This window comes from Triturus cristatus, chromosome 12, assembly GCF_964204655.1.
Source record: "Triturus cristatus chromosome 12, aTriCri1.1, whole genome shotgun sequence".
Lineage (NCBI taxonomy): Eukaryota > Metazoa > Chordata > Amphibia > Caudata > Salamandridae > Triturus > Triturus cristatus.
Genome location: NC_140595.1, coordinates 464,041,328 through 464,113,416, shown reverse-complemented (window position 1 = coordinate 464,113,416; position 72,089 = coordinate 464,041,328).

Below are 72,089 nucleotides of genomic sequence, written 5' to 3'. Positions count from 1 at the left end.
AGCGCACATGCTGTAGCCTACGTATTTGAAGATCTGGTTGCAGGCATTTTATTTGTCTGTCAAGAATGCACAGCACACACAGCACATCATGTACAACAGGCATTGGCAATGCCAATAGATCTGGTTTCGGCTGCCACCATTTTGTCTTTGTCATTACTCATTTTGTCATAGTTTTGAAAAATGTTATTGTTTGAGAAGTTGCCACCTTTCGCCAGCAAAAATATTTTTGGGTAACAAAAAGCACACATTTCCATAGTTGTTCCTGACACAGAAGTAAACTACTTACAGTGTAGGCGTGCTGCTTGTCAAAATGGAGGTTTTGGGGGGCAGCCGAACGAAGGGAGGTACGCCCCCCGGCAGATTGGGAGGGGCAAGGCGGGCCGGGCGTCTGCTATGTGTTTGTAGCCCAAGAGTATATATGTTAGTTAGCTTGTCTCCCAGCCACCATTGTAGGTTTGGTGACCTGGTGGCTGGGAGCGGAGAGTAGCGGTAGATAAAAAAATAATTTTGTGTGAGGTAAAAGTTCGCAAGAGAGCAGGTTAGTGCAGCTTAAGAATATCCTAACAGAAGTATGGAGGATTATCGGGTTCTTGAGGCGCTGCGATTGGTGAGTGAGGCCAGGCGCATGGACCTCATAGTGTCGGAGGCTGCAGGTTTGTCCCGCCCGCCTCGGCGTGTGCTGGCAGGAGTGGCCGCCGCAATTGCAGCGTGCACATCCACGAAACGAAAAAAGGCAAGTGTGGTAAGTGAAAGGGGCCCCTAGTATACCAGGAGAGCGAACCTGGAAGTGTCCGCTGAGGGTGATGCGGGAGCGCTATCTGAGGCTCCGGGGAGAGTGGCGGGGGCAATCCCAAACCGCGTGGGAGGAGTAGCACGGCTCAGCAACAGGCCTCAAAAACAAGTGGAGGCAGCACCGGAGCACGAGACAGGCCGTTGCAGTGCCTCCGGTATGTTAAGGAAGGGAGTGAGGGCCCAAATAGAGATGGGGAAAGATGTGGGTGGGGGCGGGGCTTTATGAGCATGCCTCAGTGCTTAGCTGTGAATAATGCATTTGCTGAGGGCTGGCCAGGAAATAAAGAAACAGATGGTGATGGCGGCAGAGGCTTCTCTTTCGACGGGAGGAGGGAGGGAGGAAAGGAATAAGCCCCACTTGGAGGTGGAGGCCCTGGGCAGATGCGTAAGAGCCCACAAGGGGCCGGGGAAGGTTTTTTGAGATGGGAGGACCAGGATCAACAAGGGGCGATGTTTGAGCTCATGGGTAAAGAGGAGGAGGACATCCCTGTAGAGCTGGAGCCCACTTGGGGCACACAGGCTTGGGAGGGCCTTGATATATTTGCATCTTGGAATGATGAGATCAGGGATTTAGATAAGATGGTACAGTTAAATGCATACATAGCTAGGGGAGGTTTGTTGCAGGGACATGGGGGACATAGGTCAGGGTAGGGGGAGTCGGGGGGCTGGGAACTGGGAGTAGGATTGGAATGGGGGCACATGGGAACCCGGGCGGGGCTTAGTGCAGGGCCCAGAGTCTGCGCTTGTCGTGGCTATGCTGGAATGGAGTGGAGATGAGGAAAGGGGGACAGTGACAGGAAAGTGGCAAGTAAGGAACTGAAGATCAAAAAACTCTCATTCACGGGGGTGAAGAAACCCTTGGGGGTGAATTTGATGCTAACAGCGAAGGAACACATTTGGAAAGGGGAATATGTAGAGATGCTTAAGCTGCTGCATAGAGAGGTGAGGTCCAAAGAAGGGTTATCAAAAGAAGAAGAAGAATATGAATTGGCCAAGCGACCAAGGGTTCCATTGACGATAGAAAACTGGACAGCAGCGTTTTTGATATACACTATCGTATATTGTGAGAAACACCCAGAGCGTTGCGTAGTGTTATTTAAATACATGGATGTGATCAGGAAGGCTCAAACACAGGAGGGGGATACAGATGGGCCCAATATGCAGAGGAATTTTGAGCGTGCATGGCTGGCACCCCAAAGCAAAATGGGGGAACTGGACACTGACTTGTGACAACATACCATGGGGGCAGCGAAAGAGGGAAAGACCATATTTACAGCCAGTGGTCTGCCTATCGTCTATCGGCCTTTTCAGGGAACACCCACCCAGGTAGGGGTTGGAGGCACAGGGCAAGGTCAGCCAGGGGCAGGAGGGGCTTGCTGGGATTTCAACACACGCAAGTTCTGTAAATTCCACCACAAATGCTCGAAGTGTAGAGGTCGGCATGCTCTGGTCAATTGCTTGGGGCGGGGGGCGGTTACCATCAGGAAGGTCAACAATGGCAACAGGCAGGAGCCAATGCCGGGGGTCACAAACAACAGTTTGCAGGCACCCAGGGAGGTAAGGGACCCCAGGGGCCTGGGCCAAAAGGCTCGTACTCTGTTTAAACTGGAGAAAGTGGAGGCAGGGCTGCAGAGCTTTGAAGATCAAAGGACAGAACAGGTTTTGAGGGACAGGTTCAGATGGGGGTTTTGTTTGGGATACACGGGTCCTAGAAACAGGAGATGGGCAAAAAACCTGCGATCAGCCACGTAACATAAACGGATAGTGCAAGAAGAATTGGACAAAGAGGTAAGGGTGGGGAGGATGGCGGGGCCGTTCAAGGATTGGCCCATGGAAACATTAATTGTTTCCCCCATCAGGTTAGTCCCAAAAAAGGAGTGAGTGCAATACAGACTGATCCAGCACTTGTCTTGGCCAGAAGGGAGTTCGGTCAATGACTTTATTGACGAGGAAGCAGCCACAGTATCATATATAAAAAAAAAAAATAATTTTTACTTGTACGGCACTACAGCTACCCAAAAAGGGTTTCCCGGCGCCTAGACACAGCAAGAGAATGTCAGGATAAGTTATTAACTATTCTTGTTATTGTTCGAATAGCCAGGTCTTAACATGTCTTCGGAACCTGACATGGTTTTCCTCTTTTCGAATGAAAGGAGGGAGTGCGTTCCAGAGGGATGGTTCAAGATGGGCAAAAGATCTGCCTCCCATTCTTGCCAATTTAAATCTTGGTACACAGAAGTTGGCAGCTGATTGCGAACGAAGATTGCGGTTTGGAATATAGGGGTGAGCCAGGGCTAGAAGATATTTGGGTGCCGTACCTGCTTTGATTCTGAACATATAGTTCAGGGCTTTAAAACGGATTCTGCTTTCTACCCTGAGCCAATGGAGTTCCCGACGGTAACTCGAGACCCCGGAATTTTTAGGGATTCTGCACAGTAGTCGGACTGCAGCGTTCTGGGCAAGTTGTAGTCGACTGACTACCGCTTTATTTGAACCAAGGTACAGAATGTTGCCATAGTCAAGCCGTGATGTTATGAGGGCATTGACTACGGTCTTTTGAGTGGAAGAGGGCAGCATCCAAATAATTTTCCTCAGCCATTTAATGATGGTAAGGCATAGACCGACAACTTTATTGGCCTGTTGACTCATGGAGAGGGAGCTATCCAAGATGACTCCCAGATTGCGAACTTGCGTCACTGGGGTAGGAAAAGTAGCCATCTGGTCTGGCCAGTGTGAAGGATTCCAAAGATCTTGACATTTTCCTAAGAGAAGAATCTCTGTCTTGTCTCCATCGAGCTTTAATTGGTTTCTTGTCATCCAATTAAGGATGTTTTGAAGCCCTGATTTGAGGAGAGATGGGGATGTCGGACCGGGTTCAGATAGGGAGAAAATAATTTGGGAATCATCGGCATAGGTCATGAGGATGAGTCCAGATTTTTCAGCTAAATCAGCTAGGGGTCTGAGGTAAAGATTAAAAAACAGGGGACTCAATATAGATCCCTGTGGCACGCCGTGGAGGGCATTGAAGGTGTCGGAACAGGCCAGTGAGGATGTTATTTGGAAAGTCCGTTCCGCTAGGAAGGATCGAATCCAGTTGAGCGCTTTTCCACGGACACCATTTCTGAATAATGCCTTGATGAGAGTTTCGTGGGATATGGTGTCAAAGGCCGCGCTCAGATCTAAAAGCACGAGCGCAACCGTCTGGCTTTTATCGAGGAGATTTCGGATGTGTTCCGTAACTCCTAGGAGGGTGGTTTCTGTCGAGAAACCAGCCCGAAAGCCCGATTGTGAGGGGTGCAAGAGCGAGTTTTCTTCGACAAAGGTGGATAGGACCGCGTGGACGTGTCGCTCCAAGCATTTGGAGAAGGCAGGGAGCAGGGATATGGGTCTATAGTTGGCTAGACTTTCCGGATTTGCTGTGGGCTTTTTTAACAATGGCGTAATCATGGCGTGTTTCCAGAGGGTCGGGACAGTGGAGAATTCAAACGAAGCGTTAAGCGTATCAACGACGACTCCCAGGGAATGATCATCCAGTTGTTTCATAATTTTAATCGGGATAGGATCCCTGGGAGAGCCGGACTTGATGTTTTTGAATATGGTTTTCAGTGTTTCTACCGAAATGGGAGGCCAGGCTTCCAGGATATTTTCACAGGGGGGCACATGTTCCGAGTCAGAAAAAGGTGGTGGTTCGTTATTGTTGGTGTTAATGTCCCTGATGATTTTCTCGACTTTTTCAGTAAAGAAACATGCTATGTCTTGGCATTGTTGTTTATTCAGTGGGGGAGCCGAGGCTGTGGTTTGTGCGCCTGCTAGTTCCTTGACTATGTTGAACAAAGTTTTCGGCTTATTCGTTGCTTCTGTGATAGTATTAGACACGAAAGAGGCACGTGTTTTTGCACAGGCAGTATGATATAAATTCCTGGCTTCATGATAGATATTTTTTGCGTCGGGGGCGTAGTCTTTACGCCATTGGCGCTCCAGTGCCTTGCATTTTGATTTTTCAGCTTTTAAAAGGTCATTAAACCATGGGGCAGGGTGGTGGTGTATATTTCCTTTGATAGAAGTGGTGGATAAACAGTGGTCAGCGGCATCGCTGAGCCATTTGTGAGTAGCTCCCGCCAGGCTGTCCATGTTATGACCGTTTCTAGGAGGGTTTTCATGAAGTGCCGAATTTAGTTTTGCCAAGTCCAGTAGCTTCCAGTTTTTCCTAGACGTAGCTGGAACGACAGGTTGCCTCCATGAGGTAGGTGGAAGATTTATGCTTAATTTTATTAAATGATGGTGGGACCAACAAATAGGAGTGGTATTGTGCCATTTTAGCTCGTTAATATTGGAGATAATGGGGTCGAGCAAGTGGCCCTCTTTAAGTGTCGGTCCAGTGTTGACTAAGGTCAAATTTAGGGCCTTCAGATCCTCTAGCAAATTAGAGCAAAAGGGAATGGAAGGGTCATCAAGAGGTAAATTTAAATCACCAATGAGTGAGAAGTTTTTTGAGGCAATGTAGTATGGAGTGATATAGTTGGCTAAATTTGCTGCCCATTTAGATGAATTTCCGGGGGGCCGGTATATCAATAGGCCTGACATCGTGAAGTTCGGATTCAGGGAAATTTTGAAAAAGCCGGCTTCGCAGTCGGGGATGGCAACTTGTTCTAATGTACATTTCAGGTCTCTCTTAAAAATGATTGCTATTCCACCTCCTAACTGGTTATTTCGATCTATCCTAGTGATAGCAAAATTAGCGGGGAGGGCAGTAGCAACGTCTGGGCCAGCAATCTCGTGCAGCCACGTCTCTGTCAGAAAGAGGACACTAGGGTTAACATCCAATAGGAGGTTGAAGATGTCCAATTTGTGTTTAGGTAGTGAACGGCAGTTAGTACTGTAGAGCACGTATTTTTGTGCCTCGACATTGCAAGGTTGTTTGCGTTTCCTGTGCCTCCTAGCAGCACCAGGGTAAGGTTGGTGGATGGTAGTGGTAAAATTGCAATTTTTACAGGAGGTAACTCCTGTTTTGTGGAGATTAAGTGTTGTGCATCTTGTGTTTGTATTTGGGCGTAGCGCTCTAAGTTCCATAGGGGATCTTACCAGCTTTTTATGGGCGGGGGGAGCATAGTCTACTGCCCCATGCCCCGTACTGGCCCGGACGGGCACAGACGGGCTGGTCTTTGGCGTGTCTTCGGCGTGCTGAAGGCGCGCCCGCTGCGCTCGACCGCTGCGCTCCAAAGGAGTGTGCATAGTTATGGGGAGGAGGAGGGGGCGTAGCTAATTGTAAGGGGCGTGGCCCAGTGTCTCGTGGGTGGCGATGGCGGCTGAGAACTCGCCCTTCCCACACCAGCGCTAGCTCCACTGTGCGGGGAAGTGTCCTCACCAGCCCAAATGCAACAGAATAAAGGTGAGTAACAAGAGACAAAAACACAGTGTTTTAAAATCAGCAATGTGCAAATTACGCGTTTTTAAAATTAAGGAGCGACACCCCCAGCTTCTTCCTCAAGGGTTACTGTCTATCGACACCGGCTTGCAATTCAGCACGGCGTTATAAGGGTCAGGGAGGGGGCGTGGCTAGTTGAAAGGGGCGTGGCCCAGTGTCTCGTGGGTGGCGATGGCGGCTGGGAACTCGCCCTTTCCACACCAGCGCTAGCTCCGCTGTGCGGGGAAGTGTCCTCACCAGCCCAAATGCAACAGAATAAGGTGAGTGACAAGAGACAAAAACACAGTGATATAAAATCAGCAATGTGCAAATTACGCGTTTTTTAAAATTAATGAGCGACACCCCGGCTTCCGCCACAAGGGTTACTGTCTATCAACACCGGCTTGCAATTTAGCACGGCGTTATAAGGGTCAGGGAGGGGGCATGGCTAGTTGAAAGGGGCGTGGACCAGTGTCTCGTGGGTGGCGATGGCGGCTGAGAACTCGCCCTTCCCACACCAGCGCTAGCTCCGCTGTGCGGGGAAGTGTCCTCACCAGCCCAAATGCAACAGAATAAAGGTGAGTAACAAGAGACAAAAACACAGTGTTTTAAAATCAGCAATGTGCAAATTACGCATTTTTAAAATTAAGGAGCGACACCCCCGGCTTCCGCCTCAAGGGTTACTGTCTATCAACACCGGCTTGCAATTCAGCACGGCGTTATAAGGGTCAGGGAGGGGGCGTGGCTAGTTGTAAGGGGCGTGGCCCAGTGTCTCGTGGGTGGCGATGGCGGCTGAGAACTCGCCCTTCCCACACCAGCGCTAGCTCCGCTGTGCGGGGAAGTGTCCTCACCAGCCCAAATGCAACAGAATAAAGGTGAGTAACAAGAGACAAAAACACAGTGTTTTAAAATCAGCAATGTGCAAATTACGCATTTTTAAAATTAAGGAGCGACACCCCCGGCTTCCGCCTCAAGGGTTACTGTCTATCAACACCGGCTTGCAATTCAGCACGGCGTTATAAGGGTCAGGGAGGGGGCGTGGCTAGTTGTAAGGGGCGTGGCCCAGTGTCTCGTGGGTGGCGATGGCGGCTGAGAACTCGCCCTTCCCACACCAGCGCTAGCTCCGCTGTGCGGGGAAGTGTCCTCACCAGCCCAAATGCAACAGAATAAAGGTGAGTAACAAGAGACAAAAACACAGTGTTATAAAATCAGCAATGTGCAAATTACGCGTTTTTTAAAATTAAGGAGCGACACCCCCGGCTTCCGCCTCAACGGTTACTGTCTATCAACTGTCTATATTCATCAGTTGACATGGCCATGTCACTGGTGGTGACGGCGGGCGCAGCTGCACCAATAGCAAAATGAGACATTAAATCGGCATTCCGGCTGCTTCCAGTCCATCCAGATGATTGGGGTCTTCTGGGTATCCATTGCGAGGGAAAATGATACGTGGAAAAAGCACTGCTGATGGGCTGCTCTATTTCCTGCAAATTGTTTGAGTGTTTCAGCACGTTTTTACAGTGGCTGTTTTCGCGGAGCACAGGTCACCAGTTGGTCACGCATTATCTGGACGATTATTTCTTTGTGGGCTCCACTGGCTCCATGGAATGCAAGGAGGAGCTGGAAGCTTCCAAGAGCTGATGGGGGAGCTTGGGGTGCCGTTGGCATGGGAAAAGCCAATGGACCCAGCACTGCATGGTCTTTTTTGAGAATCGAGATTGAGTCTAAGGCAATGCGGGTGTGCTTGCCAGAGGATAAAAAAGGGGAAATGCTGGAACTGTTACACGACATGTTATCACGTGAGAAAGTGAAGGTCAAAGAAATTCAGGTCCTCTTAGGTCATCTCAACTTCGCGTGCAGGGTATTGAGGACAGGGAGAACGTTTTGTAGGAGATTGGGGCATGCACTGTCAAAACAACATTTACCACACCATAACGTTCGACTCTCAGCTAGTGTACAGGAGGATTTGAGGATGTGGAAAGTATTTTTACAGTCCTTCAACGGGATTCCGCTTGCAAGCGGGGAAGACCTAACGTGGGACATGCAAATATTTTCAGACTCAGCGGGCAGCAAGGGTTTTGGCTTGTTCTGGCAAAGAAATTGTGCACTGAACAATGGCCTGTACAGTGGAGGGACGGTGGCAGGAGCATAGTGGCTCTGTGGGAGGAACAATTAGCACACAAGAAGGTTCTTTTCCAGGTGGATAATATGGCAGTAGTGGAAATAGCGAGTCGCCAGTCAGCAAGGGACGAGCAGGTTTTGAAGTTGCTAAGAGTATTTGTTTTGGGCTGTTTGTGACATGACATAGATTTCAGAGCATTACACGTTCCGTATGTGGACAATGAAACAGCGAATGTTTTGTCACGTTCACAGTGGGGAAGATTCCGTAGGCTAGCCAAGGATGCCGACAGGACACCGACACCAATGCCGCTGCATTTGTGGTACGTAGGCAACGTAGGATGCAACAACTGGTGGTAGGGTCCCTAGAGGAATTCACCAGGGTAGCTTTCAGTTTATCCTGGAAAGAGTTTCTGCTATCAGGCACCCAGCGGCGTGCGGGTGAATGGCAGCAAGCAGAAGACGTCATTAAATTTATCTTGTACCTCATAGACAAGGGTTTGTCGAGGGTCACAATCGCTGGGAAATTAGCAGGTATCGCTTTCATGGGTAAGCCACTATGGGGTTACCCGCCAGCAGCAGGGGACTTAGGAATGAGGATTTTAGAAGGGTGGGCGAGGACACATGGAAAGGGAAGAAATCTTAGAAAGCCGCTGTCTTGGCGGATGCTGAGTCGGGTGTTGTTGTTGGTCCTACCACAAATCTGCAAAGATGAGTTAGAAACGTGTATGTTTTCAACGCTGATGGCGTGGATGTTCATCGGGCCTTTAGAGTATCGGAGCTTTTGGGTAATAAAAGGGGTGGGGAAGTAACCAGGTAGGACATGGTTCAGCGCAGGTCTGGGGTGTAGAAATGGTTGAGCCGGTCCAAAACAGATCAGAGGGGGCTGGGAAAATGGGTGATGCTGCAAGCAGCTGAATCCACATTAAATTGCCCTCTTAGATGGGCGTTCCAATGATTTGGTTTATAATGAAGGTCAGGGTGGGTAATATTCAAACATGCAAATGGGGCCAATCAGTTGCTGGCAGTCTTGCGGAAAGCCTTGCACCACATTGGGGTAGATGGAGCAGGCTTTGGGACTCACTCCTTCCGCATTGGGGCAGCATCAGAGGCGAGTAACAGAGGCTGGGAGCAAATAGACATTATGCGATTGGGACGCTGGTCGTCGGATTGTTATAGGCACTGCGTGAGAAGGGCAGAGGAGGTGGCGCGCGCGGTGTACACCAATGTATGAAACTCATGCTAATCTTTCTCGTTTCAGGTTCTATGTCTTGCCCACAGGCGGAGGAGATGACTTTTTGGGTTGTGGGGCACTTATTCGTAAAATGGGCTCAAGTACAGGCACACCAGAGCTATTTCGCGCAGAATTTGGGATTTAACGATCACTTGTTTAAGATTGTTTGGAAGGACAAAGGGGGCATGAGATGGAAGAAGTTGGTCTCTTGTTTAAATGGATCGATGGTGGGTGGCAGGTGCCCTGATATTTTGGCCTTACACCTTGGTGAGAATGACCTGTGCAAGGAAAAGGTTGTGGTCTTGATGCAGAGCATGAAAAGACATTTGGCTTTTGTTGGAAACAGCCCCACTCCCACTCCGCAGGGTGGCGGTGGACCTTCCCAACACAATGGGGTAGCTTGGCTCGAGTGGTCAGGAAACAGGCGCAGTGCTAAGCATACAATATACCCATACAATAACCATGCGTGCATCCGTTCCAAAAACGACTCTACACCGTAAAAATTATGAAAATATTCTTTCTTTATCTTTTTCTCTTAGTTGCTGATTGGAAAAATAAATAGGTCAATCACAATATACAAGTTTCAATTAGTGCAGGTCAAATAAATATTGGCTGTTTGATGAAATAAATAGGGGTGATCATAAATAACAGGGCATAAATACAAGTGCAATATATACAGACAATTAAATACTTTGAGGCAATAAATACTGCACCAATAAATATTGTACACCAACAAGTCCTGTGGACCTATAAATATAGTGCAGCAATAAATAGGTAAAAACTCAATAAATACAGTATCCCCAATAAATAATTAAAAGTATACAGCAACCCTCATATAATCAGATGACACTTCAATTCTTAAGGGCTGATATGGCCCAGGCACAGCTTGTAGGGTTGTGGAAGGCTTGAGGGGGGCTACTCCCTGGCTGGGACAAGGCTGAGGCCTAAGCTGAGGTAGATCAAAGGGGGGAATACCAGTGCCCTGGCTTTCTCTCTCCACACAACCTCTCTAGGTTAGTCCCAGTTCACCCCTTGCACAGTCAGGTTGGTTTCAGCACCTCCCTAGCCCCTTAGAGCAGTCTCTCAGGTCTCCACAGGGCCTTAGGCGCCCTCTACTCCACTTACTGCCCTTTTTCTGATGTTCCGACGCCGCCGGAGTCGTGTCGACGCCGTGAGGCGGTTCCGGTTCGGTCTCGGCGGCCTCGGCACAATGTCAGTTCCTTGACGACGCCGGTAGGCGGTTCCGGTCCGATGTCGGTGGCCTCGGTTCGATCTCGACCTCCGATTCGACGGCGTCGGGCAGTCTCTTCACGATGTCGACTTCGGGCGGCTCCGGTCCGATGGCGCACTCGGCTCCGATGACGTCGGCCGGCCTGGCCTCGCTGTCGACTTCCGGCGACTCCGGGGTGCGATCCTCACCCCCGACCTCCGGTGTTCCTCCTTACAGGTTCCGGGCGACTCCGGAGTGCGATCCTCACTCCCGACCTCCGGTGCTCCTCGACCTCGGTCTCCGACGACTCCGGAGGGCGGACTTCACTCCTCCGATGACGCCGCTCGCTCGACCTCGGTTCACCTCCTTCTCGACCCTTGGTATTCCTCTCGACCTCCGCCGGCGCCCTCTTACGACCTCAGGCGGCTCCGGGTACGACGTCTGCTACCTCAGTCAGCGCCGCTTCTCCACCTCGGGCTCCAGGTCTTCGGCTACTCGACGCCAGGCTCCAGGGAAACCAGTTCTCAGGTCAGAATCTTGCTGTCTTCTTATTTCTAAGGCCTGTTCCTGCTGTCCAGGTCCTTAGGATGGTTTTCTTCTGACTTCTTCCCACACAGGGCTATAGGCTGGGATCCATCAGTAGGGACAAGTATCAAGGGTGGGTTTATGGACCCCACTCCAGGCACAAGTTTCCACCCCTGCTGCTTCACTCCTTCCTCCTTCACTGCTGTGCTCCTCTCTCTTCACCAGTCAGGTGCCAACTGCCAGCTCCAACTGCCAACTGCCTCTCTTATCCTCCCAACATTCTAAACCGCCTCCAACGGTCACAGGGTTCTGGAATCTCCTGGAATGTTCTGGAAGGTGCTGGTAGGTTCCAGTGGATGCTGGTGATGTCACAGGTGGCCACCATTTTGTGCTCCAGGCCCTCAGACAGAAGTTTCAGGGGTAGCTAAAATGGCTCCCTGAATCTGTAGCAACACGAAAAAGTCTGGTGGTTCCCAAAAAGGAAAAATTCAAACAGGGTTTGAGGCAAAAGTGGGACAAAATAAATAATGATGAGGAGGGACCACCCAAAGGGCTGACAGGTCTAACACGCGTCCCCCCCAGCTGAAAGTGGGGAGAGCTACCCAACCCCTTGGGAGTTCTCATCACTAAGGCGGAAATACCTTGAGAGACCGTCTGCATTGGCGTGGTCCACTCCAGGCCGATGTTCCACCTGAAAGTCCATCCCCTGTAGGGAAATAGACCACCTCAACAACTTGGGATTCTCCCCCTTCATTTGCATCAGCCAACGAAGGGGTCTGTGGTCGGTCTGAACTAGGAAGTGCGAGCCAAACAGGTATGGCCGCAACTTCTTCAGAGCCCATACCACTGCAAAGGCTTCACGCTCTATTGCACTCCACTTCTGTTCCCTGGGAAGTAGTCTCCTGGATAGGAAGACCACGGGTTGATCCAGACCCTCTTCGTTGAGTTGCGATAACACTGCCCCAATGCCATGTTCTGATGCATCTGTCTGGACAATGAACTTCTTGGAAAAGTCTGGGGCCCTTAAGACCGGGGCCTCGCACATGGCTTTCTTCAATTTCTCAAAGGCTTGCTGACAAGCCTCCGTCCAGACTACCCGTCGAGGTTGTTTCTTGGACGTGAGCTCCGTGAGAGGGGCTACGATGGTACCGTACCCCTTCACGAAGCGGCGATAGTATCCCGTGAGGCCCAAAAATGCTCGGACCTCAGTCTGTGTCTTGGGGGGTTCCCAGGCCATGATGGCCTCGATCTTCGCCTGGAGGGGTTGCACCGTTCCCCTACCCACCAAGTGTCCAAGGTACACTACCGACCCCTGCCCGATCTGGCACTTGCTGGCCTTGATCGTCAATCCAGCTTGTCTCAGGGCCTGGAGAACAGCTTGCAGGTGACGCAAGTGATCCTCCCAGCTGTTACTGAAGACGGCTATGTCATCCAGATAAGCAGCAGAGAAACTCTCCATTCCGGTGAGGATCTGGTTTACCAGGCGCTGAAACGTGGCAGGTGCGTTCTTGAGCCCAAAGGGCATCACACAGAACTGGTAGTGGCCATTGGGCGTGGAGAAGGCTGACCTTTCCCTTGCTCCATCAGTCAAAGAGATCTGCCAGTACCCCGAAGTAAGGTCAAAGGTACTTAGATATTGGGCAGCTCCCAGCCGGTCAATCAATTCATCCGCCCTAGGGATCGGATGTGCATCAGTCTTTGTCACTGAATTCAGTCCCCGGTAGTCCACACAGAACCTCAGTTCTGGTTGGGCACCCGGTGGTGCAGCTTTCGGTACTAACACCACCGGACTGGACCAGGGGCTGCTAGAAGGTTCAATCACTCCTAGCTCCAGCATCTTAGTGACTTCACTATGAATGCTGGCCTTCACCTTGTCTGACATCCGGTAGATCTTGGACTTCACAGGTGGGCTGTCTCCTGTGTCCACGTCATGGACGCACAGGTGAGTCCTACCCGGGACAAGGGAGAACAACGAAGAGTACTGCCCCAGGACCTGGCGACAGTCCTCCTGCTGCTCAGGAGTTAGAGATGGGGAGAGAATCACTCCCTCCACCGACCCATCCTTTTCCTGAGACGCAAACAGATCAGGGAGAGGCTCGCTTTCCACGTCCTCTCCTCCGTCAGTCACCATCATCAAGATGACTTCGGGCCTCTCGTGGTGGGGTTTGAGGCGGTTGGCATGCAGCACCCGCAGGGGCTGACGAGGGGTCTTCAGGTCCACCAAGTAGGTAGCCTTTCCCTTCTTCTCCAACACCTCAAAGGGTCCTGACCAGCGATCCTGGAGGGCACTAAGCTCTCCTGGTTCGATCACCCACACCTTCTGGCCAGGCTCCAACTCCACCGGGTGAGCGTTGTGGTCATACCACGCCTTCATTACTGCTTGGCTGGCTTCCAAGTTGTCAGAAGCTTGCTTCCACAACTTAGCCATTTGGCTCCGGAAGGCCAGCATGTAGCTCACCACATCCTGGGGGAGCTTTCTGGGAGTTCTTTCCCATCCGTCTCTCACCAGGTTAAGAGGTCCACGTACAGGGTGCCCATACAGAAGCTCGAAGGGGCTGAAGCCCACTCCCTTCTGTGGCACTTCCCTGTATGAAAAAAGTAAACAGGGTAGGAGGACGTCCCATTTCCTCCGCAGGCTTTCAGGCAGACTTCTGATCATGCCTTTCAAGGTTTTATTAAACCTCTCCACCAGACCATTGGTCTGGGGGTGGTAAGGAGTCGTGAACCGGTAGGTCACCCCACACTCCTTCCACATTGCCCGCATATACGCTGACATGAAGTTGGTCCCCCTGTCGGACACAACTTCCTTGGGAAAACCCACTCGGGTAAAGATTCCCATCAGGGCCCTAGCCACAACAGGTGCTGTTATGGTCCTCAGAGGTATTGCCTCTGGGTACCGTGTGGCATGATCCACCAGAACCAGGATAAACCTGTGACCAGCTGTAGTTGGTGGATCTAATGGACCCACAATGTCGATGCCCACCCTTTCAAAGGGGGTGCTAACGACAGGAAGTGGTTCCAGGGGAGCTTTCAGCTTCACCCCTGTTTTCCCACTGGCTTGGCAAGACACACATGTCCGGCAGTAGGTATCGGACGACACTTTCATCTGAGGCCAATAAAAGTGTGGGACAAGACGGGCGAAGGTCTTGTCTTGCCCCAGGTGTCCTGCCAATGGTATCTCGTGAGCCAACTCTAAAAGGAAGGCTCGATAACGTTGAGGAACTACCAAGGCTCGTGACGATCCATGTAGGGGTGCCTTGGGTTCACTGTAGAGGAGGCCATCCTCCCAGTAAACACTGTAGTTCCCTTCAACGTTTCCTGCTGCCTGGGCTTCGGCCTGTCGCCTCAGCCCCTCAAGGGTAGGGCACTCCCTCTGGCCCTGGCAGAATTCCTCCCTGGACGGCCCTCCCTCCACGTGCCACTCGGCCGGGATGGGTAAGTCCTCCAGGTTGGTAACGTCCCCCTCCGCAGACTCCTGGCCCACCACCTCCGGTGGCCTATCCGTCCTACGGGGTGGAGACGCCGAGGCAGGCTCCTCCTGTCCTCGGTTCTTCCCTTGACTGGCAGCTGGCTGGGCCTTTGTTCCAGGCTCCAGCCGGAATGAACTCCCTCTTCGGGTAGTCACGGACCTTGTGCTAACACAGGCCCAGTCAGGTGTACCCAGCATCTCGGTATGAGTCCGGTATTCCACCTCCTTCCAAGCGTTGTGCTCCATGTCATTGCCCAGCAGACAATCGACTGGCACGGCAGGGCTTACGGCAACTCGAAGTGAACCTGCAACCCCCCCCCATTCAAAGGGAACCTCGGCCACTGGATAGTGACCTGTTCTGCCGTCAGCCATCGCGGCTGGGTGGAGTACATCGGGAATTACCTGCTCTGGAGACACCAGTTGGCTACGCACCATAGTCATACTGGCTCCTGTGTCTCTCAGAGCCTCCCCTCTTTGGCCGTTGATGGTGATCCACTGCCCATACTTTGCGGTATTTGCGGGCACCTGGATCTTAGGAACCATCTCCCTTTCTCCCAGGGACACTAAAGTGACACCCGCCCACTCCCTTCCCTTAGTTAAGGGCATCTCCTCCCCGAGCACTACACTAGCTACCCCGGGGGGCTTTCCTCCAGTGGGAGGGGGTGATCGTTTCTGACACTTCGGATCTCCTTTATAGTGTCCAACGCCACCGCACTCGTAGCAATGGACAACCCTTGGCTGCTGACTCTGGCCAGGATTAGGGTTTCTGGGTGGGTTAGCCTTAGAGGTGAATCCTGTTCCCTTCCCTTGGAAGTTATTTTGGGGGCCTTTGGAGAACTCCTTTTTTTTTTCCCCTCCTTCTTTCTTCTGGGGGGCGCCCTGTCCGGCCTTTTGAGTATCCCCTCCAGTCCCCCTTGTGGACACCCGGGTACTAGCCCAAATGTCCGCCTCCTCAGCAAGCTTCCGGGGGCTGGTCAGCTTGCTATCCACCAGGTGTTGCCGCAGTTCAGGGAAACATTTCTCGAGTAGGTGTTCCTTCAGTACTAGGTCAAAAAGCTCCTCGTAGTTCCTTACTTCACTGCCCTGAATCCAACCTTCCAGTGCCTTCTTTGCATAGTCCAGGAAGTCCACCCAATTCTGTGTGCCCAGTTTGTGACTACCCCTGAACTTCTGTCTGTACTTTTCAGGTGTTAGTCCAAACTTTCTGATGAGCGCCAGTTTCATGGTGGGGTAGTGGGTCTGCTCATCCTCTTCGAGGGCCAATAAAGCATCCCTACCAGCTGGAGGCATGTACCTATACAATCCTCCTCCCCAATACTTCACTGGAACCCCATGGGCCCTCAACGAGACCTCATAGGCTGCTAGCCACTTGGCGATGTCATCACCCACCCCATAGCTAGCTACTATGTCCTTTGGCAGGTAAGGTTTGGGTTCCCTGGTGGACTCTTGGATTTGGCTGCCACCATTAGGAACAGTTGGTGCCCCAATTCTTAGGATCTGAAGCTCTATCTCTTTCAGTCTTATCTCATGAGCCATCCTCTCTTTCTCCGTCTCATGAGCCAACCTCTGTTCCTCCTTCTCCTTCTCCAGCTTTGCTAAATCCCATGTGAGCTGTCTTTTCTCTCTCCGATCTGCTAACTCCACGCTGGATAAGCCCCCGCTAGAGACAGTGCTGCCCTTCCTAGAAAGTGTCCTGGGCCCTGCTGACAGGTTCCCCACCTCAGGTTGGTACATCTCAGCCCCCTCGGGGTTAGGCTCTCCATCCCTGTCTTCCTCCTCAGCCTTGCTTTCTCGGCGTGCCTCCCCCCAAGCCCTTAAGCTGGTTTGGAGTGCACCCTTCTTTGCTCCTGGGGGACAGTACACCCCCTCCCGCTGGCAAAACTCCCTGAGTTGGGCCACAGTGTACGTTTCTAAATCTTCTAGTACAAACTCCATCTTGCCCACTCAGGTTAGAGGACAGGTTTTGTGCAGTAACAATGTAGGGTGGTACCTTTAGTAATACCTCCTCCCACCACCAGAGTAAATTTGGAAAAAAAACAAAAACCCACAATTAGGAAGGCCGCTGTGAGAAAACTCCCGGTGTAGGCCTATGGACTACCCACAGTTATTGTTGAGTATATGTAGGCACAGCTCTATCCCACCACTGAACACCAATTTATGTTGGAAACAGCCCCACTCCCACTCCGCAGGGTGGTGGTGGACCTTCCCAACACAATGGGGTAGCTTGGCTCGAGTGGTCAGGAAACAGGCGCAGTGCTAAGCATACAATATACCCATACAATAACCATGCGTGCATCCGTTCCAAAAACGACTCTACACCGTAAAAATTATGAAAATATTCTTTCTTTATCTTTTTCTCTTAGTTGCTGATTGGAAAAATAAATAGGTCAATCACAATATACAAGTTTCAATTAGTGCAGGTCAAATAAATATTGGCTGTTTGATGAAATAAATAGGGGTGATCATAAATAACAGGGCATAAATACAAGTGCAATATATACAGACAATTAAATACTTTGAGGCAATAAATACTGTACCAATAAATATTGTACACCAACAAGTCCTGTGGACCTATAAATATAGTGCAGCAATAAATAGGTAAAAACTCAATAAATACAGTATCCCCAATAAATAATTAAAAGTATACAGCAACCCTCATATAATCAGATGACACTTCAATTCTTAAGGGCTGATATGGCCCAGGCACAGCTTGTAGGGTTGTGGAAGGCTTGAGGGGGGCTACTCCCTGGCTGGGACAAGGCTGAGGCCTAAGCTGAGGTAGATCAAAGGGGGGAATACCAGTGCCCTGGCTTTCTCTCTCCACACAACCTCTCTAGGTTAGTCCCAGTTCACCCCTTGCACAGTCAGGTTGGTTTCAGCACCTCCCTAGCCCCTTAGAGCAGTCTCTCAGGTCTCCACAGGGCCTTAGGCGCCCTCTACTCCACTTACTGCCCTTTTTCTGATGTTCCGACGCCGCCGGAGTCGTGTCGACGCCGTGAGGCGGTTCCGGTTCGGTCTCGGCGGCCTCGGCACAATGTCAGTTCCTTGACGACGCCGGTAGGCGGTTCCGGTCCGATGTCGGTGGCCTCGGTTCGATCTCGACCTCCGATTCGACGGCGTCGGGCAGTCTCTTCACGATGTCGACTTCGGGCGGCTCCGGTCCGATGGCGCACTCGGCTCCGATGACGTCGGCCGGCCTGGCCTCGCTGTCGACTTCCGGCGACTCCGGGGTGCGATCCTCACCCCCGACCTCCGGTGTTCCTCCTTACAGGTTCCGGGCGACTCCGGAGTGCGATCCTCACTCCCGACCTCCGGTGCTCCTCGACCTCGGTCTCCGACGACTCCGGAGGGCGGACTTCACTCCTCCGATGACGCCGCTCGCTCGACCTCGGTTCACCTCCTTCTCGACCCTTGGTATTCCTCTCGACCTCCGCCGGCGCCCTCTTACGACCTCAGGCGGCTCCGGGTACGACGTCTGCTACCTCAGTCAGCGCCGCTTCTCCACCTCGGGCTCCAGGTCTTCGGCTACTCGACGCCAGGCTCCAGGGAAACCAGTTCTCAGGTCAGAATCTTGCTGTCTTCTTATTTCTAAGGCCTGTTCCTGCTGTCCAGGTCCTTAGGATGGTTTTCTTCTGACTTCTTCCCACACAGGGCTATAGGCTGGGATCCATCAGTAGGGACAAGTATCAAGGGTGGGTTTATGGACCCCACTCCAGGCACAAGTTTCCACCCCTGCTGCTTCACTCCTTCCTCCTTCACTGCTGTGCTCCTCTCTCTTCACCAGTCAGGTGCCAACTGCCAGCTCCAACTGCCAACTGCCTCTCTTATCCTCCCAACATTCTAAACCGCCTCCAACGGTCACAGGGTTCTGGAATCTCCTGGAATGTTCTGGAAGGTGCTGGTAGGTTCCAGTGGATGCTGGTGATGTCACAGGTGGCCACCATTTTGTGCTCCAGGCCCTCAGACAGAAGTTTCAGGGGTAGCTAAAATGGCTCCCTGAATCTGTAGCAACACGAAAAAGTCTAGTGGTTCCCAAAAAGGAAAAATTCAAACAGGGTTTGAGGCAAAAGTGGGACAAAATAAATAATGATGAGGAGGGACCACCCAAAGGGCTGACAGGTCTAACAGCTTTGATTAAAGAACAGTGGGCAGACTGTTTTGTTTTATGGACTGAGTTTGTGCCTCATAGAGTGTGGCGGGGAGCTGTCAACCCAGGTGATGTTGATAGGGCAAGTTGAATGCTGAAATGGCACGTTTTTGTAGGGGTTTGGGTTTTGGCAGGATCTGCCATACACAGATACGTTTGGATTTGGTTGAATTCTTTAGGGGCGATCGAGTACACCGTTCCAGGATTGGCATGGATCTATACATTTTGGAGGTCAAGGAGGTGGTGGCCAGGACTTTGAATGTGCAGAGGTACATAGTCAGAGGGCCCGCGGTGTAAACCAGGAGGGGGGCAGAAAAAAGGGGTATGGGCACTCCCCCTTTTTCTGGGTGGCGGGGTTTAAAATTTGGCCAGGGTTGGCAAAACTTTTTGGTTAGCGTTGGAAGTTGGAAACATGGGCAGGGAAAGGGTAGGCAGGAAGTTTAAGGTTCAGTTGTAGATTTTGGGTTATTTACAGTTTCAGAAAGGAAGGTATAGGATGTTGGTTTAATAGAAGTGTATTTTTTAACTGTAATACATTGCAATGTTTTTAATATGTTAATGGCAGGGTGGGGGCATGTTGAGGGGATCGTAGGGGCGAGGTCAGTTGTCAGATATCAGATGAATAGCAAGGTTTTAGTTTTGTATGGCAGTTGCCTGGTACAGTAATATAATGTGCACCTGTTTCAATAAAGCGACCTTTTTCGCACACAAAATGGTTTTTAGTCTGCTCTGCTCCCTTTTGTCCCAATGGTGGCTTGGGGGGCCTCCGAACGAAGGGAGGCCTGCCCCTCGGGCAGATTGGGAGGGGCAGGGAAGGCCGGGGGTCTGCCATTTTGTAAATTTTTGGGCTATGTTTTCGTAGCCCAATAGTAGCCCAAGGGTATAAATGTTAGTCAGTTTGAATCCGAGCCAGCATTTTAGGTTTGGTGACCTGGTGGCTGGGAGCGGAGAGTTGCGGTAGACAAAAAATGTTCCCTACCCGTCCCAACATTTTTTAAATGGCTGTTTTAAAGGGCAGAATTTTATGAACGTTTTTTCCTGGTTAGCTTTGATTGGGCAGGTGTGCAAGGGGTTAAGTTGTACTGTCGCTTGGAACAGGTGCATGGCGGGGTTTGAAAAGTTGGCCAGGGTTGGCAGAAGTTTTTGGTTAGCATTGGAAGTTTGGAACATGGGCAGGGAAAGGGTAGGCAGGTAGTTTAAAGTTCAGTTGTAGACATTTGGGTTATTTACAGTTTCAGAAAGGCAGGTGTAGGATGTTGGTTTTATAGAAGTGTATTTTTTAACTGCAATACATTGTTAAGTTGTTAATATGTTAATGGCAGGGTGGGAGCATGTTGAGGGGATTGTAGGGGAAGGGGAAATGCATGACGATACAATGCAAACATTTACAACGCATGCCTTCACAGCACAGTTTTTAAATCACAACATCCATTAACAATGCATGTTTTTACATCGCATGCCATCACAACGCATTTTTAGAAATTACATTTACAACGCATTCCATTACATCTCATTATACCATTATACCATTACAACGCATACCATTACAACGTATACCATTACATTGCATTTAGGGTAAGTGTTTCATTGTTTAGTGGTAAAAAAATATTATTCCCAATCCAGTGAGTGCAACAGTAGGGTAAGTGTTGGATAGTGTAGGGGTAAAAATTACTATTCCCACTCCAGTGAGTGCAACAGTAGGGTAAGTGTTGGATAGTGTAGGGGTAAAAATTCCTATTCCCACTCCAGTGAGTGCAACAGTAGGGTAAGTGTTGGATAGTGTAGGGTTAAAAAATACGCGCTGTAATGGTATGCGTTGTAATGGTATGCATTGCAGTGACATGCGTTATAGTGATATGCGTTGTAATGACGTGTTGTAGTGACATGCGATGTAATGGCTGCGTTGTAATGGCATGTGATGTAAAGGATGTTGCGATGTAACGACTGCGTTGTAAAGGTAGTGCAATGTAATGACTGCGTTGTAAAGGTTGTTTCCCGGGAGGGGGCGGGGTCAGGTATTAGTTATTGGATGTATAGCAAGGTTTTAGTTTTGTAAGGCAGTTCCAGGTACGGTTTTGTAATGTGCACCGGTTTCAATAAAGCAGACTTTTTCACACACAAAATGGTTTCTAGTCTGGGCTGCCCCCCTCTCTCCCAAGGCAGAATTCTGTCACTCACAGTGAAGTTAGCCAATGGCTGAAGTGAGCTGACCAATTGCCCCATGCTGAATGATGTATAGGGCAGAAGAAACATTCTTATGACAATAACAAACAATGGAAAAGAGGGATGGCTAAAAGTCACAGTGAATAAATATATTATACATATAATGTTAGTCAAATCATGAAAGTTGTTAGTTAACGCTTGCCCTGCAAATGTTGTACAGCATTCAAATGCTGCTGATAATCTCTGTCTATTGCCGGTTAAGTCCTTATGTTACCTCACAAAGTGGAGACACCTAACAAGAACATTATCTCTTAAAAATAAAATTTAAAAAAAGATCATTTCAGCTTCGGTATTCCATATACTTGGTAAATACATCACCTGGGTACATTTTCTACGAAGGTCAAGGTTGACGAGTCCTCCTGTCAGCTTGACAACGCAGCATTATGTGCAAAAACAAAAGTGGAAATCATATGTCTCTAAAGTGAAAGGCATAGGGTGTTGAATGATGATTAGACTATAATACGAAGAACAGAGGATAGAAAAAGGACACCCAAAAGGGTATCCATTAGAAGCATATGCATAAAGCATGCCGCAATGAACTGTATACATCCCCATCTTGCTTCACAGTAATGAAATAGCCAAGAGTCCAGGCCTCTATGTTCCACGCTACACAACCTACTTTTTTGCTATGACCATAATTATTTATTTTAATCTCTGTGTAATATTTTCTGAAGGGGATGGACTATATCATCAGTGTGGCAGTCCTTGCAGAGTCTTCTCATTCGGCCTGCTCATTAGGAGCACCGCCCAAGTGCTCAAGTCTTAGGCTTAAGAAACCGAGAAGGTGACATCCATCAGTGTCCACTCAGGAGGTGCAACAGTAGGTTGAGGAGAGTTTCTGAAGGGCAGCAGCTCTGGGTTGAACAACCACAAATTTCATTCCACCAGACAGTGGCAGATGCTCCCTGGAAACAGTAGTGGGGGTGGAAAAGGGGGTTGGGCTTAGAAAAAAAAAATAACTTATCCGCCGCCTGGCCAGCCACCACCTCTCCTCCGTTCTCTCCGTCCTCTTCCTGGCTTCTGTGTGAACGGGAAGCACCCGGGCTCCCCTAAGCCAATCACAACGCTGCAATGCAGAGTTGTGATTGGTCTGAGTGCCATGGTTCAGTGCTCAGACAGGGAATGGGATCCTGGGCATGTTCTCCATCCATTCTCTAATACACCCTGTGCTGCCCAGTCCCATCCCGCAAAACTGCCTCAGCACGAAAAAATAAAATGATAATAATCTTGTGGAATGGATGCTCTGGGAGAGGAGGGATGTGCACAGTTTGTCACCAATAAACACCAGACACCCACTGCCCCCCAGCTTCCAATTAAAGGAGAGAATGCGATCAGAGAGCGATATGTTGCAGGTCTAGTGGAGGTTGTCTCGAAATCAGCTTCTTCTGAAGGAACAGTTAAGGGCAACTGCGCAGATATTGGTTACCTCCCTCCTGAAGATCAAGGAGAGGGGCTTTTTGGATTGCAAGCACCTGGCCTCAAGAAGGTAGACGGGGCAATACTTTGGCAATGTCTGAGTGTGGGAAAGTGGGTACTGTTGCTCAGCATCTGATAGCAAATATTCAGGGAGTACATTAGAAATCTGATGCACCCTGTTGGAATAATTGGCAGCTGGTCCTCCGACCCTGGCATAGGCACCCAGTCTACGCACTGAGCCTGCTTTGCGACTATGCAAATTTATTGCATAATACTTTAGGTGAAAGGATTGACGGCATTATAGCAGGGGACACATTACTGGATCTTTAACTAAGAAGCAGTAATATGACGATGAACTGGATGGCACATTGTGGTATAGAATAAATACCACAGGACTTCTGTGGTAGGGAAGGGTGTGGGGTTGTTATCTTTGTGAAGGATAAGTCTCAATGTGACACTATAAAATTCTTATAGGGCAGCCGGGAGAAGGGCACCTCCTGGCTGCATTTGTTTGTTTCTTCTGTTTGTTTTACAAACTCAATTAAACAAGTTATGGTTTAAATTAAGATGAGATAAAGCAAAAAACTATTAATTTCTTATCTGCTCTCAATAAACTCCAAGATGACAATTGACTGGCCCCTTGTGTGGTTATCTCTTACAAAAACTTGCAACTGCAGAGCATATCAGCCTACCTACACAGATGTAAGATTCCCACAGCTCATGCTGCTGCAATCACCAAAGAGGAAATTCAATGCAAATGCAAAGGGATGTGAGAATCATATGATTTGCAGAATGTGAGGCAAATCCTGCGAGATTCTTTATAGCCTTTTAAAGGAGGTCTGAATAATTCAGCAGACGTTATTACTTTGCTCAAGCAGGTCACACCAAAAGAAAAAAAACACCCAACAATTACTATAGGCAATGTATTTCAGTGTCAGGGCCTTGAAATATGGTCTTCATGGATTTGGCTCAAATGTTAATTTAGTTACAGTAAAAGCACTATATAGACAACTTAATATTGCAGGAGCTGCAATAAATAATTTATTTTTCTGTGTTTAGAACGACTGATGCATCTGGTTTACTGGTCTGGATTACTGGTTTCATGATTTCCTTTTCAATATGCTGATATTTTAGACATTTTCTGAATAACTTTTTCTCAATTTTTGTATTTCATGATACATGAACCGATAAAACACATTTTAAATCTAAACTGTACTTCTGGTAACCAACTCTTGTTCAAAGAGCAAAAATGACAAAGAGAACTGTGCGTTTTCAAGATTGTTTTTAGAAGTGTTGCACTTAGTCTAAATACGTATTTTCAATGTCCTTAAAAAGTGGAAACAACCTGCTATCTTCAGATCACACACAGACTGAAGCATATGTACTTTATAATAGCGAGCCAAAGTACCAACAACAACACTACCGCATCTGTATCACGACGATAATGTTACAAGCTTGCTTAGCATTAAATCACATTATCCATGTGACGCATGCATCCACTTTAAAAAACACTCAAGCCATTTGTATCTCAGTTGTGTTGAAATGAGAGAAAATGACTGATATGAGACACCAAGGTGCGAGTATGAAGATACACGAGGGGGTAAAGGGAAAGGTATTACTCAAGGCAGGCAGAAGAGGGCAGAAATTGTAAGGTTGCATTTTTAGGATAACTGTGTGTAGTGAAGGATGATCATAATCCAGGTAGTTGATGAAGTATATTTATTAGAAGTAAGATGGTACAGGATAAGAGTACATTCATTAAGTAAAAGTAAAGGAAATAATAACCCCACCAGGAGCAGGATGGTGACAGTTCAGCTATAACTCTCAACTGAAATCCCAGAGCTCTCAGCATTCTATTACATCATAGGATGACAACATTATGCAGAGCTAGGCAGGAGACTATGGGGAAGGAAGTATGAAGTGAAGACACTACACCGTGGTAACAACACGGAGTGAAGACGGAATATAGTTAAGGTAGGAGAAAGGTAAATGAAGGCAGTAACAGGTGGGGGACCGGATTAACACCAGTCGAGTCTCCCTCCTCCCCTTCCAATGGAAAATCAACCTGTTGTTACGGAAAGAAACCAAGACACAATGCCATTCTTGCATTCAAGATTTCATGCCATTCTCAGGCTGTATTAATTAACCATTATAAACATGACAACATCACAGTCCATTTGAACATAACATTAGAGAGCAATGAAAGGGGAAATACTCACAATATTTTTTTAAACAACAATGTAACAGTATCGCAAGCAACAAATACATTCAAGAATACATTTAAAGAATTCCTTTGGCAGAGTCATGTTTGACCACCTTTCAGGTCAAGTTCCCTGTGGCATCACCAGATTTGTTGTCCTTCCAAGGCAAACTCACCTGTTCCCTCAGGATAGAATAAACTTGGGCCAGCATCAAACTGGTCCACCAGCATCATAAATCACCATGCCAGAGTCACCCAATAATGTATCCTCCTGGCCACCATTCAGGAAGGAGCATACCAGGATCTCCCAATGCCAGCAATATCCCCCGGGGCACTGTAATGTGATGTATGGGGCACATACTACAGCAGACGCCCCTAGCCCTTCCCTTCAGTTTGTGTATCCCTGCCCTGAGTTGGGACGTCAGCTTAAGGCCAATTCCCTCTTGGGGTTGCCTGCACTTATACCGAATGCTAAGGTTGTCCTCCAGTGTTGTAGCCAAACACAACTCATTCTCCACCTATGGAGCTGAACTAAGGAGGTGAGTGGGTAAGAAAAAAGCAGGGAGGCTTGGCTTCTGCTGGCATGGTGGGTCACGTCTGCACCTGTCGAGGGCATCCAGGGAGTAAGGTGATAACCGGTAGGATTGTCCCTGTATTTAAGCCCCCGTTTGCCTAGGCGGGCGCCCAGGTTACTCTGCTAGCCTGCGGGCAACTGTGGGTCAAGCCTGCGAAAATTGAAAGTATTGGCTGCCATTGGCCTCAGGTTTGGACCGTTCAAATTCGGTCCGCACCTGTCCCGCGGTCCTGCCAGCCTGCAGAATGGGCTCCCGTAAAACAACAGGTGGGGAACCTAATTAAGACCACTCGGATCGCCCAACTCCCCTTCCAATGAAAAAACAGCTGAAGCCTCCTGTTATGCAAATACATTTAAAAAATACATTTGACAGAGTGTTTGACCACCTCTTGGGTTCCATTCCCTGTGGCATCACCAGATTTGTTTTCCTTACAAGGCAAATCCACCTGTTTCCTCAGGACAGAGGAAACTTGGGCCAGCATCAAACCGATCCCCCAGCATCATAAATCATAAATCACCATGCCAGAGTCAGAGTAAGGTATCCCCTTTGCCTGCTCTTATACCTGATGCCAAGGTTCTCCACCTGTTTTGCAGCCAAGCATAACTCCTCCTCCTCCCGCACAGACCTGCATGGTGTACTGACCAACCAGGACTCACCCCATGCTCCGGTACCTGGGATGCCGGAAATGCTGTAAAGCAAAAGCAACCAGGTTGTCCACAAAGATCTCTTTGCCTCGAGCCGACAGGTGAACCCAATTCTTGTTGAATAGAGATTCCCCCTGAATGCAACCATGAGCGATTCTCTTTAGGATAGCCATTTGCAATAGTGTCCCAATCCTTATATTTAAACGCCTCACTGACTTGCTAAGGCTGTTCGAGGACTGACCAAACCTCCATACCCTCCTGGGGATGATGTGAAATCATGCAATGACTGCTCCCAGGCACCTCTTGGCCAGCTGAGAGATTTCGACCAACAAGTTCTCAAAAAGAGTCCTCCTGCCTAGGATTTCCAAATTGTTGCCACCTACATGGAGGATGATGAGTGTCAGAGGTGGAAGCCTCCTGGACATCGATTTCTCCACCAGTTTCCGTAGACCATCCAGATGGAGACCACCCCTACGGGACCAATGGAAATATAGGTCCACTTCTGCTGCACGCCGGCAGAAATGACCCTGTGAAAGCATTGTCTGCGCCTGATGCACATAGCAATGACCAATGATCCACACACTGGCGGGAGCCATGTACCCTAATACAAAGACCGGCAAGAGAAAAAGAAATAACATTACTTCAAGATGGCAAAAAGTAATTGTTTCCTACATCTTGTTGAGCCACACATAGCAATTGTAGCAAGCCTATTTCCACCTTCCAATCCTTGTAAACACCTCCCACTATGGATATTGCTGCCCTTATTCTAAAAGAATGCAATCTTTAAGTCTCAGAAAAGTTTACAAAACAGTCATGGGATGATGTCATCATTGAGGCCATCAGTGATGTCATTTGAAATGTCATCAGTGATGTCACTCACCATGTCATGAGTGCTATAATATGTTAGGTCATAAGCAGTGCATTGCAAAGGCATAAGTCAGTGGTTCCCAAACTTTTTTGACCCGCGGCTCCCTTGACCCATTGGCCATTGCCCGTGGTTCCCTGCTAGTATTTTTCTTGGAAGAGTGGGTGGGATTTTTTCGGGAGTACTTGCATTTTTCTCCCTGAAAAAAATTGGCATGAAGCGTAGGAAGGTATTATAATCATGTACGCAGGGTGTTGCATATTACTAAGGTGGCGCCTCTAATAAAATATTCCTACTTACACTTCTTTGCCCATGCCTTTTTAAGAGTACTTTCTCAAACTTTATCCCACTTACAGTGCTAGATAGCACCCCTACGCATGTAGGCCCCATTGCCAAAGTGCTTCTACCCTTGAAGAATATTTGCATGCACTTTCCATTTCTACCCATGTCATACGTGCCAACAGACCTCTCTCAGCAGGGTGACTCACGATTTTTTAAACCACATACAGATTTATTTTTGCTGTCCCCTCCCTAAAATTGCCTCCAAATCAATGCAAGTAAACTAAAGTCTTTTGTCTTTTTAATTTTTATTTATTTAAACGTACCTCTTCCTAGCTTCCAAATGTTTGCCATTAAGCCGTACATGGTGTTTTACTTCCCTGTGCTCAAGGAGAGAGCAGGCCTGTCTGGAAATGTGTGTGTACTGAAAGAAATATGTACTGGAAGTACCTATGATTCAAGTACAAATGTCAATACTTAATAATATGTAGTGTGTTTAATAGACAGGACAACCGTACTTTTCTGATAAATTGCATTGGTGTAAAATGCATTTGTAAAAAACAAAACTATTAACGAGTCTAAGAAAAATAATCAGCCATCTGTTGCCTACTTTGGGAGTGTTGGAACGTGGGGATCCAGTGAAATATGGATCTCCTCTCCCGCAACATGCCATCGATTAAGCGCTACATTTACAGTTGTAGGCATGTCACTTACAAATCATCAACATCATGCGTTTAAGTCTAATTAGTTTAACTGAAGCCAACAAACCCTTCAAAATTAAATGCATTTAAGTGCCTGGTGCGTGGCTCCCCTGGCTAGGTTTGGTGGCTCCCCAGGGAGCCACGGCGCACAGTTTGGGAACCACTGGCATAAGTTATAGTTAGCTCAAGTAACTAGAACTGCTGAATTTCGATGGTATGTATTAGTGAAACCTGAGCCTAACTATAACATCCCTGTAACTGTTGTTTTTTTCAGTGCATTTCTAAGGTTTCTTTAATGTTAATTCCTAACTATAACATCCATGTAACCTTTGTTTTTTTCAGTGAATTTCTAAGGTTTCTATTTCCTAACTAGTGGGGAGGGGGGGCAGAGCCTCCCACGAACTCTCAGAAATCCCGCTGTGTGGAACATACTGGAGGTAACAGGAGTGGTTCTTGGCCCCTCAAGGACCCTCAGCATCCAAAGGGACTTCATTGACCAACAAGTAGTACACCAGGAGGTGTATTTGAAAAGTGGTGGAGAAAGGGGGAAGGACCTCTGATGAGCTCTCAGCAAGCCTGCTGTGAGGGACTTACTGGAGGTAACAGGAGAGGTTATTGGCCTCGAAGGACCCTCAGCATCAAAGGGGACTTCATCCCCTAAACAGTAGTGCACCAGAAAGCACATTTGCAGATTGGTGTAGAAAGGGGAGGGGCCTCTGATGAGCTCTCAGCAATCCCCCCGAGTGAGACCCCGTCGAAGTAACAGAAGGGGTTCTTGGCCCCCGAAGACCCTCAGCATCAAAGGGGACTTCATCCCCTAACCAGTAGTGCTCCAGCAGGCACGTTTGCAGAGTGTTTGAAAAAGGGGGCAGAGCTTCTGACAACTTTCCATGGGCCAGACTATTTTTTCAAATGTATCTTTATTAGGGGAGGGGTGTTACACGGTTCCCCTTTAAGGCCAATTTTGGCCCACAGACGCTTTCTTCAGAACCCTGCCTTTATAAAAATATATATTAGGGGAGGGGACTGCGCAACCCTCCTCTGCAGGCCAATTTCGACCCCAGGGACTACATACCCCAGGGTCCGGCCAGTACACTATGAGGATGAGGGCCACGTGGCCTTCACTCTCCAGCTGATTGTAACCCCATAGACCTCATCCCCCAGGCTCCCGCCTCTTTATTCTGGGTGCCACCTCTGTTGGGGACTGTGGCGCCCTGCCGACTCCCTTCCTTCTATGGGTGCCAGCATTGTTCTTACACACAGGGAGCAAATGTTTTCATCTGTTTCCCTGCATGCATATTTACATGCAGGGAAAAAGATGAAAACTCTGCTTTCTGCAAGCCAGAGCTGTTTGCCTGCTGGAGTGGGCCTCACTGCCTTTCTCTGAGAATCTAGTGCACTGCATCGATGAAGGGATACATGCCTGCATCTCACTTGTCCTGTGGCCCAGTGAGATGAGATGCATGCTGGCATCACCTGTGACCTTTGACCCAACAGGGTCCCCAGCAGCTAACCGGTAACCTGTGGTATAGTTCTCATTGCTTTTTGTGTGAGGTTGTTTGTGTATGGGCCTGAATCACATCACTTGATATTGCAGTTGCCCCTACCCAAATAACTTCGGTATCTTATGCTCCCCAGCATCTCTGTGAACGAAAATAGGGCAATCTGCACAGAGCATCTCCAGTGAAGACAGCACTCCGGAATCCAGCTGCAGGGGAGAAGGTAAATGCTAACTTACTCCTGCCACAGAGACACCCTGAGCTGTGAATTGAGACTATCAGCCTAAATTCTACACCCCTAAGAAAACGGACATCATTTAGAGGCTGACCTCCAAGTCAGAACACAGTATGTGTTTGCACTTCCTGCTATATGCGAGCACCTGTGATTTGCCTTACTGGAGCACCGTTGCCTTTCGTTTAGGACCTCATTAGCGCCCAGTGTTCCCTTCCATGATCTATTTGTGTTGTATTATGTATTTGGTTTAATATACTACTTTTCCTTTTTCATAAAACTAAATAAACAGGCTGGATATGTATTATTAGAACATTAGCATGTGGAGCACTCCATTGAATACAATGGGGTGCTCCGAGCTTCTACGGGCTGGTAAAAGCCCGCAAAGGAACATTCCAATGTGATTTGAACATAGGCCTCTCGGAGTCCGAGGGGATTTCAATCCCCTCGGGCTCCGAGAGACCTGTGTTTAATTTGTTAGAACATTCTGCTCTTTAGTTGCAGAATGTTCTAATAGACTTATAGTCCTTCCTAGCTGGGCTATACCGGCTATTAAAGTCCCGCTCCATTGTTAAAGGCCCGAGCCTAACGCTGGAGCGGACCTTTAATAGCCGGTATAGCCCGCTACGGCGGGCTATAAGGCTATGTTAGAACATTGGAATGTTGGGAGCTCCATTGAAAATAATGGCTGGTATAAGCGCGGAGCTCCAACATTCCAATGTTTCTTTGTTCACAGCTGTGGCTGTGAACAAAGGCTTCAGGGAGCCTGAGGGGATTTCAATCCCCTCTCGCTCCCTGAAGCCTTTGTTTTATTTGTTAGAACATTCTGCCCTCTAGTGGCAGAATGTTCTAATAGTCTTATAGCCCTTCATAGCTGGGCTATACAGGCTATTAAAGTTCCGCTCCCTTGTTAAAGGCCCTCACCTTCGGCTTGGGCCTTTAACGCTGGAGCGAGCCTTTAATAGCCAGTATAGCCCGCTACGGCGGGCTATAAGGCTATAATAAATGCTATTGTGTGACCGGTGAGTACTGAGTGTCTACCCAGATGCTACCTCACTTAGAAAACTTGCACTGAACACCTAACTACCCTGAAACTCAACTGCTAAAAGGTTTTACCTGGTGCTCACTTTTCAGTAACCAGATTAGGGCAGGACTCAGGCTTTATGAAAGATTTCTAGCACCTTAGTTGTAGCCCAGTACTCTCTGCTTGTCTCAGGAATCCCCTAAACTGTTCTGACGACATATGTGTGTAGTATATTCACATTTCTTTGTTATCCTGTTGCCTCCGGTTGTGGAAAACAATGGAGTCCAAGGTTATTTTATGTGAGCAGTGCCATAATTCATCTCTCAGAATTAACTCAACGCCATCCTTCCAGACTCAAGTGAAGGGTGAAGTCACAAGTTCATTATGCACATGTAGATCTTGATTTCTGGGTACCAGTCCTGCCCAGGTTCACGTACGGGCAATTTTGTGCACTGCAGGTCTACACATAAACTCTTCCTCATGGAGATACTGGAGAACACACAATAGGCTAGGGTGATTTTGGAATGAGCTTCTGAGTAGTATAGTAACATGTGCCATCAACAGTGCTTTAAATGGGCCGGTACTCACTGGTACCAGCACTTCTACATTTTCGGCACTTGAGTACTGGAATTTCTCTTTGTCCAAAGAGAGTACCCCAAAGAGAATACCAGCACTCAAGGGGCAGTAAACCAAGCTCAGTAAAAAAGAAGTGCAAAACAGCTGACAACAAGTGGATCCATTTTCGTGAAGCACTCTGATCGAGTGCTAATCTAACCTTACAATGTGCTAATTGAGCGGCCTTCAGTAGGGTTCATTCAAAGCTGGCAGGAAGTTTGGGAGGGGCCCAACTCACACTGTGATTACTGACAAGGTGTCCACTTCGGCTCTGTGGAGTCCATAGCACTGTAGGTGTGTGAGCAGGACCTGCTAATAGACATATCTTGTGACTCTCGGGAAACCGAAGAGAAGGCTTCCTTCTGGCATAACACAGTACAGCAGTTCTTGCTTGCAACCAGACTGTGGAGGAAAGTGGCGAGAGTGATGCTGTAGCACAGTACATGGGAATCAAGGTTTAGTAATGTGGACAGCAGCGAATGTAAGCATTTCTAAAATACATGTACTAATGCCCTGGATGTGTGCATGAATGAATGCTTCTGTGATCCTCTGCGTGTTCATGCATGAGTGAGTGTTGTCTTCAGTGTCCAGCATAGCTGATGTATAGTTGAAAGCCTCACAAGCCCTGTATTACCACACTCTGCACTTGAAGCGCATGTGAAAGGGTGGACTTGTAGCAAGTGCAAGGCCACACTCTTTATAGTCTGCGTTGGGCGCCTTACGCCGCCTTCACTGGCTACCCATCTCTAAGAGGATAGCATTCAAGACTCTGTGTCTAGCTTTTAACATTTTTAAACTTTCTACGCCGGAAATCCTATCCAATCTGCTGTTCCCCTATGTCCCTACTCGCCAGTTACGCTCGACTGAGCAGATCCTGGCTAATGTTCCTCGTGTGAAACGAACTAGGGCAGGGGGAAGATCTTTCCGTTTCCTAGCTGCCAAGTTGTGGAATTCCCTTCCTGTGAAAATTCGTCATTTAGACTGTTTTTTATCTTTTCGAAAGGCCATTAAAACCCACCTATTTCCTACAATCTAACCCGTCTCTCCTTGGAAATTGCTGTTAGCGCCAGGACGCCCCTTCGCTGGGCAGCTGCGCGCTTTACAAATGGATATAACATAACATAACATAGTAAGGATCTACTCTCTCTGCAGTGTTTCAACATGATTATATTTTGGTTTTTTACAGGCTGTTTTCTCTTGGGTTAATGGAGGGTCTCTAGGAGGGGTAGAATTGGGTGAACCAACAAATTAAGAAGAAGAGCCCAGTCAGAGCCAAACCAGGAAGTCTGGCATGGCCTTAAAAGCTCATACATAAGTCAAGCCCTGAAAACATTAACATTGAAATAAAATTTTATTTTTTTCATGTGTAAGCCTATATCACAAATGCAAAAACAACAGTTGATGGACAGAATGCAGAACAACGTCATACATTCACCCCAGTACAGAGATCTGGGCCTAAATCCATCGTTTTTTTGCTCACCATGTCATTCCAGTTTGAACCCAGCCATAATGCAAATCAGTCTTGACCCTGTGCCTCATGGGAACAGTCCAGCCCGAACTGCCAAGCCAGGTCATCCCTGGACTGGAAACAAGCATCCTAGGACCGGTTTCGAGGTTTCACCCCTCTTCAGCCAGGATAGCTTGATTCCAGTGGCATGGAGAGCACAGGACCCACGTCTGGGCATACCCGTCCCACTCCGGGTGACAAATGCAAAAATAACAGTTGATGGACAGAATGCAGAACAATGTCATACATTGTTCGCCCTAATTTGGCAAGGTATGCATCAGTTGACTGGGGCGAGTGATTGCAATGTTCATCACTCCATCCTTCATCCCCTTTGGTTTTGCTTTGTTAAGCCTATATAACAGCATTGAGAGGAGTTTGTGCTCCCACCATGAGTACAATGCCATTAATGTACAATTCAGCCTCTAGATGGCTTCATCTTTCATCTTTCTTTCTCTCCTGTATTGCAATTATGGTCACTATTTTGTCTTTATTCTTTGCACATGAGATTAAAATTTGGTTAGCAGGCACATGCACTATCACAGTTTAGTTCATTTTTGGCTTGAGGGTGCAAGAGGACCTGGAACTGAGCCAGAGCCAGGCATCCTGGCTCAAGCGTTCAGCAGCTTGCCTGACTCCAGAAAGAGGGAATCAGACTTTACAGCAGGTAAGGAGCTTTGAGGCAAAGCTGTGCCATCTAGGAGGGTCTGGGTGACGTCTGCTAAATGTCAATGAGCTAAGAGGGTTAACCATAGTTAAACCTTTCAAAAAAATGTTAAGTAAAATATCTTGTGCAAGTCGTATGTAATCTAGGTGTTGCACCATTAGAAGCCCAGTTAAATAATAAATGTACCCTTTTGTACGTATAAGGGAAAAGGAATAATCCAAATATACCAGAAATACTTTCGGACCATTATGCACATCTGCACAAAAATTTAATCTCAATCCCATTAAATGGGTGCCCCAGGCCGGATACCTTTGCGCTGCTCATTGCCCCGTCCCCCTATTCCACATCTCAATTTGGTGAGTACCTGCACTTATTTCTTCCATTTAAAGCACTGGCCATCAAGGCACCTGAAGCATGACTTGAGTGCCAAATAAGTGCTCCTTGATGCCTCACATAAGGAAAACATCCTTTACCCCACATGCTTTACTCAGCATGCAATTGCCCTGCATTTTTTACTCTGAATTAACGATTACAACACAGGGCTTTACACCGCAAAACTGTTACAATGCGTTGCCCAAAGTAACGCCCCCCCCTGGAGTTAGAATAGTAATTGTGTTGGAATGGTGAATGCGTTGTAACGGATTGCGTTGTAAAGCTTAATGCGGAAATGCGGGGTAATGAGATGCGTAAAAAATGCAGGTTAAAGTGTCCTACTCCTCACATAAGTGTGTTTGCTCCATTATACCTCTGTTGATGCGCAGTGTGGGAAGCCTGAAGGGGGTTGTAGAGAAGGACTGAGGTCACATGAGGTGTCTGCTGCAAAGCAGGCATAGGTTAAAGGATTACTTTTGTCATCCACTGCAAAAACATCATATTCCTGTATATATGATTCAGGGAGTTCATCAGGGGTGTATGACAAAAGGGGGTGTCTTATGAGAAGCATTCACAGTATTTCCATACCCCCATTCGAAGATGCAGAACCCGTGTGAATGTGTTGTACATACCTTGCAGCCAAATGCCTAATACTCCAAGCAACCAACTGCTGTGAAATGGTTGATGGGTGGAAGATGACGCTGCGATACCAAAGGGGATGATGGACGGAGCGCTTGAGCAAGTCAAACACTCACCCCCAGTCAACTGATCTGGGTTTAATCCATCATCATCCTTTAGCTCACTCCACCACCCCAGTTCAGACATGGCCATATGCAAATCAGTCTGACCCTGTGCCTCATGGGAACAGTCCAGCCCGAACTGCCAAGCCATGTCTTCCCTAGACCGGAAACAAGCATCCTGGGACCGGTTTCGGGTTCATAACCCTCATCAGCCAGGCTATCTTGAATCGTGTGGCAAAGTGGGCAAGGGACCCACGTCTGGGCATACCCTGCCAACTTAGATGACGCTGTCATGTGCTGAAGCAGGAAAGCAGCATACAGAAGGACAAAAAATAGAAAGCTCACATATTAACAGTGGTAACGATCATGGGGTGCCCTGTGCTATAGTGGCGGAAGTGACGCTAGCGTGCAGTCCACGACATCCGACACTAGGGGTAATTCCACGATTCTTATCTCCTTGGGTGCAGCGGCACAGACCTGGCATGCCGCCCTTGGCCGGTCTAGCTGTGTCTGACACTCACTGATATCATATCTGGAGAGTGAGATGAGATGTCTTTACAGTCCCATCTTGCAAAGCCATTCAGCAGTTCATTAACTAAGATAATAAATATTCATACCTGAGCTTATTGGCGCATCTATCACATAAGGAAAGTGGCAATAGAGAGATGAGCATGCCTGTGTGGTCCATAACCTAAAAAAACGTTTAAGTCTCGCGAGACAATGCGAAAAAAGATCACAACGATAAGCCAGCTTTGGGATGGAGAGACATTGTGGCTTTTTTTGTAACAACAACTTAATGTCGCACTGGTGCTCTTTTGAAGAAGCTTCGCTGGGAAATTTCCAGCAAACGGGGAGCTCGAAGTCAGTAGATTTGAACTAAGCCCGCGTTTTCTTTCATTCACATTAGCAATATGATTACGGATTTTGAAAGTTACACAAATAGACGGCATACAACTTGATTTGTAATTTAGAATGTGCACGTGAAAAGCAAATATGAATTAATTCAATTCCAGTAAGGCGCGTGACATGATGGAACTATTAGACAAATATACAAGGATTATTTGCAGCACTTCAAGCGCCTGTGAAATCACTTATCGATAAATGATGTACCGCTTAGGCCTAAACACAATTGAATTTACTCTTGCACAATGTTGCGTAATTTCGGCCATTTCACTTTACGCTTTTACACGAAATGCCTGCCATCAAGCCATTTTGCTATGTCGTGTAATTTCGTTCGGGAAACATCCTATTGCCGAGGAAGGAGAACAATGCAAATGAACATGCAGAAAAAGCAAGACTGACATATCAGATAATAAAATCCAGTTTTGACGGTGTTTTCTCATTTCCCAATTCGCTTAATTTCGGAACGTCAAATTCCATGAATTACGCTCAGGCCTAACATTGTAGCACCAAGATATAACTCAGAAGTAGAAGGTTGCAGTGATACAGGAAGACCCATGTCCCTGATGACAATAATTCTGTTTCGTGCAGAAAACTGATTTCTGTACCTGAAACAGGATTACAAATTGGGAGTGAATTGTGCTCCGCTAAGAAGTGTGAACCTTCAAGTTTAAGCAGGCCAAACCGGAGGAAAGTCTTGGGTGCAAAATACATGCAATTCTGGCTCCAGCACTGCCAGATAGTGTGAAATAATGCACAATTTGCAGGTCATTTATTATTTCTAGATCTGCCGATTGGAATCTTATGCAAATCGCAGCGGCGCTTTAATTATACACGCCACAGTAATTAGCCGATGCATAATTTGCACCTGAACTTTGTTAGTTAATCCTTCCCCACTGGCATTGTTCCTTACTTTGTACATCCTTGGTGGTCATGGCAAGTGACTCTTCCCTTAGAAAAGATACTTTTCCCCTGTCTTCCTCGTTTCAATGATGAAAGATTCATAGGACTCCTGCACAAGGAAGAGAAAAGATAACCACGAAACAGGTGTGAAATTATTATTACTCATTTATAATCTATACTAATAATATATTCTATGGTTTATTGTAAATTCTGATATGTATATATATTATAGATATTTCTAGTATATACCATATATTTAATATAAAAAACATAACCCTTTAATAAAAAAGGAATAAAAGAATGGAATTCTGTCTCTCTTTTTAGGTCGAGCCTGGGCAGCGCACGCGCTGCTGTGAGGCATGCAGTAGTGGAGTATGGCTTTGAAGCTCCCCCCACTCTCCGCCCTTATTTTTAATTGCCTTGTGTCATTGCCCTTCGGTAACGCTGGCTTCTGAGTCGTTATTAGGCTTGTTAGTCCCTCCTTGGTACCGCCTTGTCTGCATTTGTTATCTGTCATGGCGACTGGCCCTTTTACTTCTGTTGCGACACGGTATGTCTTATTTAGTCTGTAAGCATTATTTTCTCTAATGAGTTTCTCCTACTGAATTTCTCCTACTGCAGGCATGACGTGCTTTCCTCGCCATGCCCGCTTTCACTTTCAAGCAGCCCTGGACAATGGTGGCTCTTCTTTGATGTGAAATAGGTCTCGCATTTACAAGAGTTTGAGCTATTGCCACTGTAAATAACAATAGCTTAAACTCTCATAAATGCGAGACATATTGCATTGCAAATGCTTGTTTTTCATATAAGCAGTTCCTATGTTTTTTTCACGAGTGGCAAGTGTCAAGGCACACCATTTAGGGGCCCATTAAAGTACCCTCTTGATTCCAATGGGGCCAGAATGGGAATTACTATCCGCATCGGAATGATAAGATCCACCGGAACATCCCATGAGGTTCGCCTGGAACCTCTGGCTGCTGAAAGTAGCTGAAACATTTGGATGAAACACAGGGTTGACTGAGGAACGAAAAGGGAAACCAGGCCTATTTTTTGTTTTGTTTTTGGTCCTCATATGCGACAATCAATAAAGGCAATAGTTATGGTGTGATCAGGTTTTGGACTCGGACTTGGTTCCCCCATCCTGCTGGATATTCCTGACCCTGTTTCACCTACATTCAGCCTTTATCTAAAGGAAGTGAGGTTACCCCCACTTTAACCTCTCCATGAATTTGGATGTATTAATCCTTGGACCATTAACCACTTATTCTATTATTGGGTTGGAATTATGGAGTACCAGGGGTTCCCAAGTGCTAATTATTTTCGCTGAACCATCCTACCAAAACTCCTAGCCGCCTTTAGCCAAGCTGCACAGGAAGGTAAATTGCTAGAGACCCAGTTGATGCATATTTACCTACGTGCAATTATGATTAAAATTAATAAGAGTTGCGGTAGTAGTTTCCTATTCTTCCCAATGAAGCCACCATTATCCACAATCCCAAAAATAATCAAAGAAAGGCTAACCTCTATCTTCCTTTTCAAAATAGCTGTCAGTATCTTACCCACTTCTAGCCAGTAATCATGAACACCTGGGCACTGCCAAAACATGTGCACATCATCTGCTTTGGCCAATCCACACTTCGGACAACAATAGATTTCCCCTCCTATTCTGGATAATTTCTTGGGAGACCAATAAACTCTATGTAAAGTAAAAAGATGATTCTATTTTAATGGAGCATATTTGATAATCAACCATAGCATGTCCAGGGATACTTGCCACAGAGATGATAAGTTAAGACATCGACTTAACCAGACCTGGTTTACTGATTCTACATTACACATTCCCGAGCGGAAACTCACACCACACTTACTTCCAGGAAATTTTTCATCCGCAGATATTCATCGGCTATCGGTAACTCTGGAGGTATGTAATTACCACCTCAAATTCCAGGGTGTTCATATTTAAATAAATCTAATATTCGTACATTGTTTCCACCCACTAGGGGTGTAACGCAAGCCCCTGCAGCCGCTGCGGCATAGGGGGGACAGCTCTTCAGGGGTCCCCAATACTTCAAGGGGACCCCCTTTCATACCAGGGTAATGAATATATGTGATATATATGGGAGACTCAGGTACCCCTCATCACATTCTGCAGAGGGGGGCCATCATTTTGCCATACGCCACTGCCCTCCGCCACTGGGAACTGGAGGGCCTGCACATTTCCATACATGGTATGACTGTATCATGTATTAAGGCAAGTTTACAAGGCGGAAATCTCATAAAAACTCACCTTTCTGTAAAGGTTAAATGTTTAGAATATAAATACTAAAATCCTTGAGAGTCATAATGTGCCCTGTATGAGACAAATGGCACAGAGGTAAAGGTGTTTTCCGCAAGGAGTAAATGAGTTTGTTATTCACAAAAGGCACAGGGGAGCCATATTTCCAGTTGGGCTGTCATTTCTCATTAGTTCACCTCCAATAAAGTAACAGTCTGTTGCATACAATTCATCTTTGTTCACTGTATACATCCTGATGAGCTTCTTAAATTCCCCTGGTGAAAAAAAGACATCATGGATTCTTTGTTAGAAACCTGGACGTAATAGAGCATGAAATCAAATAAGGCAATTTTTCAAGATGGGTGGAAAACCGAAAGCATAATAATAAAAGGCTTGATCCACGTGAAAAAGCTGACTCTGCTGTATATCTACTTTTTGTTCATTAAAATCTATTGAAGCAACAAGGGAGAAAATGGATGATGAATACACAATGTAAAAGTTCTGTATAGTTTGAAGAGAGAAGCTAGTGATAATATGAGATATAATGTTTTCAACATGCTTTACTATTTCTTGAAAAATGTTGGGAATCTGGTAGCACTGGACAATTTAAGTTTTCACTGTATTATCACATGAAATGCCACATTCGATAATTATTGAAAGTCACCATATACTGATTCGTGATCCATCTGTGATTGACTGGTTGTGGCAACCTCGAGAAGGGTGTGAATCATAATTCCCAGTGAAAGACTGAGGTCCTCATTACAAATGAGGCTGAATAGGGTGAGGTATTAACCTCATGTTTTACATAGATCTATTCAGATTCATGTGCAACCAAGAATTTGCACAAGGAGCCAAATTAACCCCTGCACTTGTAATGTGGGCCCGAATGTTTCAGTAGGGTACTTTTGGCATTATTGTGAAGGGGCCCAAACAATGGCATATTCTTTTTATTCTAAGCTTCAAATCAATCTTCAGATTATGAGTTCATTTACAGTTTGAGTCAGTCTATATTTCAGTATATACTGACCATGGAGAATTGCCCACAGGGGTGTAGCTTAGTCAATGAGATTAGGGGGATCTCAAATTTCCCAACTAAAAAAAGCAGTCGGCTGCAGGGTGGAGGGGTGAGATGGCCAAGGTTTAGGATGGACTGTTTCCATGAGGAACATGGTCAGTACTCATTTGCTTTTGTTGAATACTGTCTACAGTGGACAAAAAACGATGAGTTGGAATGCTACCCCGAACAATTGTCACTGCTTAGACTATTTGCAAGCATTCATCCCATTACCTTTTGGGTTTGATTGCCAGTAGTATGCCTGGAATGTTCCAACTGGTAAAGCTTTCCAAGCGTACTATTGCCAATGTTTGTGAATTCTAAAATGTAGTACATTTTAATCCCTTTAAAGGAGTACTTCCACAAGTGCAGTTTTACTGCTTTTTTGGTAAATCTGTCACTATATATATATTTAAGGTTCCGATCCAATAAATGAACTAGTTAAAAACTCTTTGTGAAAAGAGAACAGTGAGAAAATCTGACACAGACATAGCAGATCGACTCAGGTCACCCATAACTAACTGCCAAACCAAGCAACCATTTGAGAGGTGTTACCCACAAACAGCCCCGCTGAAGTGACACCCCTGCCCGTCTGAGCTGAGCCTGTAAGTCCTCCCTGAGAAGTCATGACTATGGTCATGTATAGGATAACGGCCCAGAGCCCAGGCCCGGGGATCACTTATTTAAATGTATTTTCACTGCATGTACTCTTTTTTGTCTCTGCTACAAGATGCCATGAAGGCAGAGTTGTCAAATTGGTGCATGTGGGTAGGGCTCTGTGTTTCTAGTCTGCGCATTATACAAATCATTTTATCAAGTGACTGACAGCCCCATATACTAAGCCCAAGTCTAAAATAGAGAACTCACAGGCAAATTAATAGGGCAGGCCAAGCCAGAACTAAGCCATACGTCTTGCTTGGCTCCAAAAGTCCCGGCACAAGCCAACCAATAACAACATCTGCTATGTATATTGTGCAACAAATATAACATTTAAACATGATAAAATATTTTCAAAATTTTAAAAAATGTGCATTTCTTTAACATGCAGAAGCGTTTCACCAAAGTATATCAGATTATATTAGTGACTAGACAGACATTTATTAAAAGTGATAGTTTTTATAATGGCAATATTAGTAGTGAACTTAAAGGCAAGTTAACAGTCATGAAAATACTAAACATGGACTAGATTCATATTTTAGATGGAGCAACATTACAGTCTATTAAATTAAATATAGGAGATGCTTTGACAGTGCACACTCTGAATACAAGTATTTAAAACGGCGCTCATATATGATAATATAGGAAAAGGAGGCTCTGTGAAATTAAATATTTGCCAAGGATCATCTAATTTTGACAAACGGGGAACCAGTAATGATTCCAAGTTATCTTGTTTCATATTTTGAAATGTAGCCACCAGATATATATGTATATGTATATATATATATATATATATGAGCAAGGCACTGCGCAGTCACTGGATTTGCGGTGGGGGTTTGGAGTATGTAATGTTTCAAGAAACCGAGCAGCAGAGAGTTTATAACAGCAACCAATAACACAATGCCCCATCTGCTAATATGCTAAATAAAACTTTTATTATCATCAGAGCAACAGCGAAAACATGTTGACTCTAATTGGAACAGATTTGGGGTATTGAGTGTAGGCGGCATTGAAGCAGCGAAACAACTGCTCTTTTTGTGTGCCGAACATGTTAATTGACTTTAAACTTAAAACATTATATTTCCTTTCATGATTAAAGTGAATAAAAGTTATCATTGCCTATTTAAGCAATAATGAATGGACAAGGTTATTTAGAATATCAGTGAAAGGAACACATATGATAAATGCTGAAGTAACTCTTTTATATCTATTGTTTGGCAGGTATATTTTACGTAATCAAGAGAGCACTCAGTTTGGATGGCTGGTGAGCCGAAACGCCTCTCCTTAAGTCAGTGACTTCTGTGCTGCTTGATTCATCACGCAAAGGATTTTGTCTGTGCTGTTTGGTGTAATAAACAATTGGATATAACCAAACCTTCGAGTGTAGGCTTTCCCTTATGCTTGGAGAAGCGTGTGGACTTTAATTGGTTCTGGCGGTAGCATATCTATATATATATATATCCAAAGGTAAGTCGCGGTTATGCCAGCTAGCACCAAACCGCAGTGGTGCAAGTAAAGGTGCTACCGCCAACACAGTGATAGCAGACCTGACTCAGGGCCCCATGAACCCATTAACAGGCCAAGATTGCATTTACTTGGGGGGTGTTACACCCCAAACAAACCCCTGAAACTACTCCCCTGATAGCCCACTACCCTGCCATAACTGCAGTAGGTTAAGTATGTACATTAGACTAACTGTTCTTTGACAGAAGCACGCATGGTTAAACTACACATGCATCTACAATGCAGCACCAATAACGAATGCGTCTTAACCGCGCATTCCTACGCCAAGCATGTGTTTACCATGCAATTTCATGATAAAGGCATGATTGGTTAAGGGATATGCGTGTTCAAGATCACACACCAGCCCCCCACCCTGAGCCCTCAAACTTGTCCCACGTACATAAAAACATCCTTGACCCCAGACCCGCCCTTGAGTACTAAAACTGACCCAGCTTTGAAAACTGTCCTTTCCCCTCACCCTATAACTCGCCCCATGTCCTAATAACTTCCCTGACCCAGCCCCCTGCCCTGAGCCCTAAAACTGCCCCCAGCCTTGAAAACTGCCCCTTCCCCCTGCCCTGAGCCCTAAATCCCCTCCCCCACATCCTAAAAATGACCCCAACCCCAGCCCCCCACCCTGATCCCTAAAAACTGACCTCCATCCCTGAAAACTACCCTAACCCCCGCCCTGAGCCCTAAAACCGAGCCCCCTGCCCTAAAAACAACCATAACTGCCCCCTGAGCCCTAAATACGACCCCAGCCCCAAAAAATTATCCCCACCTCCCTAAAACCCGGTCCTAGCCCCACTTACCAGACTGCATCCCGGAGCTTCCTCTCCCAATCCTTCCTCTTCCTGTGCCCGCCCAGCTTGCATGCGTGGTTAAGGCACATGCATGGTTAAGGCAAGCGTGGTTCTGCTTGCGGGGATACGGCACGTGTGGCTCGACCCGCCTAAGTCCATTTCCTGACTACACTGATCAACTCAGGAGATAGTCATGCTAGTGATAACATTAGTGACCCCAGAAACTGTACATTTGCTCCTCACTAGCAATGGATTGAAGTAGCTGGAATTTAAACCTTAAAGCCCAAAAGGAACTTTATTAACCGTGAAATAGGACACCCCTAGATGCAGGTGTACTTCATGATACTGAGGCCAATAATACTGACCTGCTTATATATCCACAACATATCATCCAGGTACGCATACATAGAGAAGTAAAGCTTGCACATTCGTAACAGCACATCAATTTACCATGATTGCCAAAGTCTTTGAATTATTACATATTAGCTCGTATTTCAAATGCACTACCAACTTGTATTTTTTGGTTTATTTTTTATATAGCGGGAACTCGACCCGAAGGTATTGGAGCGCTTTGCATGAGCACCGTATTTACATTACACATTATGACATTCAGGCATAGGGAGATTAAGTGATTTGCCCAGAATCACAGGATGTGGATGCGACCTCGAAGCTCGAATTCTGGTTTCCAGCACCAAAGTCGGCAGTTTTAGCCGACGGACCACATCCTCTCCTTCGATGTTGTACCTTGCACATTTAGTTTAGCAGGCTCAAGTCAGAGTATTGTCATTTTAAAATGGGCTCGGACAAGTGAAAACCACAGGTTTAGTGAAATAAGCTTTCTACTGCACCCACTGTACTAAGTCTTTAGGTACTTCTCCCGTCTCATTAGCTGCTATGTAGGATTTTGCATAACATCACATGTCCTATCCTCCGCTTCCTACTTATAGAAAATCTATGATTTTTTTTTTTATAGACTTGGGAAAGATGGTAGAGGGAGGGTGGAAACAAAGGGAACTAACCATAATATACAGCTTAATAAAGGTACCATGATTAGGGGCTGAGTAAAATTTGCATAATTGGCTTTCGTGTAATTACATGAAATTTCTGCAAAAGCACACAAAATTACACATAATTACACAAAATGTAAATCTGTAATTGTGAGCTATATTTTAGCGTGAAAGGCGTCCACGTTTATCTCGCGTAGTGCGAAGTGCACTTCGCGCAGCTACGCGTAGCACTACTACGCCCAGGGTTAGTTACTTTACTACCAATGCCAACCTGGGGATAAATATGATCCTTACATTGTGTGTGACAACAGAGCGCATCCTTTGTTACCCTCATATTGGTCTGGAACTTGGTACCCAGCGTATGCGGCCAAAGAAATCTAAAACACTCCAGAGCAATTGCTACACTACCCAGGGTGATGCAGAGCTGTTTCTGAAACTAACCATTTCCTCTCCATTCTGTTCTATATGTACGGTTTTAGCCAGGCCATCTGTGAATTAAGAACCAATGTCTGTGTCTTAGAAGAGGCTGCTAATGCTTCTGCCATTGCATTTAGTCAAGGGACTAGCGGCTGCACTTTTAAAGGACGGTAATATTGCAAAATAGATAGGCCCTGGATTATGTCCTCAATACTAACGGGGGAGTTTATCCCACAGATGGGTCAGAATGTTGTACTTAGATATCAAACACCTCACTCAGCAGTCACAAACAAATTGATCATATTAAGAGTAGTGTCATGGAACTACGTGAGATGAAATGCACCTCTGAAATGAATGGTAGCACTATCAGACCTTGGACATCACGGATATTTGGAAATTGCAGATTTTTGAAAACAACAACCTCTAATTCCTGCAGTGATAACTATATATGTTTTGGTGCAAATATTCATAAGTATTATTCAGCACAGTGGCAGAAATAAAGGCTTTGCTCCTACTTATTCATTTGCTATAGCCGGAGATGCTAACAGAAAACGAAAAGTGCAATGCTGCTGGTTTTCATGCTGAAATGATTAGACTGAGTGCCATTGATTTGTTGTGCATTTCACGGGTCACCGACTAGTCCAGCCCATTTCCTTTATGCTCTCCTGAGGTCATATGTGACAATGTATAATAAAAATTATATTGGTCTGCAGGCCACCGTGGTATGATGGCTGTTTTGCCATCATACCATCAAGATGTTTTGCCCCCGCTACACCCCCCTATTTTGTTGTCCATCCGAATGCTGTGATTGTAACTCCTTGAAGACTTTAATCTACTCCTGGGCATGCGCTGACCTGCAGTTGCGGGTGAATGTGCTCTTTATGTCGGTTTCATACAACACATTCAGGATCCTACCCAAGTTAAATGGCATGCATTCGTTTTCCTGAGCTTGAGATGAACATAGGCAACCTCACCATTATGTCAGTGAACATACCTGTGAGCACCTTTCCGTCCAAGTTCATTACACACAGCTGCATGATTCACTTGGCTCCATTCATCACAATTCAAAATATTCACTTTCATTTAATTTTATAAGAATCTTAAAAATGCAGATCCATGTGTCTGTAAATGTAGAATAACAGCTTATCAGAAATGCCTTCGCTTTGGATACATTTTGAGCATTCTTGTATTTGTATTATTTTCAAGGTGTGCACAAATTCAAATTAAAGGGGACATTTTGAAATGTAGAGAAAGGAGTCAAGTGAATCATTCATCTTTGCAGAGTGAATTCTTAGGGAAGGCTTCTCCAAATCCGCACAACATTTTGTACAAGCGTACTCAAATTCATTGGACAGCAATACCAAAACAATAGGTGTGTGATGAAGGCGCGCCATTCCTCCTTGCCTCAGCCTGATCACTTCATTAAAACATACTATTCAAGATCCGGCTAAGATGACCACTCTAGCTACAGAAAACGATGAGCACTCAGTGATAAACATCAGAAACAGTATCTTACAGAATCCTTTGAGCCTCAGCTGGGAAATTTGAAGGATATAGCTAGGTTAGCTTCATACCGTCAAATTTGCGATTTCTTGATTCATTTAACAAGCTCTGTAATATGACCATCTAAGATCAAAACCAGAGTTCAGACCTATTCAGCCCCGCTGTATGCCCAAATGATAATAATAAGACACCTACACAATTAGCATATAGATATTAGGTGAAACAGCAACAAAATATGGCCATCTGATAAAGCTGCATGTGAGTTACCCCAAAGAACATACTACAAAGCCATTACATAGGTCTCCAAGATGAATGCTTGCAGACAGCAGGTGACAAGATGGGTGAATTTTTTACACAAAAGTTTCAGCTATAATCGGAGTATATTAGAGTGACTGCCAGGGGCCCATTTTCTTTGCTTGCAAAAGGGCCCAAAGGCAACATTGCTACACCACTCATGACTATTAAGACTGATATCATCGTAAACACATTGTCAGCTTAGTCTCTATGCTTAAGGCTGTAACTCTGAACCATCTCAGTCAAATGGAGCTTCTCTTTCAAATGGTCACAATATAAAGTATTACAGACCTGGAGTCAAGCAGGAGGAGACATATACCATCTCTGATGAGGAGCAAGTGTGGATTCTTGGTGCTTTGCTGGACCACTTTGATCTTAGCGTTCTTGCTGTGGTGAATGATTCTTTGCAGACATGGCAGCTCCTCTGCTGCTTGAAAAATTATAATATTTTCCTTTCTTTTAGAAACAAATCTTGATCTTGATCATGAGGGAAACAGCAGTCTACCTATTTCACGACTCTCTTGTACACCTCAATCATGGCTTCCATCACCCGGCCTATTTCACATTGGTGAGCCACATGCAACTCGCTTGTACATCTCAGTCCCGACCATCGTATATATTCAATCATGACTTCCAGCAACCTACTTCATTTGTGTCCTTCACATTCAGCCCGCTGGTACAACTTCATCCTGATGAGCAGCACCACAAGCTTTTTGATTGCTGGGATTGACACACAACTTTGCTATAAAACTCTATCATGGCTTCCAGCAACCCACCCTATTTCATTATGGGGACTCACACACAACGCTGTTGTACTTCTCCATAGGACCTGCCAGCAGAATGTAGTCTGCAATATCAAGTATAAGAATATTGTGATACCTTTATATCCTAGCCAAGATTTGGAGGACCAAAATATCAAAAGATAAGTGCATGTAGGGAAGTATACATTTATTATTCTTAGCTCCACATTTAAGTGCCTGGAAGATATGTATAATCATTGTGCCTATATGTGAAGTTAGGTATAGAAAATCTAAACATACTTACCTTTTGATCTTTCTGTCCTCAATATTTTTGCTATGATATTCCATCCTCGATATTCAGGGTCATGCCCTCTAGAACCCTGCCCTATTTAACTACTGGAGAACACCCATGGTTTTGCTTTAAAATGTAATATTAATCTGTAGCAACATAATTATTGACTTTTAGGTATCCACAAGCAGCTCGGTAATACATGTGAAGCCTGCCCCGCAGCCCCTTTCTAATTGCATTATAGCAATCTACTTGGGGCATTGCAGAGCAGCTTGTTACGAGCATGGTTGTAACAGTGCTTAATTTGAGCCGGTGCTTTCTGGTGCTGAACACCGGCACTTAATTGGTGTCCGGTGCTCGGCACCTGCACTTAATTGTCAACACCACACTTAGGGAAGTCTGCCACAATGTGGCGCTGCTCATGTAATTTAGAGATGAGCAGTATAACATTTGTTTAGGCAAACAATATACATTAAAAAATTACTAATATCTGCCTCCCCAGCCATTCCTTTAGCATTGGGATCTGGAATAATCTGAACTGTCGCATTTACATGCGAGAGAGATGGTTAGTAGTTGTTTTGGCAGCGATGACAAAGGCGATGGGTGTTGCAAGCTGCAGTGGCCTCCCGGTCAGAGCCCTGGCACTTAATATTTTACAAATTAAGCACTGGGTTGTAATAAATGTAATGGAGTGAGGAGTGCATAGGTAGCTTGGACTTTCACTAAACAATCAGAGTCAGAGTGCTGGGGTTGATCGCCTAATACCACAAAGGTCATCTGGGTTAGAGGGTGAGCAGTGATAGAGTTCATGTGTATTACTGAGTACTTTAGGCTTAGGAAAACCTGAAAGACATATTTCATAAATGCATTCCCCTCCTAACTTGCCTTCAGCCGCTCATCCCTGCTTTCACTTCTTCACTGTCGACCACTTGATTCTTGGATCTTTATCTCTGAAGGACTTTGAGAGAGCGTTTTTTTGATGAGTAGCAAAATGAGGGTCTTGTTTTAAAGCTTGATGAATGTGGGGCATCCATCAAAAAGCAGTGGATATCCCGTACAGCCTTTTTAGAGTGTATACATGTATTTTACTCTAAATACAACAGGCAAGATACCAGGGGCGGCTCCTCCATAATAGCGGAGGAGCATCGCCCCCCTAAAATTCCCCCAGAGACGAAAAATAAAGTGCTAATTAACTTAATTTATTGCCATTTTATTTTTCATGCCCCTGGCGGCACTGGTTGAATCCTGTGGGGTAAGAGTGATTTCCTATGCCGACGACACACAACTGGTGTTCTCATTCGATGATCCCTCCGAGACAGCGTTTGTCAATTTCAGACACTGTTTACGTAATATCTACACTTGGATGTCGCAGAACACGCTGAAACTCAACTCGGACAAAACGGAGGTCCTATTTTTCAATCAAACAAGCCACCCTCCTACATTGCTGTGGTGGCCATCCGAGCTGAATCCCTCTCCCAAGCCGGTGAACCTTGGGTTCCGGTTTGATATTGAATTATAGTGTAAATCTCAAATCAGTCAGGTCTCCTCGGCCTGCGTTGGAAAGCAGCACATGCTCCGCAAAATCCTTCCCTTTCTTCCCATAGAGTCCCGTCGTTCCATCATCCATGCCCTGATCACCTCCCATCTCGACTATGCAAACAGTCGCTATGTGGGAGCTCCAGCTTATCTGATCAGACGTCTGCAGATCGTTCAAAACGTGGCTGCCAGGCTGATTTGCAAAATCCCTTATCGCCACTCAATTTCTCCCCACTCAAGGAAACTCCATTGGCTGCCCGTGACCAAACGCATCCAAAGCAAGTTGTTATAACTTATCACATGGTACATTCCGGCCACCCCCAAATTCCACTGTACAAGTGTAACGTTCAGAATGTTGACAGGGAGGCAGCCTTGGAATGTTGACGAGGTTGCCTTCACTTGATGTGCGGGCCAGTAAGCTGAGGATGCAGTTACCTTACATCTGAATAAAGATAAACTATAAGAAAATATAAAGCGTCTACTTACTTCAGATGGCGAGGAGGATGACCGGAGCTGTGACAGGGACAGTGCTGCATTCTCCCCTGTAGTAATTCTGACTTACTGGCATGAAGTGGAGCGGAGGAAAACTCATGGAGGAAGAAGATTTCTTCAGGTAGCTTCACTGCTGGCTTCGCTGATGGTGAGGAGTAAAATCGGGGGAGTGACAGTATGTAATTTACCCCAAGCGAAACAAAAGGAAAGCCAGGGGAGTAAGGACTTACAGTGGCGTTATACCACCGTCAGCCTGGTTCAGTCACGGGTGAATCGATGAGTGGCACCGGCGATTTGATTACATCGGGGGTGTGAAGCGAGTGTCTTTGTGAAACGGAGCGGCAGGCATGGGATGTTGATGGTAGCGATCTCTGAGGCAGCGCTGGCAGCTGAGGTAGCGCAGTGTGTGGCGAGCGCACCGCAACACAATTTGGCCAAGCACCGTAGTGGCACAGCGGCATACAAGGGGGACATTCAGCTGTAATCTCACCCTCCCCCTCCTGCCTTCTTCCCCCCCCCCCCCGTTTCATGCCCGTGATCTACGTAGCAGCTGCCAAGGTCCTCGCCCACACAGAGTTCGCTGCGCGGCGATCGTCAGGAGCTTCATCTGGCGGTGAGAGGTCTCCGGGTTCGGCGGTACGAAGGGTGCTGAGTGCAGTTGCCGTGAAAGGACTAAAAGTATACCCCTCTCATCGGGGAGCTGAGCGTGTTTAGGGGGAAGAGACACGGACATTGCAGGCTGCAGGACTAGCGTTCTCCTCTTGAGAAAAGAATCCATCGAAGGCACGTTGTTCCCTCAGGCTGCCACAGGAAGGACCCGTCGGAGCACATCAAGGGGAATGGTGGGAAATACACCAAACATAAAAAGAGGACTGTTGTGGTGAAAGTAAGGTTAGAAAGAATATGAGGAAGTGATTTCAGGTCACTGCAGGTCCAGGTTAATGCCGATGTGGGAAAAGAAAAAAAAAAGAAACATTCTTTGTGTTTAGCTATAATTACAGTACAGTACACTGGGTCTGAAAGAAAATATTTGTTTGCCTGCACTTGGGGTTACCATATTTTTTCTACATCATGGCAGGTGCAGGGATGAGTCAGCCGCCTCCATTTCTAAATGAGCTGGGGGAGCCAGAAATACCATGGAAAAGATGGGTAGGCATTTTCAAGTCATATCTAATAGCTATAGGAGGTGGGAATTTTTCTAACCGAAGGAAGCAACACATTCTGTTGCATAATTTGGGTATACATGGTAGGAAAGTTTTTGAGGATATTACAGGTAGACAGGTGGAAGATGAAGGGAGCGAAGAAGATGAGGGAGTGGATGTGTATGAATATACTTTAAGGAAACTAGAAGCACATTTTAAGGTGAAAATAAATGTTGTGTTGGAAAGACACAAATTCTTTAAAAGAGCACAAAGAAAGGAAGAAAAGGTGTCATCTTACATAGCGGTATTGAGGGGCATGGCAGCGACGTGTGAGTTTGGGCCACTTACAGACTCACTCATTAGAGACCAATTGGTGAGATGCACCAATGAGGAGAAGGTTCAGGAAGAACTTCTTACTAGAAATCCAGACTTGGAGGAAGCCATTAGCATAGCTAAGGGGCTGGAACATACTGCACAGTGCATGAGAGAAATGAAAGTTACAGGGGGAGCAACAGGAAAAGAAGCAGGGAAAGACAGCGCGAATGGGGAGGCAGTATGTAAAGTTGAGAATAGAATCAAAGAGAACGTAGGTAATAGAGGGGAAGGCCTGAAGTGTTTTAGGTGCGGAAATCATAATCACTTAGCAAACAATTGGCGCTGTCCAGCCCGCAATGTAATATGCAGGAAGTGCAATAGGAAAGGACATTTTTCTAAAGTGTGCAATGTGAGTTCAAATAAGGTCCATGTAGTAGAAAACAGAGAGAGGGATGAAGAGGAAGAGAAAAATTACATTTTTCAGGTGGATGATGAAAGCAAGGATGAACAAACACAGTATCCCACATGCGAAATAGGACTGGATGGGGAAAGGTTTAAGGTGTTTGCTGACTCATGTTCCCCATTCACCCTGGTTGATAAAGACAGGTTCAATGAGAAATTTGCTAAACACAATCTAATACTAGAAACAGCTGACATTGCTCCCATGGGCTACAATAGGGTACCCATACCACTGGAGGGGATGATAAGGATGAGAATCTCGTTCAAAGACAGGCACACAGTAGGAAAGGTATATGTGACAAAGGAAGGGTCCAGTTTATTGGGGTGGAAACACCAAAAGGAATTGGGTATTAATCTCGACCCAAACAACCAGGAGCAGGTGTTGTTGATTGACCCCCCAGTGGTGGGATCCGAATTAGTGAAAGAATTCTCTGAAGTGTTCAGTGACAAGTTGGGGGTACTAAAAAATTACATGCATAAGATTGAATTGAAGGAGGGAGCGATACCGGTGGTGCACAAAACACGATCAATCCCTTTGCTGATGAGGGAACCCTTGAGACTTGAATTGAGGAAGGTGGTTGAGCAAGGGGTTATACAGGAGATAGAATGTGCGGCATGGTTGGCGCCCATTGTTATCACGAGCAAGGAGGGTGGAAAGAGCATCCGTCTATGTGTGGATCTCAGGACATTGAATGCCAACATTGTGGTTGACAGACACCCTTTACCCAGGATACATGAAATGTTGAGCACACTGCAAGGGGCTAAATTTTTCAGTGTTCTGGACCTCTCATCGGCCTACCACCAAATCAAACTCCATCCTGAATCACAACCATTGACAGCGTTCACCACTCCATTTGGCAACTACAAATTCTTAAGAATGCCCTTTGGCCTGGCATCCGCAGCATCGGCATTCCAAAGGGTGATGCAACATGTTTTGAAGGATTGTCCCAAGTCAATGTGCTTTCAGGACGACATTCTTATTTACGGAGCAAATGAGAAAGAACATAATCTTAATGCCGAAAGAGTACTGAACAGATTAAAGGAGGTAGGGTTTACCACGAAAGAGAGCAAATGCAAAGTGGGTGTAACCGCTGTGGATTACCTTGGGCATACCATTTCGGAGGAGGGGATAAAACCCAAAATCGATCTAGTAGAAGCAGTTCGAAGAGCACCTACGCCATCAAGCAAAGAGGAGGTGCTATCGTTCTTGGGCTTGGCAGAATACATGGCCAAATTCATTAAGAACTTTGCAATTTTAGCAAATCCCCTAAGAGAGATCTTGAGGAAAGACATTCCATTTGCGTGGGAGAAGAGTCAGGAACAGGCGTTTGAGAACAGAAAGGAAGCTATTATGACAGCACCATACATAGGCAACTTTGATGTTACAAAAGATACCATAATCACTACGGATGCAAGTGGTAAGGGCATAGGCGCCATGCTCTCGCAAAGGAGGGGCAGCGAGACTAAAGTGGTGGCGTTTGCATCAAGGTCGCTATCTGGCTCTGAGTCTAACTACTCTACGATAGAGAAGGAGGCATTGGCGGTGTATTGGGCGATTAGACATTTTAGCTTCTATGTGTGGGGTTTGCCATTTGAAGTGTGCACGGACCATAAACCCTTAATCTTCTTGTTCGGCAACAAAGTTATGGAAAACATGACCCCCCGCATTGCAAAATGGGTTCTAGGATTGCAGTGCTACAACTTCAAGACAGTGTATGTTCCAGGCCAACAGAATAAAGTTGCAGACTTTTTATCAAGATCCCCAGTGGGAAGCCCTGAGGAGGAGGACAGGAACAGTGAAGGGGTCCTCGAGGTCAAACTCCCAGCAATGACAAGAAATCAGTGGGATTACCACACGGAACAAGATAGCACTCTCAACAAGGTAAAAGAATGGGTAAACAAAGGATGGCCCATGAAATGCAAAACTCTACCAGAAGACATTCAACCGTACTGGAATGTACGAAATGAACTGTCCATAGAGGGTGGATACCTCCTCAAGTCGGGCAGAATAGTTCCACCAGAGGGATTAAGAGAACAGATCATGGACCTCGCACATGAGGGGCACCTGGGAAGGAGCCTATGCAAGGCGAGACTGAGGTCGGAATATTGGTTCCCTGGGATGGATACGCACATGGAGGACAAGGTGAAGGAGTGCTACGCATGTGGCGAAAGTGACAAAACAAGATGTATCAGGCGTGCTCCACTTAGTCCTGTGGAAGTCCCACGGTCCCCATGGGACAAATTGGGATTTGACATCACTGGCCCCATAAGAGCTAAGGGGCCACAGCAATGGTACATTCTTGTACTCCTAGACTACTATTCCAACTGGATAACACACAAGTTTGTGAGTAACATCAACACAAGATCGCTGATTGAGTTTTTGAACGAAGTGTTCTCAAAGGAGGGCATTCCCTCCACCTTAATCACGGACAATGGCGTCCAATTGGTATCGGAGGAGATGAGGGAGTATCTTAAGGACATGTCAATAACACACATACGCACCCCATTGTACTGTCCTAAAGCTAACGGGAAAGTGGAGAGGGCTAACCGTATGCTGAAAGAGTGCATACAACTAGCAGTGAAAGCGGGGACTCCTATTGAGGGGGCGTTGAGAGACATGCTTTGGTCCTACCACACCACACCTAGCCTCTCCACAGGACATACGCCGTTTGAACTATTGAGGGGGAGGAAGGCAGGTTCAAAACTCTCCCCCAACTGGATGATCCCCAAGGAACCAGTGGTGATTGATCTAGAGGGGATCAGTAAGAGAATTGACCACAGACAAAAGAAGTATAAAGAGTGGTACGACAGAAAACGGGGGGTGCAAGAAAGAACTTTCAGAGAGGGACAAAAGGTGATGATCAGGAAACCAATGAACCTAGGGGGCAAAGAGGAGAGGTACTACGACCCCGGGAAAATAAGAGAGGTTAAAAGAAATGTGGTCATCCTGGAAGATGGCAAAAAATGGAGCATGGACCGGGTGGCCGTAGGTCCGAGGGTAACGGACCAAGAGGAAGATGTCAGGGATCTTGCCCAGAGTTCCCGAACAGAGGGGGCACAAAGGGGTAGAGAACTCAGGGACCGCAATCCCCCAAGGTGGCACAAGGAATTTCAAATGGGGTAAAGACTCTACTTCTCAAGTTGTTGTTTATGTTATGTGGGGATTCCCCTTTACATCATTTTGCCACACTGTGGCCTGTTGCTCTACCATTGTTACTCTTTGTGTTAGTATGTATCTCCTTTGAGGAGGGAGATGTGTTATAACTTATCACATGGTACATTCCGGCCACCCCCACATTCCACTGTACAAGTGTAACGTTCAGAATGTTGACAGGGAGGCAGCCTTGGAATGTTGACGAGGTTGCCTTCACTTGATGTGCGGGCCAGTAAGCTGAGGATGCAGTTACCTTACATCTGAATAAAGATAAACTATAAGAAAATATAAAGCGTCTACTTACTTCACAAGTCTATCGTCCTGGCCTTTAGATCGCTTCAGGGTCACGGCCCAGCCTATCTTAGAGCTCGACTCAAGTACTCCCAGTCCAGCAGTGTCCTCAGATCAAACAGTCTCCGCCTTCTGGCTACTCCACGCTTCCGCCGCTCTAGAATGGACGGCAGAGCCTTTGCCGTGATCACGGCCAAAACCTGGAACAGCCTACCACTCTCCTTGCGGTCGGCCGAGTCTGAGACGCTCGTCCAATGTTCTTTAAATACCTGGCTGTTTTCCAGCCCTTAAACTCTGTCTAGTTCCTCATCTGCCGCCTGCCACAAACGCTCGGGACACCCCCGTTGGGGGTAGCTGTGCGCTTTATAAGCTTAAAAAATAAATAAATAATAAATAAACCAAGTGTCAGGACAGGGCGGGGCCTGCAGAGTGGCAACCGGAAAGAGTGGTGGGCAGAGGGCTGCCTGTGCACAGTTTAAAGTGTGCATGTCCCTTTGGCTGGCCGTCTTGCTATGGCCAGCCAAACATACACACTTTAAACCTCTCAACCCAGATGTCTTAAGACAGTTGGGTTGGGAGCAAGTGCAGGCCTCCAGTGCCCTCTGGAGCGCCGATAGAGATCGCTCCCGACAATCCTGGCAATTCTCTCATGCTGGTTAACAGCATGAAAGAAGCAAAAGGATTGTTTAAGGGAGTTGTCTGGGGCCCTGACGTCACAGAGAAGAAGAGGACCGGAGCGAGGAGGACGGCTACTGCAATTTAACTTTTTAATTTATTTATTTAATGAAATTTCCTCGGCCCCTCCCCACTCAGAGTAGTTGCCAGCCACCACCACAAGATACCACCCACGTTTTAGCAGGCGTCACCTATTCACCAAACATCAGCAAGGTTCTAACCGTCCACACACAGTTATAAAGGGCTTGTCCTTGCAGTATCTGGTGTGATATTTGAAAACTCGTTTATTTCAACTCTAATGCTGACACACTTCATATTCATGATTTAAAGAATTTTCTTTCCGATCCTCACACTAAAAGAAGGCCTGGGTGACAAAATTATGCCTGCGCAATTCATGTAATCTGGGGAATTTTGGTTATGCTCTCCCAATGATGGCCCTTTTTACTCACTGATCCCCCCATGCCAAGATGTTTACTTTCAAATTGGGGGTAAAGCTGCTTAGAATCCTAATGGGTTGGCATTGGTCAGGGATAATATTTCTTGTAATCCTCTGAATGTGGCCCATTCTGGCTCCTCTAACCTCCAGGCCAAGTTGCTTTCCTCTAATGTGGGGGATAAATCTGTTTATAATTCTAATGCGATGGGGCTGGGCAGGGACAGTATCTCTTGTAATCCACTGAATGTGCCTTTGATTGTGGAACATATTGCCATTTTTGGCCAGGAAATTTATATGAATAGCTCATTTATATTAGGGTGTTATGGTGACATACTCGATCTACACATAGTTCACAGTAGTGATCTTTCATTGGTCCAAATCATCAATCAGGTAGTAAATTGCAGGCCTAGAGTAACTTTCAACTCCAAGGTAGTATCTAAGCATGCACTAGTAAATAGTGACAAGCTGCGCTGACATGTTTCCTCTTGCAGATGAGAAGGCTACTAAAATCTCCTTGCAGAACATTCTGTGTGAGGGCAGCTTTCTCCCAGATTCTCTGTCCCCTGACCCCTCCCCAAATGAGAAGGAATATGACTTACGGGTCTCGCTGGGAAAAGGAGTTAGGAGGGTTTTGCTGCTCCTTGGGAAAGAGGAGAGACAGGACCAGGTCTGTGATGATGAAGTTGGCAGAGGAAGCTGGGTAGAGGGTGCACTTATCCCCAACAGATCAATTGGGCTAAACAGCAAAAGTCGTACCTAATAATAATATTAAACTAGTTTCCTAGCATGCGGCTGGGCTGCTGATTGATAGCAACAAAATTATATTTCTGAATAGTTTGGAGGACGATGTAGTCTGCATCCAGAAAACCTGGCTTACAAACGACTGGTTATGTGAGGGTTATTTTGTGTTAAACTGCCCTGCAACTCCCTCTAAGAAGGGCAATGCAAAAGGAGGTATAGCAATTTTGTTAAGTACCAATTATAGTTGGACATATGAAGATTTCCCTCATGAGTCAAAAATAATTCAGGCTCCAACAATATGTTTTAATGGGAATCAAGAGAGTATTGAGTCATTCATGATGGCAAATGCGTATATTCCACCCGATCCCTCCCACATCTACCTGCTAACCAACATGTTTGCCTTTAATTCTACCATTATGTTGAATGAGGCTTGAAACACACAGTATCAGGAGATGACCTGAATGCTAAAGTTTGTAATCATACTTTATGCTCTTTATCAAATGATTCCAAAGAAGAGGCATTAAACATGTCCCCAGCAATCTTTCCTTCTAATTGTAGAGCTGACAAAAGAGGGTTGCTTTTCCTAGATGGAGTAAGGAATATTGAACTTCTAATAGTAAATAGAAGAACAGGGAATAATATTCCCGCAAATTTTACACATAAATCTCCCTCCAGCTGCTCCATTATCGATTACGTAATGGTCCCATTTTCCACGTTTAACATGATTTCAGACATGAACGTTCTTGATAATTCCAATTGTGATCATATGCTGGTTTCCTGCTTGATTGATGTGACCCTAACGGCAGAAGAAACATGGAATTTTAAGGATATAATAGTGGGGTGCAAATAATCAAATGGCAGTGCATATTGGAATGCCAAGGCATCTGGAAAACTGAAAAAAATCACTGATAGCATTATTAGGGGATCCGTAGTTTCTGGATCCTGATGGGCTAATTAAGCATGCAATATGTTTAAAAACGTTGGTTTCTGCCTGTAAACCACCCAATGTTCCCTCCCGCCGGAGACCATTTCCTAACTAGGGTATTGGCCTAAACAGGGAGATAAACAGACTATTGAGGATCTAATATCTGGTCTTCTCCAAAACTAAACTAAGTAAACTAATCAATCTTCTAAAAAGGAGAAGACAGATTAAAATGCTTTTTTAAGAAGGAAAAGGATGATTATAATTGGGTGCAGCTAAGAGAAGCGACTTCTCATCAAGACGCTGAAAATATACTGGGAAACAATCTGCAATAGTTGTTGCACTAGAGTAAAGTTCCTCCCAGTACCAATAAAGGAAGTGGTCAGGAGGGCACATTTAGTGGAACTTTATTCAGATAACACTCAGGGGTGTAACACAGGCCCCCGCAGCCCCTGCCCCTCCGAGCTGACTGAGCTACAAATTACTGCCATCGGCTGACAACAGCAGTTTTACTTAAAAAGTGTTGTAGTACCAGTTTAAATGACTGGTAAAGTAAAACTTGGATTTTTGTAGATTTTTACAATATCAGTGATCCACTAATCCCTTTAGTCAAATTAACGATAAGCTATTAGAGAAGCCAAAAGCATATTTGCAATAACAAGGAAGCAAAAACTGTTCCTCCCCAGACATTTGTAAGCTTTATAGCACACTGTGAAATTCATGGTTTTAAAAGTAAGCCTATATACAAAAAAAGTCTCTTTGTGGAAAATGAGCAAATTTACCTTAGCCATCTTTTTAAAAAATTCGTCCTGCCCCTCTTGTACTGCCGTTATCTCTGTGAAATCCGCACAGTCTCCGGCATCTCATCCACTTACAGTCAGCTACAGAACAAGTGTTATTTCACCAAACTGATAGAATCCGCAAGAAGGCCCGTGTTTACAAAGCAAGCTACCCCATGTCAAATGGTTCGATCGAAGGTAGATGGGTCACTCACTAAGACACTTGTGGCCCAATTACAAGTAGGACACATTTCGAGTTTTAAAATTGCTTGAGGTGTTGGTTGCAAGGGCAGCGAAGACTGTACCCTTGTCCCTGCATTTGTCAGCATACTCCCCCCAACTAGGACACATTTTAATCCTTCCCTCCCAAGCAATATTTTAGGAGTCTGTGAGAGAAAGCATTGGGAAGGCCAATAAGTCAGACTTATACCTGAATGTGCATCGATTGGCAAATTTGTGTCTGTGATATTGTAAATTGGTGAGTGACAAATGAAAAAAATAGTCAATGTGTGATTAAATGAATGCAAAGATGAGTGACCATGTTAATGGGTGAGTAGTAATTGAGTGGGTGGCATCATACATTCATCCAACCATTGACTCATTTTGTGCCATCACCTATTCATCCACCTACAATACTCATACACACATTTGTTTGTAAAGCAGCACTTTCACTTAGAAACCAAACCAATTCCCTTAAACAAGGCTTGTAATTGCTATTTCAAATTTTGCCTGGTCAAATCAGATTTCACTTGTAAATGTTTCAGAATAGCAATGGAATAATCAGTCACCCATACTGAACGTTAGTGGGACATTTTTTATGCAACATCACACAACGAAACAATTATGCATTTGAAATCACACATGTGATGTTATTAGAATTAATATGTCAGTCGAAGGGACTTTAGAGGCCCACCTAACTTCGGAGTAAAAAGCAAGACAAAAGTATTGATGGGCACCACCCCACCTAGGGGGCGTGGTGCCTTTAGTGGCAACAAGGGGCAGAACGGGTCAAGAACTCTTCCGGGTCAAGCTACCCGGAAGAGGTTGCGTGCCTTAGGGACCCCCGGAAACACTTCACGCGGGGGGCCACCGGAAACTAGGAACTGGAGGGGGGTTTAAAAGCCCAGGGGGAAGGAAGGACTCTCTCTTTGTCCTCTTGCCGCGTGAACGGCAACATCAGAGCGTTGCGAAGTTAGCCGCGGGGATAAGCGGCCAAGCCTAGTCAGCGCCGGAGCTGTTTACAAGGTGAGAGGGCCTCACAGTAGCGTAGTGCATTAAATGTGGTATAAATCGTCAGCGTATAGATTTAGGGGGCGAAGGCGCTAACGGCCTCGAGTTAACCCCAATGCAGCTTACTTGCTACTGCTGCTGACTGCGTTACCGGGGAGTGTCATGTTCGAATCCCGTGCTATCAGGGAAGTGCGCCGCGTACGTACAGAGTGCCGGCGGTATCGCTTTATGAACAGAGTCATGCGCAATCAATAGAAGGATACTATATTGCAATTAATGGTGAGGGATGCGTGCTGCTTAAGAGCATGTTTGTAAGAGTTGGTGGATTAATGGGGGGACACCGGGGCAGTGAGTATCCCCGGGGCCTTGGGTCAAAGGATGCGGGGAAAAAGGGGCAACGTCTAACTGTGATTTGTTTTCCTTAAGTGCAGAATGCCTCCAAAACGGGGGCAAAAAGAAGGAGGATTTACGCTCGCTGGCAGAGCTATGGGAGGTCGAAAAAAAAAGGGGGTATCGACTGGGCACTACGGGCGTTGTCTGAAAGGGGCGAGACGAGCGGGCAACAGGACGCCACGTGGGCCAAGCGGGCAAGGCGGATGCCGGAGCGCTTCAAGGACGCACAGCCGGACAAGCGCAACAAAGTTATGGACTCTCAGACTTGTACCCCAGGTGAGGCAGGGGTGAGGGGGCAACCGGCCTTGGCCACGGACATTGTACAGCCTACAAGCTCGGCTCCCTCGGCGCAATTAAGCAGGGCAACCACACAGGCGGCAGTAAACCCAACGATAACCAATGTAACGCAGGCAGTGAGGCTCCCAGTAGCAGCGGGGCAAGGTGAGAGGGCTGGGGTAACACCACCCGGCGCAACGGCACAGCAGGGGGGAGTAGGGGCCTCAACACCGCACGCCACACAAGCTGCTCCCCCGGTGGTAGCGCACCAGGGCAGCGGGATAGCTCAAGTGTGGGTCCAGTCAGGAGGCGTGGCACAATCCCCAGTCATGGTGGCGGCAACGTCTCAGGGACCAGGCATTAATAATGGGACACCAGGGCCGGTGGTCCCCATAGCAGCACCGCCCCTAGCCATGGGGCAGTACTAGCGGGGCAGCCCCTCCTCGCACATAGTCCACTGATTTATGGGTCGGCATCTCCGGCGGTGGCCCCATCAGCGGGGATCACTTGGCACGTACCAGTAGAGACCAGAGAAAAAATATTCAGAGGGGAGTTTGTAGACGTCTTTGACCTCATTAATGCTGGGGTAGTTCCGGACAAAAGCAGGATGGGTAAGGAGGGGGAGCTGAAACAGAAGAGAGTGTGGGTGCACTGGTCTATTAAGAATTGGGCCACGGGGTTCGCTATCTATGTGGTTATCATGGTGGAAAGGTATCTCCAGTTAATCAGTTACATTTCCATGATTCATGGGGCCACTTTGGAATTCCCAGGTATGGGTTGGCTTCAGTATGACAACAAATTCCGGCAAATGAAAGCATTCCACCCGGCGGTAGCTTGGGATCAGCGGGAGATAAACATTTGGCATGCCGTATTTTATTCAACCGTGCCAGTTAATACGACGAGTCAGCCCTTTCGAGGGGACAGAGGGACAGGGGACAAAAAACAGGCTTGTTGGCAGTGCAACCGGGGCACAGCAAGCAAGTTTAAGCGTTTATGTTTCTTCTGTGGGAAGCAGGGACACCCAGAGAGCAAGTGCTACAAAAAGGTGGGAAGGCCACAAGAGCAGCCTACACAGACCCAACCCCAGACCAGGGGAAGCAATGCTCAAGCACCCTAAGACCCTACCAACTCCCATACAGCTCCATGTACTGACGCACCTCCTTAGTAAATATGGCAAGATAGAAGAGGCGCAGTTCCTACACCTTGGTTTCAAATTTGGCTTTCGCATCCCATCCTGAGCTACCCCTTCAGCGACTCCACCACGCAATCAACGCTCAGTCCTACGGAACCTAGAGGTGGCTAGACAAAAGATCATGAAAGAAGTGTCTGGGGAGGGTGGCGGGCCCCTTCCAACAGCGACCAAGGCACGACTTAGTATGTTCACCTCTGGGGTTAGTACCTAAGAAAGATGAGGGAAAATTCCGATTGATCCACAATTTGTCAAGTCCACCAGGGTTTTCGGTAAATGACAAACTGGACCCAGAGCTATGCACGGTGCGTTACACTACCTTTGATGCGGCAAAACAAAAATTACAGGGGCAGGGAGAGGGAGCGCTAATGACAAAATCGGACCTTGAGGCTGCCTTTCGCCTCTTGCCAGTCCACCCAGAGGACATCAGGCTTCTGGGTTTCACCTTCGACGGAGAATTTTACATTGACCTTTGCATGCCAATGGGGTGCTCTATCGCATGTGCGGTGTTTGAAATGTTCAGCAGGTTTCTGGAATGGGCAGTGCAGGAACTCCTAACATCAGCTGAGGTGGTGCACTACTTGGATGATTTTCTATTTCTTGGACCGCCGTGCTCGCCGGCTTGCAGGAAGGCCCTGCTGGGCTTCCAGCACCTGGCAAAAGCACTGGGGGTTCCTTTGGCAGAAGAAAAAACTGAAGGGCTGGCGACACGGTCAACTTTTCTAGGGACAGAAATTGACACCGAGGAGGGAGTGTGCAGACTCCCCCAGGAGAAAGTAGCGTCCTTTGGGGCCGCCATAGAGGCCTGTTTGACAGCACGCAAGGTGACACTTCATCAATTGCAAGTCCTGGTGAGGCAACTTAATTTCACACTCAGGGTGATACCTGTGAGACGGGTTTTTTCTAGAAGCACAGCACGGGCAATGTTCGGCCTGCGGGCAAAACATCATCACACCAGGCTTTCTGCTGAGGTCAGAACCGATTTGGGGATATGGAAAGAATTCCTGGAAGGCTTCAATGGAGCAGTAATTTGGCAACAACCCAGTCAAGCAAACGTTGAGTTAGAACTGTTCACTGATGCTGCAGGCAGTGTAGGATTCGGGGCGGTATTGGGCACCAGGTGGTGCATGCAGCATTGGCCGAGGGAGTGGGCAGTGTCAGGGCTCACCCGCAACATCACCTTTCTTGAACTATTCCCAATCATTGTGGCACTGCATTTGTGGGGTGACATGCTGGAAAACAGGCATATTGTATTCTGGTCGGACAGCATGTCAGCGGTAATGGCTATTAATAATCAGAGAGTTACATGCCCCTGGGTTCTGCGCCTGCTGAAAGAATTAGTGCTGGGGTGTTTGCAGCGCAATGTATAATTTAAAGCCAAACACGTGCCGGGGGTGGACAACACAGTTGCTGATGCACTGTCCCGTTTTAAGTTGACAGAGTTCCGTGCCAGATGGCCGCAAGCAGACAAACAGATGACGAACTTTCCGGAGGGGTTATGGAAGCTTGGTGCCCCACAGCTCCCGAATTGATAACCGCGTCATTGGCCCCCAAGACCAAGAGTATGTATGAGAAGTCGTGGCAGGCATACTTGACTATCATTGGGGGGTCAGAGGCAGTAGAGAGGTTGTCACCACAAAGTGTCCTGGTATTTATAGTACGACAGAAAGAGAGCGACAAATCGCTGCCCATGGTGAGAAGACAAATGTCGGCAATAGCCTTTTACGCTGGTCTGGGGGGTGTGGCAGACCCCACGAAAGACCCGAGAGTCAAAAGAGCGATGAGAGGGTGGGAACGCCTGGCACCATGGGCAATCGACAATAGGAGGCCTATTGATGCTAGCAGAGTCGCAAACATCCTAGAAGTGTTGCCGTGCATCTGCTTCTCACCTTATGAAACACAATTGCTGAGACTAGCATACTCATTAGCCTTCTTTGGGGCCTTTAGAGTTTCAGAACTACTACCAGCTTCAAAGTCAGATAAGGAAGGGGGCTTACGCCTGGAGGATGTTATCCTAACCGGGGAAGCACTGCAGGTCAGAGTTCGGAGCTCCAAAACAGACCCGTTGGGCAGGGCGACGTGGGTCCAGTTGGGGTCAGTGGCAGGGGCCACTTTTTGTCCGGTAACCCTTGCCTACAGTTTTTTCCAGATTAGACCAAGGGGAGGGGACCGGAGAGTGCTAGTGCATGCTGATGGCATCCCCCTTACAAGATTTCAATTTATCAGGATATGCAAGCGAGCATTGGAATGTCTGGGGGTGGAGACAAAACATTTCACATCCCACTCGTCCGCATCGGCGCAGCCACGACGGCCGCATCTTTGGGCCTCCCCGGTGACACTATTAAGAGGGTGGGGCAATGGAAGTCATGTTTCGAACATTACGTACGCCCTCACCTTGCATGAATCTCTAGACTGTGCCCCCCTCCCCCCCACAGCTGCTGATTCTGTCTCTTTTCCAAATTTGATCCAGGTGTCCCGAGTCAGAGAACGCAGGTATGCTGGTGTGGCCATTCATTTATACGCAGAGCAGGGCTCTTCTTCAACAAAACACGCAAAGACAGAGGGCAGAATGCTAAGGGAGTCGACCACCATTTGGTAGGGGTCGGCGGACATCGATTAGCAGATGTGCCAAACGACTTGCGGGGTGCCCTGACCAAGGACATGCCTATACCGGATGTGCTGGTGATTCATTCAGGTGGCAATGATATGACCCCAGCGGGAAGGAGAGGAGTTAAGGAAGCGCTGTTCTCTATCCTTTCAGTGGTTAGGAACATGCTACCAGGTACAAAAATATTCTGGTCGGAAGTGATCCCACGCCAAGTATGGGCAAACGGGGCCCCGGCTAAGGCAGTTAATACATCAGTGAAGAGGTTGAATCAGTCGGTGGCAGAAATCTTAAAGAAGTCTCGCATCCGTACCATTAGGCACAAGCTAATACAGGTGACAAGGGCCGAACTGTACGCACCCGATGGAGTGCACCTGTCCAATACAGGGATGAAGTTGTTTGTACATACCATCTTGGGAGCCCTCGCGGTGGAATTAGAAGGTACAAGGGGGGAGGGCGAGTCCGCCAGGGAGCTCCTCACCCTGTGGCGGGGTCCTGGACAAGAGAAATGACAGAGACTCCGGTTGGCGGCGGCTGCTTCGCCCCAGAACAGGGCGCGCAGTCTATTGTGGGCTCCGGGCTGGCGGGAGAGGGGGCTGACCTGCTGGTGGCCCTGGACTCTCTGACCCTACCCAGGAAGCCGGCGCTAGTTATAAGCACTGATTAAACTACCTGCGGCTCTGTTGGCTGGTGGGCGGTCAGCACAAAAGAGAGCAGGGTATCTTGGTTGTGGCCTGCTGGCACAACCTGTGGCAAAGTGCCTGTGGAGAGTCAAATGTAAATACAAATGTAAAGATGTAAAAGAGTATACCCCTGATATCTTCTTCGCGTGTTGTGGTGTATTAAATAAAGCAATAATAAAATTGGTCAAGAGATTCATAGTCAGTGAGCCAATATTGAAATTGGCGGTATCGTGTTAAAATTAATAAAGACTCCGCTGTGATGACCAACTACAGTCTGACGTGTTTTACTGGGTAGTACCCCATACGGCAAGGGCGGGGAGAAGGGTGATGGTGTGGTGAATTGCACATTGTATGCCAACTATTATAGAAAGTGGTTTGTGAATTAGGCCTAGAGAGATATATAGAAATAGAAAGATATAACAAGAGAAGGAAGGAGAGAGATTGAATCAGAAAATTGAGAGACAGCGACTGATGAATGGATATATGGATGAATGCATGGATGGATGAATGAATTTGAATAGGTGAGTGATTGTGTGGATGGATGATGCAGGGGCCGTCAGAGTATTAGACACAAGAATGGACAAAAAGATTGAGAGAGAGACATAAGAACAGGCAGAGGGTACATAGAGAAAGATGCTTTATCAGAAAGACAGACAAACAGAGGGACAGATCGAAAAACTGACTGACACCAAACAGACAAATGAACGGGTAACCACGTACAAAGAAAGTAATGCAAAAAGATGAATATATAGAAAATCAGATATATAGAGGGAAAAGGACAAATTCAGACGGATACAACAGAATGCCAAAGAGACAGAAATGCCAATGATATGATCGATAGCGGGCAGGTATGTTTGGGTGTAAACAGGTAGACGGGCAGATACGTATTCCTGACATGCCTATTCATATAGTACTCTAATATTAGACTCTTATTAAAAACAATTATAAGAGCTCACGATAGCTGAGTAAGAACGAGTTCCTTCTATATTTCGAACGCCGCTTGCTTTCAGAAAATATCTGCAGACAATGAAGCCTTTAACACTGACCTGTTGACTGATGCCAATATGTAGAGCATGCTTCTGCATGTTTCTCAATCAGTGGGTTTTTAGCGTACAGAATGAATGTATACACCTCTAAGGCCAAATGTACGACCATTCAGGTTAGCGTGTCACAAATTGCGCAGAATTGCAACTTGCAATTTGCGACCCGCTAAACTGAATGTACAACAGTGTCTCAGACACTGTTTGCGATTCCCAATGGGGTCGCAAATTGCATGCCTCATCAATATTCATGAGGCAAGCGCAATTTGCGACCCCTTTGGGAATGGCTAGCACTCACAGGGACGGTGGCCTGGGGGTCAGCAGACCACCATGTCTGTGACTGTTTTTTCAATAAAGGAGTTTTAAAAAAAAAAATGCAGCCCATTTTCTTTAAAGGAAAACGCGTTGCATTTAAAAAAGAAAAATGAAGAAATTAAGCTTTCAGTTTCATTTTTAAAGGGCAGGTAGCAGTCCCTGGGACCACTGCCCGCTCTTAAAAATTATTTTTGCAACCATTCGCAAAGGGGAAGGGGTCCCGTGTGAACCCCTTCCCGTTTACTAGTGGCTTGCCACCTACTTGCAGTAGGTGGTAAACTGCAATTGTTTTGCAACCGCAAATGTGGTCACAAAACAATCATACATTGGTGTTAGGCTCGCTATTAGGAAGGGATGCCCTTGGCATGCCCCTTCCTAATAGGGAGTCGCAAACCATATTTTATGAGTCGCAAATAGGTTAGCGACTCGCAAAATATGGTTTGTGCATGGGGCAGAACAATTTTGGGGTCGCAAACGGGCCAAATTCCCGTTTGCGACCGCAAAAAACGGTAGTACATCTGCCCTAAGTGTTTTGCTTCCTGTGGTTCATCCCATAGTACTCTTGGAGCCAGATGTACAACGTATTTCTGCATGCGCAAAAGGGTTTGCCACCCGTTTGCGCATGAAAAAATACCTAAGTGCCAAGTACAATGCCTAATTAGCGAGTCGCACTTGATTTGCGACTCGCTAATTAGGATTTACGACTCGCTATTAGGAAGGGGCGTTTCAAGGGCGTCCCTTCCTAATAGCGAGTCTGAGCCCTATGTATGACTGTTTTGCTACAGCAAATGTGGTCGCAATTTTCCACCTACTTCAAGTAGGTGGTAAAGCATTCTCAAAAGGGAAGGGGTCCCCAGGGGACCTCTTCCCCTTTGGGAATGCATGGGGAAATAATTTTTAAGGGCAGGCAGAGGTCCCAGGGACCACTGCCTGCCCTTGAAAAATGAAACGAAAAAGTATCTTTTTTTTTTTTTTAAATGCAGCCCGTTTTCCTACTGCTTTAATGAAAAGCAGTCCCAGAAATGGAGGTCTGCTGATCCCAGCAGGCCACCATACCTGGGAGGGCCAGCGATTCCTAATGGGGTCGCAAATTACGAGTGCCTCATGAATATGCATGAGGCATGCAATTTGCGACCCCATTAGAAATCGCTATAAGTGCCTCAGACACTGTTGTACATTTGCATTAGCAACTCGCAAATTGCAACTCGCAATTCTTCGCAAGTTGCGAGTCACTAATGCAAATGGTCGTACATCTGGCCCTCGGTGAGTGGCATGGGTGGTAGAAAGGCAAGGCTTTAAGTAACGCACTCATCAGTGGTGGTTCCTCCGCTAAGGTGGAGGATCATCACCACACTGCTTTATGCAGTGTAAAAAAAGAAAAAAGAAAATGATAATAACTTGAGGTTATTATCATTTTATTTTTTCCTGTTGCGGTGTCTTTGTGGGGCGGAACTGCTCTCAGAGAAGGGGGAGGAGTGGTTTGCACTTCCTATGTGAGCATGAGTGATTGGCCGACCCTATCGGGCCCGCCAAACTACCATGCGCCCATAGCATGTTCTCCATGCAGGCGGTATTACAGCCTGCGTGAAGAACATGCCCACCCCTCCAGCCCTTGGATGAGCGCCGTGTCATGGCACTCAGACCAATCACAACACTGCATTGCAGCATTGTGATTGACAGCGGGCAGCGTAGGAGCCCTGGTGCTACCTCCTTCCTGTTTACCCCAAGAAGCCAGGACGAGGACACAAGAGAAGCGGCGGCGGCCAGCTGGCTGGCCGGGAGGTAAGCAATAATTTTTTTTTTGCCCGATTCCCCCACCCCGCCTCACTACTGCTTCCAGGTAGCAGCCGCCACTAGTACTCATATGGTGGGACTTAGACCCATATGTCCTAACATGTTTTCCCATTGATGCTGAATGGTAAACTGTTTCATACATCCAGCCCTTTGTGACATTCGCAGAGGGTGGGATGGCGGCTTGTGAATGTAAGTAGGGTTTGCTGTTTCAAAAAGGTCCGGGGTCTGACTTGCCTATAGGGCAGTTTGGCAGTGCCTGAGAGTCTGGTCTCACAGGTCTCACAGATCAGTGGGTAGGCTTGTGTTTTTGCAGTTTGTGGGTCTATTTTTTGGCTCGGTGGAACGGTTTTCACTGTTGATTTCCCTGATATCATCACAAATATTGCCAGCAGCAAACACAAATACATACTGTCTCTCATAACTTGCAAAATACCCATAGAGAATATCTTTACATGTTCAAAACTGGCCTGATTTACAAATATGGGCCACTTTTATCGCCATCTGGTTTGCTAAAGGGAGACCGTCTTTATTTTGGTGCCCAGGCCAATTTTTTTGTCTCAGTTCGACCCTACAATTCCCATGCCACCGAAGGTGGATTTGATACTGAATTCCAATTCCTCTTCCTTTTTTGATAACAGGTGATTTAAATCAGTTTTGGAACCTTTTATGGAAGATACCCTGGTTCCTGATTTATGTATGAGCCGAGCCGCATGTTTTTTCCTTTTACTGAGTAGCGAGGATCGCTCTATAATTCCTATCAGTCTGAGCTTTGTCGTGTTGGTGTGCCGTCATCCCACATCCCACTAGTCATTACATTGAGAGGAGACTGATGTTACACAGTACTGAGGCCTGAGAGCTCCGGATTAAATTCGGAGCGGGGGCCCCTCTGTGTACCATGCAGGGGGGCCCCTTCAACTTTCATTATGCCACTGACAACACTTATTCTGTGCGGCCATATACCCCCTTTACTGAACCTTTGTCACCTCTATCAGTTTGTTGTGCCTCCTCTACAAAAGAGGCTGAGGGTATCATCAAGGGAATGAGGTCCTAAAGGGCAATGGGCCTGGATGAGGTACCCATTACCGTTATTAGAAATGAGCCCTCTCTGTCGGCCTCTCATCTTACTCACCTTTTTGCCCACTGCTATCACTATGGTGTTACCCCTCCTTCTTGGTCTGGAAGCATATTAATTCCGCCACATAAAAAGGGTCCAAGAGATCTGCCCGGCAATTATCACCAAACAGCACTGCTGGACACGGTATTGAAAATATTCCCTAGGAGCATCTGGGAACATCTCACTGAGTGAGTCGAAGAGTAAAGAATACTCTCATTTAACAAGCGGGTTTCGTGTACACTTGATAATATACATGCTGAAACTCATAGCGGAAAAGTATACTCCAATCAGAGGACTCAATATGTATGTAGCATTCATACATTTTTCCATGGCTTTTAATATGGTGGACCGTCCAGCATTATGGAAAAAACTAAAGAAGCTAGTTATGCCAGACGTTCTCCTCTCATTAATAATTGTTTCCACTCCTCTACATGGTGTCAGCTGCTGCTGGGTGGCGATCGAGGACTTCCCTCAATAATTCCAAATAAAATGGTCTGAAACAGGGTTGCCTGCTGGCTCCATTACTTTTCTCATTGTAAGTTTTGGACCTCCAAGACTGACTAGCAACTAACAAGGGAGATGCTCCTAAGGTAGGTGGCCGCCCTTTCCCTGGTTGATGTATGCAGATGATATCGCTATCTTGGACCTAACTCCAAGGGCTTGAGTAATAGGCTGGTTTCTTTACTGCAGTCTGCCACCCTTCATTACTTGAAGATCAATGTCTGAAAAAGCAAGGTATTAATCCTTAAAAGTAGAAAGGCCAGGAAGACCAGTAACTGTGGCTGGGGTTAAGGTGCAGAGAAGCTAGGGTTCACAAACTCATATCCATACCTAGGAGGAAATTGTTGTAGGTAATACACTGGAAAAAGCACACATTGAAAATTGCTCCTCTAAGGCCTCTTTGTATGCTAATGGTTTGCGAGCATTCTATAATGCAATGGGGCGGAGACATTTTATTCACCTGGTAGCAATTTTTAAGCTGAAAGTTCCTCCGACTTTATTATATGCCATTAAATCAATGTGATAAAGTGGGATTTTCTGGAGGAAATGGGAGGGCAAATCTTACGTAAACTCTGTAGTTTTAATTTGCCTGTTTTGACACCGGAACCAAGGTTGGAATTTGATTTGATAATCTCCTACATGTAAGGGTTAGCCAGTTTGATCTGGTGGGGCTTCCAGTTTAAGAATAGTCAAAAGGATTCTATGAGGGGCTCTATAAATCTTGACCATTTTGGCTCAGAGCCAGGGAAATAAAATATCTTCTGTGACTTTGCCCTAGCGCTAAACCATTTTGAACTGCAGGAATAGGCACTGGCTTCCCTTCATCCCACACAATTGAAAAGCTATCTAAAGAATGTCTCTAGTTCTACTAGTTATGGCTTAGACACAATGTTCTGTATGTGGAAGAAAAAGCTGGAGGTGGTTATTTCCTACTGTCGCCTTAAGGTAGTCCAGCAGTACTTGACTTGGAACTTGACCCATGGTCTTTGCCATTTCTGGACTTTATGTTGTATGAACTCGCTTATGCTAAATGCACTAAGAGCAAACTTGTCCTCTTCTGGGGAATCAGGTAAAGAGTATAACCTGTGTAACTCAGGGATCCAGTATCTCAATCACAAGCTCTTCATTTGTCCCGCATCGACCCTTCAGCACCGCCACTTTTTAAGGCCAATGTTTTTAAAGAATAAAATTAAATCAGCAGATGCCGCATGAGAATTCCCTTTTCATCCAAAGAATGAAGAAATTTGTGCTAACGTTTTTACATTTTTAAAGGTTTTATGAATTTAGATTAATATGCACTCAGGTCTGCTACGGAGGCATGGGATTTTCTTGTTCATCCAAAAATCTGAAATGACTTGCATAAAAGCTTTTACATTGTTTAAGGAATTTATGAACTAACATTCATTTGCACTCAGGTCTCTTCTACATGAAAAGGTGGTTACGTGTCCAAATGTTCCGAATAATTATTTTTTAATTTGTGGCCTTAATGTGTTTCTCATTTGTTGTCTTGTTTTTATGTGGACCTCTTTTGAGTTCCAAATCATTAATAAAGAATTGAATTGAATTGGTTATGCTTGTTACACCTAATTCCCAAAATTACTTCTTTATGCATTCAATACTACAGAAACGTCCAGAACATAAGCAGTTGTTACCCACAGTACTTGTATTTCCTGTGCTATTTTTTTACTGCAAATACTTCTTTGCGTCAAAACTGACATGATGACGAATTTCATGCTAGAATTTAGCTTTAGATGATAACACATAATTATGCCTCATTCTGCATATTTCCTCAAAATCTTGCATAATTGCAATAAAGCAAATTATGCAAATTTCACCCCCTTCCTAATAAAGCAGTATTCTCCACTTCATAACATACCCGAGGGAGCTGCTGCTGCAGGAAGTTTTCAGGTACCTTCAAATAGGTTCATCCAGTTCAGTGTTTCTTCTCGGTCTAGACCCAGGGCCGGACTGACCGTACCAGGCATCGGCATTTCCCCAGGAGGCTGGAAGATTGGGAGGAGTTTTTGCACGGTGGGGCAGGTTTTGCTACTGGGGTCTGGTCTTGCAGTGGTGCTGCAATATCGGTCCCCAGTAACAAAAGCAGCAGTGCTGCACACTTCCACCACTCCACCCTGCCCCCATCCCCCCACCCCCAGTGGGCTGGTCCAACAAAATTTCCAGGACTGCTTAGAGTTCCTAGTCTGGCCCTGTCTAGACCTGTACAACAAGAGGAGCCAGACCATCAATTACTTGCTCCAGCGCTGGACAGACGCCACTACCGGGAGCAGTAAAAGCAAACCATTGTCCACCAAGACCCCGCGAGTGAAGAACACGGCCTCGAAATTAAGGATAAAGAAAGAAAAAAAGAAAAAAAAGGAAAAATCTCAGTGAAGGCATCACGCCTACAACACTCTTCACGGAAGACCCCCTGCTGTGCTGGGCACCGAAACCATCTTAGGAAACCTGTAGGTTTCAAAAAGACAAATAACGTGTCCTACAAGAGCATACCCTGCCCTGAAAAAGACCTTCCACCCATATTACACCTAGGTCCAACCCAAAAGGTCGAAACGTGTCTGCACATTTCGAACTGAGGCCAAGAGTCATCACTATCAATTGATGGGATCAACAAAAGCACCAAACGCATAAGCATAATTAAGGTTGCTTTGATAGGAATCAATACATTAACACTCTGACCTCTATAGGACCATACACCACTTTAAAAGTGGTTGAGGACTTAAGGGTGACAGGTCCGGATGTTAAATTCCAGTAGGACATACAAGGACTCTTACATGTAATAATACACAAGATAGATAATGCCTATGTTTGATGTGTACAATGTAGAGAGTCACGTCTCAGTACAAATGTAATGTCTATTTGTAAATTCTACTGTCTTTCTTTGCTTCAAACATTGTTTCGTGCATTTTTGTAAACAATGTTATGCAACGTAAATGTCATTGTGTCACATGTAAATATGTATGTATGATACTGTTATTTTGAAATGTAAAAAACATACGATGAAATCACCAAAAAACTGGTCAAAGATAAATACCTGACATAAGGTAACGACCTGGCACATGAGTATTTATATGACATAACCAGTTGGGTTTCACATTTCAAGTAAAGATTAGGGAAACATTCGCATTAACACAAACAAGTTAATCAGAGTAAGGATCGTTCCATAGGGGAAGAAAAGTAGAGAGACTCTTT